General features: G+C 41.0%; 1 protein-coding gene across 1 annotated transcript; it reads right to left on the bottom strand.

Moving 5' to 3' along the window:
* Window positions 1-15,208: 15,208 nt before the first annotated feature.
* LOC129703728 (solute carrier family 25 member 36) lies at window positions 15,209-63,943 on the bottom strand. The gene is made up of 7 exons (XM_055646417.1): window positions 63,373-63,943; window positions 41,569-41,739; window positions 37,020-37,097; window positions 32,720-32,820; window positions 20,025-20,091; window positions 18,576-18,865; window positions 15,209-17,545 (listed from the first exon to the last, which is right to left on the bottom strand). The coding sequence occupies exons 1-7, from the start codon at window positions 63,411-63,413 to the stop codon at window positions 17,352-17,354; spliced, it is 942 nt and encodes a 313-aa protein (XP_055502392.1). The 5' UTR covers window positions 63,414-63,943; the 3' UTR covers window positions 15,209-17,351.
* Between the last annotated feature and the right edge of the window lie 8,146 nt (window positions 63,944-72,089).

Below are 72,089 nucleotides of genomic sequence, written 5' to 3'. Positions count from 1 at the left end.
GCCCAAACGTGTTACGGAGGGTGCGGTCTTTGCGGAAAGCAAACAGGGGGGGGAGATGGGAAGATGTGGCGAGTGGTGGGGTCACATTGGAGGTGGCGCGAATTTTGACAGGTACATGGATAGGACAGGTTCAGAGGGATATGGGCCAAATGCAGGTTGGTGGGTCTAGTGTGCAGTAGATGGGACATGTTGGCCAGTGTGGGCAAGTTGGGCCGAAAGGCCTGTTTCCATGCTGTATAACTCTATGACTCTACGATACAATCCTGAAAACTCAATGGCAAAAGTAAGAAATTCTCCCCAATCAGTAATCTTTGGACACACCTACATCCTGATGTGTTTTTTTGCCTTTAATGAACGAGAAAATGGATGCAAAAGGAAACTGCAGATATAATAATCAAGAACAATGATTTATTCCTTTTTCTGAAAAATTGACAGAATCGGGGAACTCAATCCCAAAAATACTGTTGAAAATCCTAGAATACACTGTAATAAATTGCATCTTCACTTATTCTGTCACCTTACATTAGTAATTCTAATAATGTTACATTGGCATAGTATTCCTGCTGTGTTAATCTTTATATTGAATTCTTGAGAGAAGGGTCATTTAAAATGTCAGATCCTTTTACTTTTCGATTTTTAGCCGAGCAGCAAGAAAGAACAGATATTGAAAACGGTTTGACCTTTCAAATTCTATAGAAAGTGCTTGGAAAAATCTTTTAAAGGTTCGAGGAGAACACTAAAATGAATCTTGATGTAATTTCACTCTTCAGCAAAGCAGAACATTTCTCAACTACCGTCTTTTTGTGAATTTGAGATATTATCGATGGTTATTAAATGATCTTTGGAAATGAGTGCAATACATTTATTTTGCACCCATTTTAGAGATGCTCTACATCTGATGCTCTCACTTTATAATTGAAACAAAAATCCATCAAGGTCCACCATCTCCATTGAACCCTTCTGCTATGTAGAAACATAGAAACATAGAAACATAAAACATAGGACACATACACGAGAATCATAAGTCGAGCCACTACTACAATCACTCCTTAGTGATTGCGAAGGAAATCACTAGAAGAAGCCACTCACAGCAGGAAGATTGTTCCCGATGTTGGGGAAGTCCAGGACAAGCGGGACACAGTTTAAGGATAAGGGGGAAATCCTTTAGTACTGAAATGAGGAAAACATTTTTCACACAGATAGTGGTGAATCTCTGGAACTCTCTGCCACAGAGGGTAGTTGAGGCCAGTTCATTGGCTATATTTAAGAGGGAGTTAGATGTGGCCCTCGTGGCTAAAGGGACCAGGGGGTATGGAGAGAAGGCAGGTACAGGATACTGAGTTGGATGATCAGCCATGATCATATTGAATGGCGAATGGTGCAGGCTCGAAGGGCCGAATGGCCTACTCCTGCACTTTTTCTATTTTCTATGTTACATAGAATTAAAATGATATAGGCATAACTCTGGCAAAAGCATCTACAGATATTAAACCATTCATTCTGCCATTGTTCCCAATGTTGGGGGAGTCCAGAACCAGGGGCCACAGCTTAAGAATAAGGGGTATGCCATTTAGAACGGAGATGAGGAAAAACTTTTTCACACAGAGGGTTGTGAATCTGTGGAATTCTCTGCCTCAGAAGGCGGTGGAGGCCAATTCTCTGTATGCTTTCTAGAGGGAGTTGGATAGAGCTCTTAAAGATAGCAGAGTCTGGGGATATATTAAGGGACAGAAGTTTAGGGGTAACATGAGGGGGAACTTCTTTACTCAGAGAGTGGTGGCTGTGTGGAATGAGCTTCCAGTGAAGGTGGTGGAGGCAGGTTTGTTTTTATCATTTAAAAATAAATTGGATAGTTATATGGATGGGAAAGGTATGGAGGGTTATGGTCTGAGCGCAGGTATATAGGACTAGGGGAGAATACGTGTTCGGCACGGACTAGAAGGGTCGAGATGGCCTGTTTCCGTGCTGTAATTGTTATATGGTTATATGATATGGGGAAAAGGCAGGCATGGGGTACTGAGTGTGGATGATCACAGCGATGGGCGGTGGGCAGCGCGACTCTGGTCAGCAGCGGCCTCTGCAGTCTGTCCGCGGTTTATTATTTTCTGTCTGTGTTTTAATGTAGTTTTTGTTATTTTTTGTTGGGGTGTGTGTGTGTGGGGGGGTGGGAGGGGGGGGGGGGAAACTTTTTAAATCTCTCCCTGCACTGGAGACCCGACCTTTTTCGTCGGGTTTCCGTTGTCGTTGGGGCCGCAACGAGGAGCGGCCTCCAACAGGAAGAAGCCGGGGACTCTGGTGCTACGACTCACCGTCGCTGTCGCGGGGCTGGCCGAGTCCGGAGCGGGTGGAGCGGTGGAGGAGAGCTGCTGCTGCTGCTGCTGCTACCGGAGAGTCGGAGGCTCCAACGGCAGGTCTGTGGACGGCGGCACCGGGAGCCCGCGGCTCCCTGGAGGGAGACCGCTTTTCAGGGCTCCTGCAACGGCGACTTCCCCCGCCCGAGTTGCGGGGTCGAAGAGCTCCTGGAGCGGGGCCTGACATCACCGCCCCGCACGGCTTGGAATGGCCGCGGGACTCTGCGAGCGCGCGCCGGGGGCTCTAACAGCAAGACCCGGTGTGCGACCTCGCACAACCCGGCGTGGCTTTAATGGCCGCGGGACAATCGCCATCGCCAGCCGGGGGCTTTGACTTTGACTCTGACATCGGGGGGGGGGGGGGGGGGGGGGGGAGAGTGCAGTGGAGAGATAAGTGTTTTTGGCCTTCCATCACAGCGATGTGATGGATGTTTATGTAAATTATGTTGTGTCTTGGGTCTATGTGTTTGTAATGTATGGCTGCAGAAACGGCATTTCGTTTGGACCTCAAGGGGTCCAAATGACAATTAAATGTATCTTGTATCTTGAATGGCGGTGCTGGCTCGAAGGGCCGAATGGCCTACTCCTGCACCTATTGTCTATTGTCTATTGTAACTGGAGCATTGGGTGTAAACCCTTTATCACAAGGAGAGGCTGCAAACACCATACAGACCACACCAGACGTCACGATTGAACCCGGGTGTCTGGCGTTGTGATATCAATAGATATGCATGTTTTAAAAGAAACATCAAGATTCAGTATTTCAGAAATACTTCCCACTAAAGTGCCGCTCGGCTGAAAGATGAGTGAGAGCAGAAGTGAACAACTGAACAAAGCCTACTTTGTATCGTGGATCTAGATCAGATGTCATTAACTACGGTGCTCCATGTTGAGTAGCGATGTGTAACTCATCACCACTTGGAGACGACCAAGTTCACCAGACAATTGCACTTTAGTGGAGGCAAACTGCCAAGGAAACATCTGAAGAAGGGTTTCGGCCTGAAACGTCGCCTATTTCCTTCGCTCCATAGATGCTGCTGCACCCGCTGAGTTTCTCCAGCACTTTTGTCTACCTGCCAAGGAAACATGTTTCTACCCAAAACACCCATTGTATTAAACATTGAAATGTGGGGGGGTGTTTTCAACGGTTCTTAGTGAAGTTCTTTTTGCACAGCTCACACATGCATATTGAGATGCCATTTACATTAAGTTCAAAGTCCAGGCCACACTCTCGATGTTCTAGATCGGCTCCTGATCCAGGTCAGCCCCAAGCTGCTGCAGGGTCTCCTCCGTCGCCCTCGATCAGCTCGGCCCAGGAAACCGACGTCCCTCTCCTCGCCCGGCCGTCTCCCGGAGTTGCTTCCTGCAGCCGACCTTGTTGCCAACTCTCCCGTATTAGTCGGGACAACTCGTATATTGGGCTACATTGGTTTGTCCCATACGGGACCGCCCATGTCCCGTATTTGACTGCTACTACTCGGCTTGAGGGGACTGTCGGGTAGGAGCGCCTCATCCGGCCCCCGCCTCACCCGTCCCGAGGTAGTGCAGCCCATGGAGTGCAGCAGCAGCGCCTCGCCCATGGCCACGTCGGTCGGCAGCCTGGCCAGCTGTCCGATCTTGGTATCTTTGCTTATCGCGAAACCACCACCCCCCCTCCTCTTTCTCATGGCCGATCATCGGTTCATGGGTTGGATGGGGTGCCGGACTCTGCGTGCAGCAGAACACAAAGTCCAGCCGGTGGGCCGGCTGAGGAGTTTTGGCGCGGGTCGCGCGATATCGCGCGTATGGTCTGGCGCCCGGGGCCAAAACTCCACAGCTGGCCCGCCGGCTGGGCTTTGTGTGTGCAGTCCCGCAGACCCACGCCAACTCATCATTCAACCAGCCACGGCCGAGTCGGACAACGAATTGGCGTCGGGATTTTGTCCCTTATTTGGGAGTGGGAAAGTTGGCGACCCTACACTGGAAGCATTACCCGGTACCCCTCCAACCGGCCTACTCCTCAATCGATTGAAGTGGAAATAAAAAGAGTTCCATGTAACTTAGACTGGTTGCGTTTGTGGTTTAGATGCTGGTGACTCTGCCCACGGGATTTACAAAACCTCATGTCCTGCACCACAACAAACCATGTGGCTGAATTGCTCATTGAATGAGAAAATTACAGCTGAGTTTTGAGTTGAAATTAAAATCCCAGCCTACTGAATCCACCCCCACTCCCACCCCCTGAGAATCACAATGGAAGGCTACTTGCGGGCATCAAAGACATTTTCTATAAAAGAGCTGTTCGGATTTTCGGATTAGCTTTCTGATCTTCCTGAAACCTCTTTCAATGCACAGACCTGGAGTATTGCTGCATGCATAACCTGTACCTGTAGCACCAGCACCACACTGTGGCTAGAGTAGAATAGATAACAACTCTTGGAAACTCATATGTTCATTTTTTGATTATAGGTTCATAAGAGATAGGAGTAGAATTAAGCCATTCGGCCCATCGAGTCTACTCCGACATTCAATAGCTGATCTATCTCTCCCTCCTGATTCTCCCCATAACTTCTGACACCCGTACTGATCAAGAATCTATCTATCGCTGCCTTAAATATATCCACTGACTTTGCCTCCGCCGCCTTCAGTGGTAAAGAATTCCACAGATTCATCACACCGTCTGACTAAAGATATTCCTCCTCATCTCTTTCCGAAAAGAACGTCCTTTAATTCAGAGGACCTCCAGTCCTCAACTGGCCCCTAATGGAAACATCCTCTCCACATCCACTCTATCCAAGCCTTTCACTATTCTGTACGTTTCAATGAGGTCCCCCTCATTCTTCTCAACTCCAGCGAATATAGGCCCAGTGTCAAACATTCACCATATTTTAACCTACTCATTCCTGGCATCTAATGATCTAAATGGGCCAGCATTTCAACTTAGGCTATTGTGTGAGTTGCAGGAGATCATGTGGGTTGTGGTGGACCCACCTTGTCCTTTGGTGCCTTGTCCTTTATGTTAGTATCATCAATAAAGTATAATTGAATCATTAAGTAATGGCTGGAGGTTTGTCATGTGTTGTCGGAATTTCCCGAACAAGTAACAGTTCATCTTGTAGATGGGATACATCCTGCATTCACTGTGTGTTGATGGTGGAAGGAATGAATAGTTAGAGAACCAGGGGCCACAGTTTAAGAATAAGGAGTAAGCCATTTAGAACGGAGACGAGGAAACACCATTTTCCCCACAGAGAGTGGTGAGTCTGTGGAATTCTCTGCCTCAAGGCAAGGCAAGTGGAGACAAGTTCTCTGGATGCTTTCAAGAGAGAGCTAGATAGGGCTCTTAAAAATAGCGGGGTCAGGGATATGGGGAGAAGGCAGGAACGGGGTACTGATTTGGGGATACACAAAAATGCTGGAGGAATTCAGCGGGTGCAGCAGCATCTATGGAGCAAAGGAAATAGGCAAAGTTTCGGGCCAAAACCCTTCTTCAGACATGGGGGGGGGAGGAGGGGGGGGGGGGGGCGGGATAGGAAGGGGGGGAGACAGCAAGGGCAAGCAAAATTGGGAGGATTCAATGTTCATGCCCCCATTTTTTTATTTATTTAGCGAATGCAAAGTCCTTTAGCCAAGCAGTTGAGGAGGAGGAGGTGCTCTTGAGGGGTCGTTGTGCTGCTAGGCTTTGGGATATAGGACTAGGATTCTTTGACTTGGGCTCTCAGGCGTCAGAATTTAGTCTGGAGAATTCAGGCGAGCCTGGGTACACGGGGGGCGTGACGAGAACGCTGTCCATTGTCCCCCCCCCCTGCCCCCATCATGCCTTGAGTAGGACTCTTTCTTGTTGGAGACTCTCAATTATGCCATATGTCTACAAAGACAATCCTCCTTTATGTCTACAAAGCCCTCAATGGGCTTGCCCCCACCTACATCAAAAGTCTTCTCACCCACCACAACACCTCCAGGTCCCTCAGATCGGCCGACTTGGGGTTGCTGAACATCCCGCGGTCTAGGCATAAGCTCAGGGGCGACCACGCCTTTGCGGTTGCAGTTCCTCGACTGTGGAACAGCATCCCCCCTCCCATCAGAACTGCCCCCTCCATCGAATCCTTTAAGTCGAGACTTAAAACTCACCTCTACTCCCAAGCCTTTCTTGACGTCCTCAGAGGGAGGGCTATATGTATGTAGTGATGTATGTACTTAATCTATGAACCACTGTTGTATAATGTTAGTGCCTCCACCAATGTAAAGCACTTTGGTCAACGAGAGTTGTTTTTTAAATGTGCTATAGAAATAAATGTGACTTGACTTGACTTGATATAATGTTATTTGCCTCATTTGAGTGCATGACTGAATGTTGTACAGGACTTATTGAATTCAGAAGGCAGACCACAAAATGCTGGTGTAACTCTGCAGGACAGGTAACATTTCTGGAGAGAAGGAATGGGTGACATTTCGGGTCAAGACCATTCTTCATGAGTCTGAAGAAAGGTCTCGACCCAAAGCATGACCCATTCTTCCTCTCCAGGGATGCTATCTGTCCCGCTGAGTTACTCCAGCAGTTTGTGACTATCTTCGGTGTAAACCAGCATCTGCAGTTCCTTCCTACACTTATTACCATATAACCATATAACAATTACAGCACCGAAACAGGCCATCTCGGCCCTACAAGTCCATGCCGAACAACTTTTTTTCCCCTTAGTCCCACCTGCCTGCACTCATACCATAACCCTCCATTCCCTTCTCATCCATATGCCTATCCAATTTATTTTTAAATGATACCAATGAACCTGCCTCCACCACTTCCACTGGAAGCTCATTCCACACCGCTACCACTCTCTGAGTAAAGAAGTTCCTCCTCATGTTACCCCTAAACTTCTGTCCCTTAATTCTGAAGTCATGTCCTCTTGTTTGAATCTTCCCTATTCTCAAAGGGAAAAGCTTGTCCACATCAACTCTGTCTATCCCTCTCATCATTTTAAAGACCTCTATCAAGTCCCCCCTTAACCTTCTGCGCTCCAGAGAATAAAGACCTAACTTATTCAACCTATCTCTGTAACTTAGTTGTTGAAACCCAGGCAACATTCTAGTAAATCTCCTCTGTACTCTCTCTATTTTGTTGACATCCTTCCTATAATTGGGCCCACCAAATTGTACACCATACTCCAGATTTGGTCTCACCAATGCCTTGTACAATTTTAACATTACATCCCAGCTTCTATACTCAAAATCTACATTCAGTCTTGGATTGCTTCAGTTGCTACAGAGTTATGAACTTCCTGGTTCAACGAGGAGTGCGGAAGGGCAGAATGAGGTGAGACCCAGGCATGCCTAACAATGGATTGCCAATCTTGGCTGAAGTTGCAGACCAAATCTCCACACCTGCTAAACCGCATGCAGTTGATACTGTATCTAAATCTTCATTCTTGGGTCAGATCGCAGTTCTGCGATCAGCAAAGATCCCCACTAGTTACATCAAAGATGGAAGGTCAATCATTAGTAGAGACAGCTGAAGAGAGTTGGGCAGAGAACACTGCCCTGGAAACACTAGAAGTGTGATAGACTCCAACAGCCACAACCAGGGGCTCAATGCCAAGTGTCTTCAGTTTCAGCAGGACTCCCTTGTGCCACACTCAGCCAAATGTGTCCATGACATTGGCTGTCACTCTCACCTCACTATTAGAATTCAGCTCTTTGGTTCAAGTTTGGGCAGAGGCTATCATGAGGACTAATGTAGAGTGTTCCTGGTGAAACATGCTGGGCATCGGTGAGTTTGTTGTTAGTATATAAATGCTGCTTGATAGAACTAGAGGCAGAGCTATGCAGCCTCGGCCCAGCTTACTCACACTGACCAACATGTCCCATCAACACCAGTCTCATCTGCCTGTATTTGACCCATAGCCCTCTAAATCTGTCCTATCCATTTACCCGTCTAAATTTTTCTTAAACACTGTGATAGTACCTGCCTAAAGTACCTCCTCCGGCAGCTCGTTCCATATTTAGACCTATGTCCTCTGGTTCTCGATTCCCCTACTCTGGGCAAGAGACTCGGTGTGATTACCCAATCCATTCCTCTCTCAATTTTGTACACGACTGCTAATTTTGTGATGATGGCTTCCAGTACTTTGCAGATGATTAGTAATTTGCAGATTGAATAGTAATTAGGCTAATTAAATTTGTCTTTCATTTTATGCAAAAGCCCCACCAGGACAATTTTCCCGATGGCTAATTGATGGCACGAGTGTTGTTTCTGCACAAAAACAGCTTGGCTGGAGGGCATGGCTATTCCACCTGCTGTGCTGTCTGGTTCGATTTATTTTGCATTGTCAGCACCTAAAGCCATTTCCTGACTATCATGTGGACCGCATCGGTTTGATTGAAGACCACCCACCTCGCTGGTAGGAAATCTCTGGAGGAGACCATGTTGGAAATCTATTCCACACTTTTTGCTGAACAGACTTGTGAAAGCATTTCTTGCTTTTTTTTAAACCAAAAATATTCCACTTAGGCAGTCTGCACCCTAACGGCATAAACATTGAATTCTCCAATTTCCAGTAGCCCTTGCTATCTCCTCCCCTTCTCAGCTCTCCCTCAGCCCTCTGACTCCTCCTCTTCCTTTCTTCTTCCCGCTCCCCCCCCCCCCCCCCCCTCCATCAATCTGAAGAAGGGTTTCGGCCCGAAACATTGCCTATTGCTTTGCTCCATAGATGCTGCTGCACCCGCTGAATTTCTCCAGCACTTTTGTCTACCATAGATTTATTCAAGCTTCTCTCACTTTTAGCAGCTCCGCTTTGTGTCCCGTTGAGGATTTTGTAAGAGATTCTGTGTCTATCTTCGGTTTAAACCAGCATCTGCAGTTCCTTCCTACACATTTTGTAAGAGCTTTAAATGTCCACCATTTACAATGTAGCAGGACTGCAGCGCTTTGATCTGACCCAAGATTCAGTGGAGATTTACAGTATATATCAGTTGCGTTTAACAGCTTAGTTTTTTTCTTTAGTTTTTTTGGACATAGTGTGTAAATAGGTCCTTAGGCCCACTGAGTCCTTGCCGGCCGCCAATCATCCTCTCCATCCTACACTCTTGGGACAATTTACAGAAGCCAATCAACCTACCAAATTGTTTAAGAAGAAACTGCAGATCGAAGGTAGACAAAAATGCTGGAGAAACTCAGCGGGTGAGGCAGCATCCATGGAGCGAAGGAAATGGGTGACGTTTCGGGTTTCGACCCAAAACATTGCCTATTTCCTTCGCTCCATAGATGTTGCCTCGCCCGCTGAGCTTCTCCAGCATTTTTGTCTAACTTACCATATTGTATGTCTTTGGAGTGTGGAATGAAACCGGAGCACCTGGAGAAAACCCACGTGGTCACAGGGAGAACGTACAAACCCCACTCAGACAGCACCTGTGGTGAGGAGTGAGCCCGGGTCTCTGGCACGGTAAGGAAGCAACACTACCGCTGAGCAATCGGAGGGCAACTTCATCAGATTGGCACTCTTATTTTTAGTTATGCCTAGTTTTTCCCTCTAGAATGCCCTCCTACAATCCTTATTGAGCCAGGATCAATCAGTTTGATAGTGATGGTAGAGCGAGGGATTTGCTCTGGTTTAGAGCGACACGTCAGATCCAGATCTGTTTTGAGCCTCTCTCATTAAGGTATTGTGCATTTGAAAGTAGGATTTTGTTTCATTAAGGATCATGCACTTTTTACAATTTTTAAATAGACTTTAAACAAGTATCTTTTAAAATACAATTGTGCTTCGACTGTTTTAGTCTAACACACCGAATGATCCAAACACAATCAATACTGAAACTGTGGGCTTGAACTATTTAGTATGCATTACCTATTTCCTCATTTAAATGACTACACAGTAGCTGAACCATCCCGCCAACAACTAGAGAGCAGTCCTGACCTACTATCTACCTCACTGGAGGCACTCGGACTATCTTTGATCGGATTTTACTGGACTTTATCTATCACTTCATGTTATTCCCTTTGTCATGTATCTGTACACTGTGGATGGCTTGATTGTAATCATGCATTGTCTTTCCGCTGACTGGTTAGCATGCAACATACGTTTTTCATTGTACCTTGATACACGTGGATGCGGAGGATGTTTCCACTAGTGGGAGAGTCTAGGACTAAAGGTCATAGCCTCAGAATTAAAGGACATTCTTTTAGGAAGGATATGAGGAGGAATTTAGTCAGAGGGTGGTGAATCTGTGGAATTCTTTGCCACAGAAGGCTGTGGAGGCCAAGTCGGTGGTTAGTTTTAAGGCTGAGATAGATTGTTGATTGGTACAGGTGTCAGAGGTTATAGGGAGAAGGCAGGAGAATGGGGTTGGGAGGGAAAGATAGATCTGCCATGATTGAATGGTGGAGTAGACTTGATGGGCCAAATGGCCTTATGCTCCTTATGATGTGACAATAAACTAAACTCAAAGCTAAGGGGATCAGGGGGTATGGAGAGAAGGCAGGTACGGGATACTGAGTTGGATGATCAGCCATGATCATATTGAATGGCGGTGCAGGCTCGAAGGGCCGAATGGCCTACTCCTGCACCTAATTTCTATGTTTCTATGTTTCAAGTAAATTTCAGTGTTTTGAGAAATCCAAGACATAATCACAATTTAATGGAGGAAATATACTATCAGTGCCTTTAAAATTACTTTGTCTCCGACATCAGTGGTCTTTGGAGATCGGCGATTTTTATATCTGATGGATACTCTATGGTACCTCATCCCAAAGATCTTTCCATTGATTCAAAACTCAGGCAGCAGCACCATGGCGAGCGGTCGACAAACTCAGTTTCATGATCGCTGGGATGGCCTAAGCGAGCACTGGTTTTGGTTGATAGTAGTTTGTCTAACTTGGTGCTTTGACTGAGATGAATAACAAAATATATGGTAGTCCTATTCTTTGAATCTCTTTGGTAATCCAACTTAAAATCACATCCAAAGAAGAGTCCGTTCTCTCCACAGATGCGGCCTGACTCATTGAGTCCAGCACTTTTTTTGCGTTTTGCTTAAAGATTCCAGTATCTCAGGTTCCTTGTCTCTCTTTAGTATTGCACCTGATGTCACAGAATCTTCCAAACTGCATTGAAAACATATAACCAATATGCCTGTCCTTTATAAAGTCGATTTAAATAATTTATAGTTAGAAATGTTGCCATTGCACACGATGTCTTGAATATCTTGTAAAATTAACCAAAAATGATTTTTGACAACGTCCAAATCTACGCTGTTACATGCAAGATGTTCATTGAACCCAAACTTGTGCAAGTGACAAGATACTGGGCTTGAAAACCACTCCAAATCACATCTACACTCAAAGTTTGCATTTAGTTCACAATTCAAAATCTTTCATAGTAATATTTAAATATGGTTTGCATATAATTTATGACAAAGGCTAGAATATTATGATGCCAAGGACATTTAAGAGAGAATGTCGCCTTGGACACTGAAATCACACTCAATCAAATACAATAATCCTAGTGTCCATTTTCAATTTTATTGACATCATACAACATTCACAAATACACACAAAAATAGTTAACTGTTAAACTATATAGGCAAAGTGAAAATTAGTTGCAAATCAGTTCAGTAGTGTACCAAATCCTGGCATCAAATTAGTAATTCCCCCCCCCCCCCCCCCCCATTATATCTCACTGAAATGTTTCCTGCCTTTCAAAGTTAAGATATGCGTAATGAGTAACAGCTTGACCGATCAACGTTTGCAATGCTTGCATGTAGGGGTTTGGGAATCTATTTTCTCTCTCCAAAAACAAATGCAATTGAGAACTGATTGGGGTTCATAATACAAATGTGAAAACTACACATATTGGGACATGGACCATTCACAGTTTGCAAGATTCAATTGTTTAAGAAACATAAAGTATAAATATTAGATTTTAGAAAATCTGTTCTCATCTAGAGTACACAGCTCAAGCAGAATTTTTCTACATGGCAAATCTTGCTTAGAGCTGATCCTATCGTTTTTGAATTTGGTAGTAAAATCAAACACAATAAAAATATCCAAATATAAGGTTGGAAGCTAAGGTGGGAATGTGGACAAGGAGTGATAGCTCAGTTATTAAAATGTTATGGTTTCATTTGACTTAACCAACCTTTGCTGAATAAGTATTAAGTGCACACATTTGTAAATGGATTCTATGAACATAAAATATGGTATTTTTAGGTGAGGCAGTTCCCTCAAATAGAGTACCAGATATTTCCACTGTAGCAATCGATATTTATGATATCTTTTAATCATTTCTAATGCAACATACGCCCAAATCAAACTCTTTGTTTCCACCAATGTCTGCCAATATGCTATTTATATATTAAAATATTTCATTACTGCGTATTTTTGACAAATGTGAAGGTCCACATCACAACCATTTTAATGAATACAGTAACCCAGTTTTGAAATTAAAACAGCTGTTTCACTCCACAAAAATGTCACTTAAGATATTTTTTCCAATACAGTAAATAGACATTTAATATTGCACTGAAGTGTTTATAGCCCACAATCACATGATCAGACATCCAGTGTTTGCTACTGCAAAACATTGTTAAATGTAGCAGAACCATCCAGAAATACATCTTGCAAAGTATTACCAAGAAAATTAACTGTCAACAGTTCCATTTTTTGCTCAAGGATTGCATATAATTACTTGATGCATTGTGTCCATTTCGATATTAGAAACCGAATGACCAAAGCCTGTTACAACCATGTGAAAAATCAAAAGATTCAAACCATATGCACTAATTCATATGCACTATTAATTTAGGTCTTAAGATTCTGCTGGTGCTTGAGCTGTGGCCTTCGATCCTCATCGTCTATTAAACTATGCACCCTCCACTCATTTTCCCTCGTTCGAATGTTACTATACCAAACCCATTGTTCACCTGCTCCACGCCCTCTTCAGTTGGAACCTTGTTAATGGCACAAACACTGATCCATCACCCTGCTATGATTAGCTGACTAGAAATATGCTTCAGTGAACTTGGTCCCAAATAGTCTTGTCCTTCCTATGATGAACCATTCAACTACAGCTCATATTCAATCCAGTTACTGCCCCCCCCAAAAAAAAAAAAAAAAAAAGCCAATTTAAAATTTATGAGAATTGTGATTCTACTTTGAATAGTTAGTAGATTTTAACTTAATTTGACCAAAAGTGGATTAAAAGTATGATTGAACAAGAGATCTACTTTATACATCACCACTTGAATAAGTCAACTTGAGTCAAACATTTGTAAAAAAATAAAATAAATGCAGGTACACACTTCTGCATGTCTTGTGCCTTACTTTGACCATTTTTAGAAATGACTCAAGAAAATAAGCTCGGAATCCATGTTTTAAGATGGAAAAGTCAAATGAGTGGTTTGCTTAAACGGTAGATGTCAGTAAATAATGGAAATGCTAATTTACACTTAACAACATTCACCATGTTAGAAATTCCTTGACAAACAAAACTTTGGTCAATGAATATACCTATTTAATTCATTTCAAAGTTTTAATATTTAAAATAGCGAGGACAAAATTCTTCATTTAAGTATTTGATCAGTACAAATTATTAGAGGGTTTAAAAAAAAATCTGTTCATCCTCTTGAGACAACTGAAAACATATATGCAGTTAGTTTTATTTTAAAAATAGACATTTATTTAGAACATAAATCTTTTTTGTTTTTGTGCCCAGTCTTAGTAATCATCCCATAGAGAAAATGTTTTCAATTTCAAAGAAAGCTCATACTTAACAAATCCTGGCTTTCTCAACCATAATGGTGGGACCATTGCCGACCTCTCAGAAATATATAAGGAGACCACAGATGAAGACAGGACTACATTAACAAAATCAAGAGATATGATGAGAAAGCAGGACCAGGGTACTGATTTTGGATGATCAGACAGGATCATATTGAATGGTGGTGCTGGATCGATGGGCCGAATGGCCTACTCCTGCACCTATTTTCTATGCCTCTATGCTCTTGCCATCAGGTAGTGCCACAGGCCACAATACACAAACTCACTGGCATAGAGACAAAAGTGGGCACTTCAGCAAGACCGAGGGGGCACAGTATTTTTAGAACTATTTCAGCAAGTGTCACTTCTTTCAAACGAGTGAGGAGGGCATACTGCTCGGGTCCACTGGCTTTTATGCAGAAAAAGTAAAAAGAATGAAAAAGTTAAGTTTATTGGCAATACGACTGTTTCCAATCAATGTACCAGGCAGTCTTTTTCCTTCCTCGTGTTTTCCTACTGGTTATGTACCTGCATTATTCGAACACATTCTATGATCACATTTTGAGTTGAATTGTACCAGAACTTGAATAGATGGACTATTCCCCCCCCCCCCCCCCCCCCCCCCCCCCCCCCCCCCCAATCCTCTTAACTTCCACAGATGAACTGAGAAAAATACAAAATAACATTTCACCCTGCAGATTTAATTTGGGATACTCTTATTGTTCAATGAATTTCATTTAAGTTCATAACTATTGGGACGAAATCTTAAAATTGCCCAATGAACTAAACGGAGAAAAATTTATCCGTAAACAGACATGGCATCCTTTTAGTTTGGTCATCATTAAAATAAAACTACTACAATTCAAACTCAACACTTGGACGTGGTGAAGTCTTTACACTGTATGCACACCATAAGTCACTAAGTCCAAATCCCCTGGACCTTACAAATCCCTTTTCCTTACAAATTCTGGAGGATCTGAAAAAAAATCATTGGATGAGAGGCATGTGGATGTGAACTTATAAATGCATTTTTGTGCAGCTGTTTAAATTCATTACCAACAGGATAGTATACTGTATTATAAAAGGCATGCACGACTACCATGTACAATGCATACCAATAAAGCCATGATAGAATTTTCTAATTCAATTTTAATCTTTTGCAATGTAAAGGCATCCAAAGCACACGAAGACTTAATGATTTTGTACAGAATATGTACATACTTTACTTGCACCCACAGATGCACTAAGCAAAAGGATCAAACACATTTTAGATGTGAAATTGAACAGCAGAGTCTTTGCAAAGCATCAGTCTAAGTCGGCATATTCATTTTAGATATACTGTAGCTTTTGGTGATCACAATTATAAGCATTGCTATAGAATTAAAACAAGATTGAAGCCGCGTCATCAAGTGCAGACCAGGTTATGACACTCGGTTATGAGAAATGAATGAAGAAATGTAAAAGTAGTAATGCTCTAGGTATGGTAGTTCAACTTGTGTATTTGAGATTCCGGATGGTAATTTATTTTCCCCATTGCAAACAGGTGCAGATAACTAAATTTTAAATTCACATTAATACTGCCTTGCTAGTTATTTTAAGTTATTCTGCTCTGGTACAACTGCATTCAGACTTCCATCCGTTGCACTGAAAAATGTCTTAATTGTAAACAAATTGTGTGCTCGCGTCCGTCATTAACTAACTATTATCTTTATGAAGTAGCCAGATTATCATCTTTCCGTTTCTTAAACTATTAAAATGGTAAGTTTTGTGTCTGTTTACTCAACTTAACGGGATCTGGTACATGCATGACAATTTGGGTAAGCAAGGTTGTGGCACATGGAAATAAGGGGGAGATCGTAGCACTTTTTCCAAGTTCCATAATATAATTAGAGGGAAAAACAAGGCAAAATACAATTTGGATATAACAATTTGTTCATCAGGATTCAACAAATGTAAAAACTGAAAGTTGCAAACACTTGAGAATATGCGGCGATAGAAACAAAACTTTAAAAAAAAGTACACAAATTATTACAGCGCAGTTATGGATCTAGAAGCAATTGGTACTGCAAAATGCACAAACTTCATGAACAGAAACCATTATAATTGAACAGACTTGTGAAAGATCTATTAGCCATTTTGATGATTTAAGAATTGAAACCATCAGGGAAAACAAAACCCACAAGGTATAAAGGCCACAAAGTGCTTGAACTTGAAGAAATGTTCAAGACAAAGCCACTTATTACAGCATAAAATTCAGATTTGTAACACGTAGTGGAGTATTGCATATTTCTGTTTCCTCTTCAAACATTAGCATCGTTTTTTGTAAGCATCTATAGGCTGTTTGGACAATCATAAGCATAATGTGATCATACTTATACATGTTTCTTTGAAGCAATTCTTAACACAGCCGATGTATCCCACAATAAGTGTATGCACATTTTCTGTTTAAGGGGAACAGTAAACAAATCAATCCTAATTATCTTGCTTTTCATCCATTAATCATACCTTACATGGCAAGTGAAAAAAAATCATAGAAATATTTGGAATTCATCAAAAAAAGGTGCAAATCAAGTTCAATTACATGTCTGCATTGTTGGGTTTTAGAGCAACAATGTTATTGTGCAGCATCTAATGTAGGAAAAAGACAAGAACACAATTTTTCCGAGATAAATTCTTACATGCGTATGCTAGTATGCACTTGACGCAGTTTTAGGTTTATTCAAAATGTTGTAAATTAATTGCAAAACACACGACTAGAACGGGCTTCATTAATGAATGAAATTAAAACACTTTGCAAGTTTCCATTTTAGAAATTGTTCTGTGGAAGAGCTAATTTTGAAAATTTCCGAAATTTCAACACAATAGTTTATTATTGGGGTGATTATTGGGAAAGTGTGCATGTTAAAAAGAGTTTTGTATTATCAGTTAAGTGAAATAGCTGAAAATACATTTTTTATTACAAAGATACTTGACATCTCTTAAAATTGAAAGCACAGTGATAAAAAAAAAATTATAATGAAAGATAACAGGATAATATATTTAGATTTGTTAAATGTTCCCCATTAAGTGCTGATTCTAGCTTATGTCATTGCCATGACTACAGGCAGCTCCTTGATCAGAGCAAGTTCTTTTCACAAATTGGACATTCTTCGTCTTAACAGCAGCTTAAATCTTCACAATTGATTCATTTTTCTCAACATTACATTAATCTGGGGTTTCTGGTCCAGTCAAATCCTTTGGTCTTCAAGGTTTTTCACAATAAATCAACATTTTCTTCACCCATCGAGAAGGTAAACCACCAGTTCATAGGTGGCCATCATGATAGCAGTGTTTGGTATCTGTCTGACCAGATGGGTAATGAGACCACGATAAAGTGATCTGTAGCCTTCTTCAGATATTACTAACGAAAATGTCTGAAAAAACGATCTGTATTTTGTTCCTTCTTCTCGTAGTCTAGTTCGTATGACCTCTGTTTTAAAAAAAAGATATATAGTTGGTTAAATTATGATTTAAAAATTGTACACGTTCACAATGGTATTACCAGTATTCATTTCACACGGAATTGTTGCACTTTGCAACTTCATTCTAGTAGCTTGGGCTGGAAATAAGATTTCCATTACAATTCTTTATTTATAATATAGTTCATCAGTTCTAAATAATCCAACATTACAAAATATAGACAAAAGTTAATGGGAGGTATAATTTAATATTACAGGAACAGCACACAATAGACAATAGGTGCAGGAGTAAGCCATTCGACCCTTCGAGCCAACACTGCCATTTAATGTTATCATCCCCAATCAGTACCCCGTTCCTGCCTTCTCTCCATATCCCCTGAAGCCGCTATCTTTAAGACTGCAAAAATAGGTTATTCTTCTGTCGTATTGGCATGAGATCAATACGACACGGCCATTTACAAATGTCTACTTAAGGAAATATATCGATGCAACAAAGGCAGTTCAGAGAGTTTACTCTATTGACAGCTGGAATGGGCAAGTGTTGGAAATGGTTTAACAGCCTAGGCTCATACCTGCTGGGAGTTTAGACGAGTAGGAGGGGATGTAATTGTATTGCAAATGATCCCGCGGGATCTCGACAGGATAGATTAGGAGAGGATACCTTTCTTGTAGACATCCTACGACAAGGAGGGTCTTTGTTTATAATGAAGTGGTTCTACATTGAAGTCAGAGATGAGGGGATATTTTCTCTCCAGATGCCAAGTGTCTGAAGAAGGGTCTCGACCCGAAATGTCACCCATTACTTCTCTGCAGAGATGCTACCTGTCCCACTGAGTTACTCCAGCTTTTTCTGTCAATCTTCTGTTTGAACCAGCATCTTCAGTTCATCCCTACCCAAGTCTTTGAATATTTTTAAACCCAATCAGGCTAATTCCGGTTAAGTGATGCAGTGAAAAGCTAATGCAAATAAGATGCAGAGTTCAATGACAATCAAATCAGCCATGAACTTAAAAAGTATATATGTGCACAGCCGGTACGTACCGTGTGGATATGCTATACTGGTGGCACACGTTTTAGATGTTGCAGCAGCTAGCATCAAGGCTATAAAGTCAGAAGCATATTTTACAGAATCTTCCTCGGGATCCATATTTGAAGATGTCTTGGATTGCATCAGTCTTTGCTTTATGCTTTCATAAATTACAAAATGAATGACAGTCTCAGAGATGCCTGCGTAGGAAGCCGACATTCCTCTATAGAAGCCTCTAATACCATCAGAGCGATATACTCTTCTCACACATTCAAAAGCACTCATCTGTGTTTCACCTCGGCTTCTGCAAAAAAAACAAAAACATTTTTAACGAACAATTTACGTACACCATTTCGAAATGTAACTCTAACTGCTCAATTCTCACATAAGAGAACATGAATTACAACTACAGATAGATGTTAATTCTTCAACTGGTCTTGTACCATTCCAAAACAAACCAAAAGCGTATCCTCAACACTCAAAACATAACACAACAAACTGCAAAATGAAAGATCCATTTCAATGTATTAAGTGTTTAAGTGATGACAGTGAAAACACCATTTTCATATGACTAAACAAAATCATACCAGTCCTGCTATGGACCGAGTCAGCTGTTTTACTTGTCTTTGCTCTAAAGGCAAAGTAAAATTGTGGCGATATCCTAATCCTGAAAAAGGGCATCAGAAACATAGAATATAGCTGCAGGAGTAGGCCATTCAATATGATCATAGCTGATCAACCAAAATCAGTACCCCGTTCTGGCTTTTTTCCCCCCATATCCCTAGATTTCCTTAGTCTCAAGACCTAAATCTAACTCTCTTGAAAACATCCAGTGAATGCCATGGCCTCCACTGCCTTCTGTGGCAGAATTCCACAGATTCACAACTCTCTGGGTGCCTTATTAGCTATTAACTTCAAGGGAGGGGTAACATTTCTGTCTGGGTTATTTGACATGGTAATAGTTTATTCAAACACTCAATTATAAAAGATCTAGTCTTTCGGGATTTAAAAATTAAAAGTTACGGTTGAATTAGAAACATTTGTTTAAAAAATAAAAATTATTACAGCATAATAGTGTACATTAGATGTGTAAGTTATAGGAGCAGAAATAGGCTATTTGGCCCATCAGGTCGACACTGCCATTCAATCATGGCTGATCCATCTTTCTTTCTGAACCCCATTCTCCTGCCTTCTCGCCAGAAACGCAACACTCTTACTAATCAAGAATCTGTCAGTCTCCACCTTAAAGATATCTACTGACCTGGCCTCCACAGCCGCCTGTGGCAATGATTGTGGACGCGGTTCATACAGGTTTAAACAGCAAGCTATTCACATTTTAGAAAATAATCTTATTTGCAATCACCGTGTTATTTGCTGCATTTATCTCAAATAAACAATTAGCTCATTGCTCGTTTCCATACAATACCATATCATAACAACGAAATTAAACAAGACCTACTCACCGTGCTTCCAGTTGCAAGCGTGTCTTTATTAGCCAGATGGGATTGGTGGCAGTAATAGCAGTAAAGCCTGGGAAGAAACAACACATACTGATAATAATGCCTTTGAACATCGAACACACGAGATGGTTTTAATGATGTGCTAGAGCAAATGCACATTTTAATATCTACTGCAAATAACATCAGCATTAGCAATTTTAGCTTGTAATTGTTTATTTTTTTTCAAACTGGCAAATATCCTCATTTTGCTGAAATAACAAATCAAGTACAGTTGACATTATAAAACAGAAATGGGTGCACAAGTAGGTCCACTGTTTAATCAAATTGTATCTGCTATAGCACCATCTCTCATAGTTGGAATACTCATAATAGACAAAGTTTTGATGAAAAATAAATAGCTATGGCAGAGTAAGAATTATTTTGGTCACCATTTTCATGAATTTCACTATCAATGGTGATCAAAACAACTCTTGAGACTTAAAGGTTATTAACTGGTTAATATCTTTCTTCAGTTTATAGGTGACCGTGCCACAGACTTCAACATTAAATAAAAAGACCGCAGTTGATGAATATACCTAACGGTACAATTGTTCTTTCAGAATCTGGGAAACATTAAGCTGGAAACTAAATAAGTCATCCAAGGCAACTTTTATTTACATGAACGTTGAATTCTAATTTCACATCCAATTGAAAAAAAACTGTTGGTAAGCTCCTCTGATATCTGAATAGATAAAAGGCCACCAACCTGTGTGCAACTGAACTACGGGGAACAAGGCGCCTCCAGGTTTGATCCTTGGATTTTGTCATGCTAGTTGTTCCCTGCCTGAATGGCAGTCAACGGACTTAACTTTCCCCAGGTTAATATAAGTTAGGCAATTCTCCTGCCACTGATCCTGTTAGAAAGCGAGAGTTGCATGTATGTTGGGCGAGGATTTGGAAAAAAAAGGCTCAACTACAATGTCACCCATGGTACAAATAACCTAATGACACTCCCAGTGTAGGCTCACACATGTTGGCTCACAGTCAGTTGGACAAGGTGCCAGGAGTGTTGACATCTGTGGAACCAGCATGAGACAACACCCTGTGGAATGGAGAGAAGTGCCAGCGTGAACGTGTGCACATGCGTGTGCGAGTGCAAAGAGGGCTGCTTGCTGGTGCCAAACATACTTCAACTGCGTTAGTCACTCATGCAAATGAGTGGCAATAAAATAAAACCTTCATGAGGATTTAAGTGGACATGTTCCATCCTACTTTTAACAACTTTATTCTAGACATCTACAATCATCTAACCTCAAAAAATGTTCACCTACAAATGAACTTTGGGGTAATGAATGCACAATGCATTGGACATAATTTAAAAAAATTGAAAAACACTTTGTGAAAACACAAGATCTTTTTGATTTTGTGTGTTACAAGGCCCATTACATTTTTATAGTATTTACTTAAGTTTCACAAATTGTAGCACATTAATAAAGAATGGCTTTCCAAAAATTATTTTAGGGTCAGTTTGAACTTCTGTCTACAAATCAATTCTGAGGTTTTAACTTCCAAACTAGAATAGCATTAGCTTTTAGTTGTTTCATTCCTCAAATCATGGCTGAAATGCTGCTGTTGTCAAAAGCGCACATGGCCTATTCATGATAAGGGAAATAAGGTAGAATGCTGTCACAACAAGGATGTGTAGCTTGAGCACTTCTAGGACATGGAACAGTACAGCCCAGGAACAGGTCCTACGACCCATAATGCCCATGCCAGATGTGACGGCAAGTTAAATTAATCTCCTCTACAGGCTAATGATCCAAACCCCTCAGTTTCCCCGCATATCCATGTGTCTATCTAAAAGACTCTTAAATACCACTATAGTATCTGCCTCAGGCACCACCCCTGGCAACACTTTCCAGTTACTCACCACCCTCTGGAAAAAAAATTGCCAGATACATCTCCTTTAAATCTGTCCCCTCTAATTTTTGACATTTCCACCCTGGGGGAAAAAAAAATGCTGACTGTTTACTCTAACAACGGGTCTCAATCTTACCCATCAGATCTTCCTTCAAAACTCTGGAGAATACAATTCACATTTGTCCAACCTTTCCTTATTGCTAATGCACCTTAATCCAGGCAGCATTCTGGTATGCCTCTTCTCCAAAGCCTCCATCTCCTTCCTGTAATAGAGGCGACCAGAACGGCACAACATTCCAATTGTGGCAGAGCCAAAGTCCTATAAAGCCATACAGCGACTTCTTTCCCATGCCCTGACCGATGAAGGCAAGCATACCATACACCTGCTTTACCACTCTAACTACTTGCGTGCCACTTTAAGGAAGCTGTGGATTTGGACCATAAGATATCTCCATACATCAATGCGGATGTTAAGGGTCTTGCCAATAACTATATATTTCCCCCCAACATTTGACCTCCTAAAGAACACCATCTCACATCTTGCATGGATTAAAGTCTTTCACTAATTTCTATAGCTTATCTATATCCCACTGTAGACTTAGACAGCCTTCCTGTATATCCAGCAATTTTTGGTGTCATCTGAAAACTTACTAACCAATTAATCGACATCCAAGTTAGAGTCCAGCCAAAATAATACCCTTGCATCACAACTCTTTGCCTTCAATGAGCAAGCCAGTCCTAAACCCACATGATGAAGTCACAATGGATCTTATGCATCTTAATGTTCTAGATCAGCCAATCATTAGGGACTTTATAAAATGCCTTACTGAAATCCACGCAGATAACATCCACTGCCCTACCTTCATCGTTTTTACTAAGTATGTAGAACATGTCAGTCTAATGGTATAATCACCAAACTCCTGTTCAGAGTCCAAACCCGCTATGAACAATGTTTTACACATTCCACCTAAATTTACATGTTACTTTAGTTCATGCTGACCACCGATCAGCCCCGTACACTAATACTATCCTACACATTGGAGCCAATTTTACACATTTTTAACCGAAGCCAATTAACCTACAAACCTGCATGTCTTTAGAGTGTGGGAAGAAACCGGAGCACCCAGAGAAAACCCACGGGGGTTGCAGGATGAAAGTACAAACTCCGTATATGCAGCACCTGTAGTCAGGATTGAATCCAGGTCTCCGCTACACCACAGTGCTGCCCTTTAATACACTGCACAAACTTAGCAACTAAAATGGTGTTATAATATGAACAATCACATCTTTCTAAAACTCATCCTTGGCAAGACCAGTAATTTTCACCCCCCCCCAACTGCCCTCACAATGATCTTATGTGCCCTTCCACTAGGGTGGGATGCTGAAAATGTTGCTTCTTGGAATGACTTAATATACAGATTTACCACATCATTTCAGATGACAGCAAAAAGAGTTGAGGTGGAATCACATACCAATCTTTGGCATTAATGAGGTCAGGTTTATTATGAGACTGGTGTAAGTGGTTTCTTATGAATTTAATTTTTAAGTAATGCAGCAGAGAGGCCAGCTCCCCCACTTACCCCCATCCATTTCTAGCTTGAGAATTGAACACTGGGTGAAAAGTACAATGTTGGTCAACAAAAAACACACACAGGATATCAATTTAAAACAATGTGGTGCATTTTGAAATGACAAATGGTCTTAGTATTTGGATTGCAGTGTGCAGATACAATATAGGTTGCACTTAGTGATCAGATCGTATTCCAGTAATTAAATCTGTTTTTTTAAAATTTCTGCTTAGCGATTATTAAAAAAAACCTGATCTGAAGCACGAGATGAAAAGATTCACCCTTTTCAGGAGACTATACGCCTAAAATAGATAGAGTCTCTCTGCATCTCACAAAGGTGACCCTGACAGATGAACTTGCAATACTATACCTTTTGGTAGAACTCAATTAATTAAAAGCAAGTCTCATTCAAGTTGAGATTCCCCCCCCCCCCCTTTGAACCACTGTAGAGGAGATAATGAGAAAGCTTGTACTTAAACACTGTAGTACTGAAGTTTTGCGATTTGCAGCAGAGCGCAGAAATTTAAACTGCAAAGTAATCATACAAAATCATAACCATCAGTCCAACAAATAAAGAGTTTGATAACAATGTTTTGAAATGCATAAAAATGCTAACCTTGTTTTGTCATGAGAATATAGCAAATATGCACTGACAAAGGTTTAAAGGTTAGGATATATATTAAAGCACCTAATTTTTAAGTTCTACACAATGGATCTTGAAGGAGAGACAAATCTTTTATAGCCTTGAATATTTTCTTCTTCGCTTGTTACAGATGTATAGCACTACCATATAGTTTGTGATTGTTTTAGATCAATAAACATCAAAAGAGTCATATTACAGTTTTTATGCCATCCAAGAAAAACATTTTGTCAGTTTGAGGCAAGAAGAATTTGGAGTCAAAAAGAAACAGAAAAGGCAAGCATAATTGCAAATCACAACTAGAATTATTCTCCTATGCTTTTATTTCTTAGTCAAACATTGCATCTTTTCCTAGATAGTTGTGCTCACTAATAAACAAAACACTGCTATGAATTATCCCCAATATTTTAGTTTTCCAGCCATCCCTACATTGATTTTTTTTCATGTTTGATTCCCCCAGGCTAATAACAGTCTGAAGAAGGGTTTTGGCCCGAAACGTCACCCATTTCCTTTGCTCCATAGATGCTGCTGCACCCGCTGAGTTTCTCCAGCATTTTTGTGTACCCTAATAACAAACATTACCTTCTGGTCTCTCATTAGTTGACTCGTGGAACAAAGGTGTAGCAATAGTCGCCTCTTTTTGGAGGCTAATTAAAAAACCCTCATTTTCATGTCGGATATCAGTAAAATTAGGTTTCTTAGCGATACCCAGTTTCAAACAACCCCTCGCTGTAGGTTCATATCAAGAATACCCGCTTCCATAAGCTATCAGAGGGTTGTTCACCTGAGTGAGCATCATATTCAGAACAGGAAAGTTAAAAAAAAATCCAATAAACTGAAGAGCAATAAAATATTAATGACAATTTTCAAAAAATTGATGGCAAACAAAACCTACTTAATTGAATTACAGTATTTTTTGATAGACAGATACATTTGATCAACCTAGAAATAGAAACAAAGCACATAAATAGTTCTAGCAGCATAATCTCAATTTCATATTCATTAAGGTACTAATATTTAAGGTTGGTCATTTAGCTGGTGTTATCATAAACCCAGCAAGATATGAATAACTGTCACCATCCGCAACTTAAGCGCTGTGCGCATCCAAGCACAATTTAAACAAAATTCTAATGCAGCACACGAAGCTTTGTGACTGTCACAAACAAGGAGGGGAAGGCGCTTCCCACTTATTTGTACATATTTTAACAATCTCTCACAGAGAAGGTGCAGAAGCGGTTTAACAGAATGTTGACTGGATTATCAGCTATAAGGAAAGGTTGGACAAACTTGGATTAGTTTTTCAGGAACACTGAAAGCTAAAGGAAGACTTGGTAGAAATATATACAAACATGAGAAGCATGGACTGCCAGATTTTTTCTCCCAGGGTGGATATGTCAAAGAATAGAAGGCCTAACTTTAAGATGAAGAGGACAACGTTTAAATGAGATGGAGATTTTTTTTTAATTATACAGAGTGGTGGGTGTCTGGAACACATTGCCAGGGATGGTGCTGAAGGCAACTATGAGTGGCTTTAAGAGGCTTTTGGATAAGCACATGGATATACAGGGAATGGAGGGATATGGATCATGTGCAGGCAGAGGAGATTAGTTTAACCTGGCATCAGGTGTGGCACAGACATAGTGGGCCAAAGGACTTGTTCGTGTGATGCACTGTTGTGTGTTCCATGTTCTATTACCCACTCGCATGAAGCAAGATAAAAATACAAGCTCAGAAATTTTGATTTATTGATAATAAAGAAACAGCGATACACTTCCAAATTAAGATGGTCTATAATAGGAGGCTGGTGGTATTGCCACATGCCTACAGCCCCATTCTCAGGACACAGGCACGGACAAATAAAACATTGGCGTGTTGCTGTGGTGAACTTTGCATGAGGTGCAGACTGCAACTGCAGTGCCCCGAGTGTTCATAGAAACAGACATAGAAACATAGAAATTAGGTGCAGGAGTAGGCCATTCGGCCCTTCGAGCCTGCACCGCCATTTAATATGATCATGGCTGATCATCCAACTCAGTATCCTGTACCTGCCTTCTCTCCATACCCCCTGATCCCTTTAGCCACAAGGGCCACATCTAACCCCCTCTTAAATATAGCCAATGAACTGGCCTCAACTACCCTCTGTGGCAGAGAGTGAGATTCACCATCCTGTGTGAAAAAGTTCTCCTCATCGTATTTCCCCCTTATCCTCTTGATTGTCCTGGACTTCGCCAACATCGAAAAATCCATGCATCTAGTCCAAAGCCTTAAGAATTTTGTAAGTTACTGATCCCCTCTCAATCAAACTATCCAATTATCCAGTCTTTCTTCATAAGACAGTCATATTCATTTACATGGAGACTCCAGGAGGATCACCTGTTATAGTTACTGCTGATCCCTGAGCTAATCTGGCATCTTTCCAGGGGCTGTTGATGGGCACGTGGCTGTAGGAAAGCAAGTGGTGCTTCAACAATATCTATTTCTCTTCTAAACACATAATTTACATGGAGACTCCAGTTAAGTTTCTGATCAACTGTGATCTTTAGGATGTTGATGGATGGGTGTGGGCCTGGCGCTTCAGCAATAAGAATAGTGATGCATTTTGAGCGCACTGGTTAAAGATTTTATTTAGATCATTACTGGTACTCAAGTGACAAGCATCATTTGTACACACATCCACATTTGTCCTGGTTTTACTATAAGTTGGCACACGCAATGAGCTGGGAATAGAATTGAAATCAGAATTAGAATCAATTTATTGAATTTATTTATTTGATTTTATTCAATTTATTGAAATGTTGCACAATCATCAACTTCACCCACGTCAAACACAATTCAGGAGAAACGTCAATGAATCAGCAGCTAAGGGGGTTGTGCTGAAGACACTGTTGAGGAATTTGTATAACCATGCTCGGGAGCTGACATGTGGAATCTCCAGCCATTATGAATAAAGGTTAACTTTACAATAATCACAATTTCTTTTAAAAATAATTTCCAGCTTCCTGGATTGTGCCACTGTTGCATAATATGGCCAGAAATTCAGAACATTTATAGGTCAATTATTAAAATCTAAGAAATAGTATTCACAGCCACAATCAAATAAAAAGAATTCTGATCAATAAAACAATTTGAAAATTGAGACCACTGAAGTCTAAAATAATGGCAATTTCCATGTGCAATTATAAAATATTATTTTTATGTTCCCAATATATGACAAGGTTAGCATTTTCTACAGTGGTTTTACAAAAAGTGATAACAATATCTCTTTTTAAACAGTTTTTCCAAACCAATCCTCTGACAAATTTCACATAGAGGTGCCAATGTTACTATCCCACACAAGAACTGATTAAAATGTCTCATATACTTTACAGTTCCTCTCTCCCCCCCACCCCCACAATAGCGTACCACTTAATAAAAACTATACAGCAAGGCACATGTGAAATCATCAACTAACCAGAACGTTATGGAGAACAATGGCCATCCAACCTGAAGGCGGATCCTCGTGCAAGGAATCCATTGAGCCTGATCTCCAACATGAAAGTGTGAACACAATTTTTTGATTTCAAGATGTTCTTCCAAATTATTAACAAAGAATTTTAGGCTGATAGAACAGAAAATGGCACCATTTCCATGCACTAATCCATTTTACAGAACATATGCATTTCTTTAGTGAACTGTTAATCCTGGCAAAACAACATAATTGATAATAATATTCAGGATTGAGTTAAATATTTGCAGTGCCGTCGATTTCATAAACGTTGATAAACACCATGCCACAGACATAAGTGGATAAAAACATTTCTTTCCACACCGATTCTTTTTTCCTAACACCTATTTTGTGACATTCTGAAGTCTTGAACAAGCGAAGGGAATTTCCCAGGATGCAAGATATTATCCAATAATTTGCCTGTAAATCATATTTGTGAAGAATAAAGTGATGCAATTTTGCAATAGTCAAGATAAGCAGCTTACAACCCAGCAGCATAAATATTGATTTATTTCATTTAATTCCCTCTCCATCCCTCCTCCACCCTAGTCGTGGGGTCTACCTTTCATTGATCATCGTTGCTGGCTTTGATTTGTTCTTTTCTTACCTTTCCTTCATTTGTTCTTTGTACCTTTTCATACCTCTAGTTTTCGTCTCCCCAGTCAGTGAGAGGGGTCTTGACCCGATATGTTACCCATTCCTTTCTCCAGAGATGCTGCCTGTGGAGATCCGCTGAGTTACTCCAGCATTTTGTGTCTATCTACAAGGGGAATACATCGCCCAACTGTATAGACACCCCATCACTGGATGCAAATTGAAAGTGAAATGTTTGTTCTTTCAACTCAACCCGGGCACACTGAAGCTGTAATGGAAAATACTGTGGATCGTGCAATCCAAACAAAATATACTGAATACTTGGCCAGTCAGGTGTCATCTGTTGTCAGAGGAATGAAGTTATGCTTCAGGTCAGAGAAAAGAGAAAGGGTTATGGGAGAGAAAGTGGAAAAGGACAAAAGCAGGAGAAATCAAATAGATGGTTGAAAGAAAAAATGAATGGTAACAATGCAAAAAAAGCCCACAAAAGGAGGCAACCCTGTGGGATGAGTAAACAGTAAAAGCAATCATTGACTAAAATTCTTGAGCTCAAAGGCCATAACATTTCTCGCCAAAAGATGAACTTTTGCTCCAAGAGCCTTTTTGTTCAGTTTTACTGGAATTTATTGGCTGGGAATGGAGAAGGGATTGAATAGAAAGAGAAAATGACAACTGCCAACCAGAAGCAAGCTGAATAAAGCTGTTCCTTAAAAATGACCAGCTAAATTATATTTAGTCACCCCGATGGAGCGGAAACCAAGCAGTGTACGCAATGTATCAAATCTGATGAAAAAGAAAGCTGTATCATAGCTAGAAATTGTGCTAAGGGTGCTGAATAATTGGAAGAAATAAAAAAGATCAGTTATTGCATCTGTAAGGTGCATAGAAATGAAAATACATTTCTGATCTTGTACGGTAGTTCTATAGCAGATATAGGAGATGGTGCAGTCTTTTTCCTATTTTTATTGGGCTTTTGCATGTTCCAGGATATTTTAGTTTCTCATGACCAGCCTGGATGCTCCTGTATTTTGGTCAGTCATAGACTGAAGATTCCCATGAGTTTGTTGAGAATCTTATATTTCGAGGAAATTTCTAGAGCAGGTTCTGTCCAGCTGGACATCTTTTGAGTTTAGTTTATTTTCACGTGTGCCAATGTACAGCAAAAAGCTTTTGTTGCGTGCTAACCAGTCAGCAGAAAGACAATACACGATTACAATCGAACGATCCACAATGTACAGATGCATGATAAAGGGAATGACAAGAATAACGTTTAGTGTAAGATAAAATCCAGTAAAGTCCAATCACAGATAGTCCAGGGGTCTCCAATGAGGTAGATAATTGCTTAGGACTGCTCTTTTGTTGTTGGTAGGATGGTTCAGTTGCCCGATAACAGCTGGGAAGAAGCTGTCCCCAAATCTGGAGGTATGTGTTTTTGCACTTGTGTACCTCTTGCCTGATGGAAGAGTGGAAATGAGGGCATGGCCGGCTAGTCTTTGATTATGCTGGTGGCCTTGCCGAGGTAGCGCAAGGTGTAAATGGAGTCAATAGAAGGGAGGTTGGTTTGTGTGATGGTCTAGACAGCGTCCACAATTCTCTGCAATTTCTCGCGGAGTCTTGGATGGAACAGTTCCCAAACCATGCTGTGATGCATCCTGATAAAATGATTTTTACTGTGCATCTGTAGAAGTTGGTGAGAGTTGTTGAGGACATGCCAACCTATCTAAGCCTTCTATTCCGTGAGTCTGATGTCAGGCATGCAAATGTCATGGACAGTCTAAAGAAGCCGGTTAGACTAATTATAGCTTCAATGACAGCAGTGTTGGCTTGGAAGAGGGTGCTGACATTTGTTTAATCGGCCGATGGATTTGGTGGAATTTCTGGAGACAGTATTGGTGATCCCTTGCCCACACTGGGTAATGACTGCATGCTGGATGTTAGAAATGACAGAGAATGATGGTTGGCAGGGTGGAAAGCGAGTTAAAGATATTCTCTCAACTTTCTGGAGAGGGGGAAATGGGCGAAGGAAGATACGCACAAATAGGACAGAGAAGGCCACCATTAATTATAATGGAAAGATATTGTGACGGAGTAAAATAAAAAAAATTGAATAGAAAATCATCTCATACCTACCTCTGGACATTAGGCAAAGTTAACAAGTATGTGTTCAATGTTGTTTCCTATGTCAGGTAATTAAAATATAAATAGAATACCAGTTTGAGGAATATCTGTATCAGACTGAAAGTATAACTGAACTTCGATTATATTGTTCCTTTAATTCTCGATCCTATTTTTACTCATCAAATGTTTCAATGAAGTTTAATGCATGTTTGATCAATAGCATCCTTGTCTTTTGAGTAGGCACATTTAAACTAGACATCTCAGATTTAAAATTGTATTTAACATTTTAAGATAATGCTATTTCTCCTTCCATTCACATCTCCTTTCAACCCTTCTGTTTCTTTAACCACATCCTTCTGCCCAAATTTCCTCCTTCACGTTTCTTTCATCCTTTTTCCTTTCACAGACCTTTTGACAACTGATGAAAGGTCACCGAGTTGGAATTGTGACCGTTTTCTCTCTCCACAACTGCTGACTGACCTTCAGTACTTGCAACATTTTGACCTCAATGCCAATTCCAATTGTATCTTTTCCAAGCTGGCGATCGATCAATTAAAGCACAGGCCAGTGCTCACATTTCCAAAAATAGTCCTGCAATCCTACTAAAAAACCCTCAGATTTTCGCTGCTTGTTTTTGAATGGATTTGGGAAAAGTGAGTTATGTTCTTCTATTTCATTCACCCAGTTTGTCAAGCTCCATGTTTTCTGTATTGACAACAAAACCTTCCTCATCAGTGCATACGAGAGGTCTTCCTTTTCCTTTAACCCTAGACCGACCGCGCACACACACACAAACACATCGCAAAGGCAGGGGCCAGGTAAAGTGGGGGAGCGCTGTCTGAAATTCACACCCGTGATGAAGAGGAAGGTAAAAGATGGCTGCACAGTGTAGTTCAACAAAACATTTGTTTTCTCACTTTTCCCAGTTTGGCAAAAGGACATCAAACCAAAATGTTGCTGTCTGATCTTTAATATTGTTTATTTATTTATTTATTTATTTAAAATTTCAGATTCATCACATGCCAGTTTTTTGATTTTATAACACCATAAATTACCTATGATGCAGTTTAGCATCTATAATAATATTCAGCCTCGGCTTGATGTTAGAATGACTTTAAAGTAAAGTCACTTATTCCTTTTTGAGTGGAGAGAAGTGTAGAGAAGCTGTAGAGAAACTCAACTATCGCTGTAATAACAAATGTAATATTACTCAAATCCAGGACTGTAGCAATGATCTCTTTTCTTGGGTGTGTCATGCTTTTAATTAGTTGTCACAATTATATTCATGATTACAATTACACAGGGAAGCATGAAAAATCATGAGAAATCTTTGCTCATTAAAGTTGCTTGTCTATTTTTTGGATTAATGAACATATTGATTAAAAAATCATTTTTATATGGAGTTACTAAAATTTAATAATTGTGAACCTGACGATACTATAGCTCTTTTAAAGATCATGGATTCTTTAGAAACATAGAAAATAGGTGCAGGAGTAGGCCATTCGGCCCTTCGACCCTGCACCGCCATTCAATATGATCATGGCTGATCATCCAACCCAGTATCCTGCACCTGTTCTCTCCATACCCCCTGATCCATTTAGCCACAAGGGCCACATCTAACTCCCTCTTAAATATAGCCAATGAACTGGCCTCAACTACATTCTGTGGCAGAGAATTCCAGAGATTCATCACTCTGTGTAAAAAATGTTTTTCTCATCTCAATCCTAAAAAAATTTCCCCCTTTCCCCTTTATTGGACTGTTTTCTCACCAAAATGATTGTGCATGTTTAATATAGTTTAAAATCATTGAACATTGCAGGAAAGAGGCAAAGAAAAGACTGCGATTATTTTATCAACAGGCGATATTAAGAAAGTCAGACACTTCAATCATGTCAATCAAGACATTCAATTGTCAAACCTCCAACTTGCTAGAAAATATTAAAATGATTGTATATTTGAAATGGCAACAGTCAATGCGATTTAATAATCGATTACAATAGATCTGACACCAATCTATCAGTCGTGATTTAAACAAATGTTTCATTCTCACATACAGATTCAGATGGTTAAACATTCTTGCAAATTACTTTTCTAACTGCTTACATCAGTGATCTCTATATTACAAAACATACGTACTCTTTCGAAGATAAACAATACACGCCCAAATAATCTAAAGTGTTTCAAATTTGTAGATCACAATTCTGTTTCAGTCAATAACATTATAACTTATTCTTTATCAATGATGCATTGGCAATATTTGACTTTTGTTCAGAAAGCTGCTTAGCTGCAGTGTTTTCAAAATTTACAGATTTTAGGGGGAAAAGATAATTTTGTATGAATATTGCTCAGCATGCTGTAAAACCTTTTTGTTGGTAATAACTCTTCTCATTCTTACCTGCTACTCCAGCTGAGAGCATGTGTACCAGGCTTGTGTCTGGTTCTAGGACAGCATTCAATTTTTCCTTAGAACTGGAGTAAGCAGCAAAGTAAATAGCTCTACAAGAAGGAGTAAGATCGCATCATCAGTAAACAGTTAGTTAAAGGTGTAGCCCATTAACTTAAAGATTCAAATCTAATTCATCTAACCCTCACTTTTAGAGATTGGAAGCCATTGTAGTTTTGTTCCTTTTCTATGTAAATTTACCTTGCAGAAAACACTTATGTTTATGAAATACATTTTGCCAGTGTCATTTGGTACCATTAGAGTTAAATAAACACTACAGAAACAGATACAGAAAATGTCAGATCATTGTTAATTTGCAATAAATAAAATATTTAAGGGCATTATCTCCATCCCAACAAGCTAGGCATGTAGATTATAGTATTTTTAGCTGTTACTACAAGATTGGTTATAGTACCAGAACCAGCATCCCTACGCAAGAACAATGCCAAATCTTGCAACATCCGCCCTGCCCATTGAATATTTTCCTTCACAGATTTTGCACTCTAGCACACAAAATGGAGTTCCATTAATCTGTCAAAGTGCATGCAACCTATTTCCAATCCATTTTCTACATTGCCAGCCATGACAGATAAGTGCTACCTTATCATGCAGGCCATGCTTAGGGGACAAGCTTAGATGACAGCTGCCATAACGACAACTATTAAAATCACAGAAAGCTGGAAATATTCACATCTGCAGAAAGAACAAACAAGTTAATATTTGGCATGCGACACTTTTCTAAATTAATGTGGAATGTTGCCGTTAGCTACAACTGACACAAAAAATAAGCATATAATCAAAAATCTGCGATTATTTCACAAATTTAAACAACTCAACATCTTCAGGGGATCTTCTTTCTGTACATCTGCTCAGGTGAAAAATGAACAATGGGCCACATCCAAACCAGCGAAGCCAACTTGAGAAAAATATTGTTTTTCCAACTGTGCTGCCTCTGTCTTGCCTGTCTCCTGCCATGAATAAAACAAACCTAAACGTCTTTTGATCTGTTTTAAGATCAACACCAAATATTGATTCAGATCACATGCAGTATTACTAAGTAAACCAGTCTTAGATAAACTGGCTTGGCTCAAAAGCTTTATCAAAGTATACTTTTGACCCAAACGCGACACTATGGCAGCTCGTCCCATTGGGTCCCAAGGGCGAAAGATCAAAACAGAGTTCGATCGCCTGACCTGAGGCCAGCTGACTGCTAAAGGTTTCAAACAAAAACAGGAGCCTTATTGGCTCAGTGCAGCTTAATGTATTTGGTAGGTTGACCAGATTTCCACAAAAAAACCCCACAACATTTATCAATGCTGATTATTTGGGATGAACTCTGAACATAATTTACTTTAAGTGAAGAGAAAAGTGGAAAAATTGATCTGGGAAAATAAAAAATTTCCCCAAACATTGCTATGAAAAATTTCAGTCTACATTGCACTAATGACATTGCACTGCCATTATTTTTAAACACACAATACAGTGTTAAGGTGATATTGGTGGTTTTCCTTCTCCTATCAATTTTATTAAAATTAATTACTTCATTAGTTCCACTAACAGCAGGTTGATAAGTGCATCTCAGCTTTAGACGTGCACTTTGGATATTGACGGATGTTTTGCATTCATGCTCGTTAATGAGTTACTTCTGAAGTGAGGGATCTATGACATTTTAGTCCATGGTAACTAATGCTCTTGTTCAACAAAAAGGCCATACGTGCTACAACTTAACTCACCCACTCATTACAGCTTTTAGTCACAAATGGAAAGTTCAACAATATCACATAAAGCTTGTTAAGTTTGATGATCATTTTGAACACACATCATCAGTCATGTTTGTATTAAATTTGCAACGGGTTACTTTAATGCTGAATTGGACATTATGGTCAAATAGCACTCAAATTAAACAACTCACGTATTTTGTGGTGTCAGTTGACGCTCAACCCAAAGAGAAAGGAGATAACCCTAATTCTAGCAAATTAATGGAAGCCAGCTCCTCTCTCAAACAACAATCTTCATTTACACTGCGTCAACTGGGGCCTTAAATACGTCAGCCTATTTTGATACATTTATATTCAAATGATAACTTGGGTAGATAATATGCCAGTTGAAAGCACAAACCCAGCCAAACCCGCACAAAATCAAAATTTTGCGAACTTTAATAGTTTAAAAGTCTTTTGTGTTTGAAGTCAGCCAGGGCTCTGGCCGCACAAAACACAAGCATATTTTTCACTCACTGCACTTGATCAATGAAAGTTTCAATTATGACAACTTGTTGAGACAATTTAAAAACACTTTTTGCATGGAAATGGTTTATGAATGCTTTTCTTTTAAAACAAATCATATTCAAAATCAGGTTACTCACAAGCAAGGCATAAATGTAATGTGCTTATTTTTGAGAAATATTTTAACTGCAATGATAAAACTTCAGTTTGCATATGTTATTTAGTGCAAGTTGAAAACAGTTACCATCCTATTAATAAAACCTGAGATGTAAAGAACATTTTTGTAGCAAAATCTAAATATGATATTTGATTCTCCCCGATTCCTCAGTTAACCCTTACTGCAAATTCATTTAAGACCTCTATTATTTACTTATCATGAGGCATAATGAACTTAAACCTAAAAATAATTAAAATATTTACAATATTTACAGTTATTGATTTTTCTCCTCACTCTTCAATTTCTAATCTGATTGTATTCATCAGGCACTTTAGGTTTAGTTTGCTAGTCTTGTTTATCCATCCCACACATTCCCCATTTCAAACTTTGCCTGGGACAAAATATAATGTAATCTTACATGAGAATTACAAAGCTGCTCAATATCCATGGTGTGACCAGGTGTGACAGGCCATAAGACATAGGAACAAGAATTAGGCCATTCAGCCCATCGAGTCTACTCCGCCATTCAATCATGGCTGATCTATTTTTTCCATCTCAACATCATTCTCCTGCCTTCTCCTCTTAAACTTTGACGTCTGTGCTACTCAAGAACCTTTCTATCTCCGCCTTAAAAATACCCAAAATAGACAATAGGTGCAGGAGTAGGCCATTCGGCCCTTCTAGGCAGCACCGCCATTCAATGGGATCATGGTTGATCATCCCCAATCAGTACCTCGTTCCTGCCTTCTCCCCATATCCTCCGACTGCTATTTTTAAGAAGTTTTAAAATCTTAGCCTCCTCAATAGCTTCCTGAAGGCCATCATGAGCACTAAGAGACAGCCAAGCTGGAGTCACTTAGACATTCAACAGCTGTGGCAGGACTTGCACGACATTATCTCCTACGACGAAACAAGGTAGCTACAGTAACAACGAAACATCACTTCAAGATGACAATATCATCATCGCATGGTTTGAAAGGGAGAACTATGTTACACCTAAACAAGCTCCCACAGCCCCCGATGGCCTTGTGATCCGTCTTAACAATCTCTTGCTGAATATCAAGAATAAGGAACTGATTGGTGACTTTCAAAAGGGGAATTTGTGAGGCCACGTACCATTTTTTGTATTAATGGGTCGCTGGTGGGGAGTGTTAACAGCCTCAAAATCCTGGGCATTGAAATCTCGGGTGACCTATCCTGGGTCCAGTGCAGATGCAATAATGATAAATGCGAACCAGTACCACTATGTAGAACTTATTTTTTATTTCTTAATTATGATTTTGTACTGAAGCCTTGTAATTTATGTAAAATTTGATTTTGTGTGATTGCCAGTCTATGCACCTGTGATTTTACTGCAAGCAAGATTTCTCACTTTACCTATACCTCACTACACTTATGCGCTTGACAATAAACTTGAACTTGAAGTCCAAGATTGGTTCAATTGAGCTAGGTATCTGCTGCATAGCTATTAAAAAGTGGCTTGGAAAAGCAATTAAATTTGCTACCAAGAGTTACATTCAATATGTGGCCAATTTATAAAACACAGTGAAATTAAATTTCAACACCACAACACTTTTTCCCCATGGATGTATGGAAGGAGGTACTATCGCAACGTTTAAGAAACATTTGGACAGGTACATGGATAAGACGGGTTTAGAGGGATACGAGCCAAATGCTAGCAGGTGGGACTAGTGTAGATGTGACATGTTGGTCAGCATGGGCAAGTTGGGCCGAAGGGCCTGTTGCCACGCTGTGCGAAAAAATTATAAACATTTGCCAAAATGTAACAGAAGCAGAAAATCAGAGAATTTGATGTCATGGGATTCTTTTTGATAAGTTTCCTGCTTCTAACAATATCTAGTTTACTGCTTACCTGGACGGCGCAACACCTATCAGATTAGGTCCGAGCCCTCTGAAGAGAGAGCGGGGACCTTCCTTCTCCAGAATTATCCTGCAAGAAATAAAGTTACAGTTCAGAACCTATATTGCCAGTCTGAAAAATAAATTTATTGATACCCCTCAATTTGGTCAATCTAAACTGAACATAATTTCAACACAAAATATGGCTCATCCAAGTTTGATTGATTGTGCTTGCAATACCTCTATATTGCTATAAATTATCCAAAATCTGTCCATCTTGTTCTTTGTTCCCGATGTTGATCTTAAGGATAAGGGGGTTTAAACATTGAATAACTGTCCAATCAGAATCTCTGCCACAGAGGGTAAGCATCAAGTTTAACTGCTTATTATTGCCCTATGAAGTGTTGATAAAGGCAGAACATTCCCTCAGCCATGATATTAATGAAAATTAAAAAAAAATAAATGAACATGCATATTAGAAAAATTTAAAAAATAGGTGCGGGTAAACCTTCGAGCGAGCCAGCACCACCATTCAATATGATCATGGCTAATCATCTAAAATCAGTATCCCGTTCCTGGTTTTTAAAATTAAAATAAAGCATTGAGATGGAATTCAATTCAGTGAAATAGCAATGGCTGAAATTAATCAAAATAAATATTAAAGAAAACTTCAACAGTTATATATAGTAAATTCATTTATCTGGCAATTCTCAGCAATATTTTGTATATTATACAGATTGCAACCAGCATGCCAATGTCAAGAGATGAACATTACTAAGGTGGATGGGTGCCAATCAAATAGGTTACTTTGTTCTGATGGACATTGAACTTCAGTGTTATTGTTGCTGTACTCATCCACACAAAAATATCCTTCTCATTTTAAACATGCTTTATAGATGATAGAAAGGTTACAAGAGCTGGGATCAAGTCTCACCATAAAATACCCAACTTGCTCTTGTAACCCCAGTATTTCTAAGTATGAAGAAACATTTCCTTATAGAAGCCCATCATAGGACAAGTCAACGCTCATTCAATTAACACACACTTTCCATATTGTCTTCCATATACATCTTCAAATCTGTGGGCCGTTAGTATGCTGTACTGTTCTATGTTCTTTCCGACTTCTGCAAACAAACGTATCACCGTGTCTCTGTACACATGGCAGTAATAAACTAAACAATGTACAATTACACAACTCAGAGGTGAATGAGATCCATGAAGATTTTCTCACCAGAAGTTCTGCATAAATGGAATGAAACCAAGGACCTTTTCTCTCCCTCATTTATGATCCAGACGTTACATAACACTTCTTGACATTTAATTGCTAGCTTCTTGCTTAAAATATTTTAATTATAACTACTCCTCTACAAAAGAAAGTAAATCATTGATGGATCACTTCTCAGATCTAGTCATTCTTTCATAGTCAAGCCATGGAAAACATTTCAACATATGCTAATACAGAATGTAATTACTTATAGTCATGTTTGAGAAATTTATACCCCATGATAAAAATAAAGAGACAGTTCCAAATATTGTGAAAGAAGTTTCACACAATTTGCTACAAGTAACTATGGAGCAAAACTGAACAAAAAGACATTCAGTTGTGGGAAATGAACTGTTGAAAACAAGATTTATGGACCAGTAGCAAAACTGCAAATCACATATGGACTGCCTGCAAATGAACACAGATCTTGTTCCTGCAAGCTACTTATCGTAACTTTTCTCATAATTGCAGGCGTATGATCCAATCAAAAGTAGAAAAGTAAAAAAAATCAAATAAAAAAAAAAAATCAGGAACCCAGTATCCAAATCCAATATAATTAATATCATTTAGGAACTATAGATACATGTGACACCCACTAGAGATAGTCTTTACAGTACATGAACAGGACCTTTGTTCCACCTAGTCCACGCCGACCAGCGATCACTGTATACTAGCACTATCCTCTACACTACGAACAATTCAGAATTTTACTAAAGCCAATTAATCTACAAACCTGTACGTCTTTGGAATCTGGGAGGCAACCAGAGAAAACCCACGAGGTCACAGGGAGAACGTACTATCTCCATACAGACAGTACCCCTATTCAGGATCGAACCCGGGTGGCTGGCGCTGTGAGACAGCAACTATACTATAGCAATACTGTGCCATCCAACGGCTGTTTGAATAACAGAAATTCACCCTCACAAAATTCACAAATCACTACTAAAAAATGTGGGATCTTAAATAAAATTTGTACTCCGAATTTGTGAAGAGAAGCAAATGGACGCAAAATGTTTTTTTCAATTTACGTTTCTTGATGCTTGTGCAGCTGAGACAGCTGTGTGTGATGGAAAAAAGGGAGACAAACTATGTCCCCCTCCCCAAATGCTGGGGGTTGCCTGTAACTAACTACGATTCAAACAAATATACAAGCACCAACCAGTGCTTCAGCAAAAATCAACTTCATGACCAACTTTCACACCCCTCCCCATCCTCTCAAATTCACTTGGACTATTTCTGACACTGCTTTCCCCTTTCTGGACTTTCTGTCTCCACCTCAGGAGGGGAACGGTTCATTTACCCCAAACCCACTAATTCCAACAGCCACCTAGTCTACACCTTCTCCCACCGTCTTTTGCAAGGATACCATTTATTTCTCTTACTTTCTCCGAATCTGTGGTCAAGGAGGCCTTCTGCTCCAGGAATTTATGTGAAGTAAATAAATATGAAGTTCTTCCCTTAACTTAGGTTTATTGATGCGTGTGCAGATTGTGTGGCTTCTCATTACAGAAAATCATTACCTGGCCCATTTCTATGTAGACAACCTCACCATAATGCCTTTTCTGAATCCCACACCAAGACAGCTAGCTCCCTCTTAAAAGTTCCAATCCCAGCAGTGATCGCATTACAACTCATTTACCTGACAACTACCCTTTTTGCCTTCTGTTTCCTGTTCGGCAGTTGAACTTGTATCCACACCGATGCACAAGCACACTGGCACAGCTGTTAGCACTGTTGCCCAACATTTCTCGACTGCCAGGTTTGATCTGACCGCAGGGGCTGTCAAGTGTTGTGCCAATGAACAGCTGCTCCAGTTTACTCCTACATTCCAACGGCAATGCTAGTGGGTTGAACACTGACCCTATTCATGCAATTGAGGGCACAGGCCACGATTTAAAAAAAAGTGGTTGTCTTTTCATTTGTTTAATCCTAATCATTTTAATTTATTTTAACTGTTCTTTTTAATTAAAAAAAACATTTTAAATCACTTTAAATTTTTAAATGGCACTAGTCATCACAAATATTTAAGAATGGTTTAAAAGGTCTGATAAATACATAAAAATATTATTTCAAAACTAAAAGATTAGCCATGTGGAGTTATGGTCTATGGTATGGTTGGCAATTGGAGGTGTGAAAATAACAATTTGGGCAGATTAACTGATGTCAGGAGAGGCCATGTCCTGTCTGCAGTAACTAGGGTGCAAGTAGAACACAGTGTCCAGGATCCTGCAGGAAAATGTAACATGGCCAAGCAACAGGTGAAAAATCTGTTCCAATATTTTAGGCATAATGAAGTGGAAAAGGACCAATTGGATGCAAGAAACAGTAATTGCGACAATAATCAGATTAGATTCTAAAGAATGAAGTCTTGTCAGCTGATGGGTTTAAGCATATCGTATGCATAGCAATCGAGAGAAACAAGCAAACCATATAATTTAGGAATATAATGCCACATGATTCAGGAACTTGAAGGGAGAATAATTGATTGGAAAATTTCAGAAATGGAGGCAGGTCTGGGAGATGGCATGGCGATGCATCATAACATTATAGAAGTATACAGTACTCACAATCAACAGATAGGTAAAAGGACACTATAATTACTGTTCTTAGTGAAAGTAAAAAAGAAACAAGCCAGGCTTGTCCACTCCTAACTGCCCAGGACTTCCATGCACAGTGGAAGCACAGTGGAAGCCACTTGACGGCACAATGGTGGAGCTGCTGCCTTACAGCATCAAACACCAAAGTTCGATCTTGACCTCAGGTGCTCTCTGTGTGGACTTTGCACATGCCCTTTTTGACCTTAATGGTTTCCTCAGGGTGCCCCAGTTTTCTCCCACATCCCAAAGACATGTAGGTTCATAGATTTATTGGCATCTCTAAATTGTCCCACGTACATAACGGGTGGATGAGAAATTGAGAAAAAGTAGAACTAATGTTAATGGGTGATCAATAGCCAGTGTAGACTCGGTGGGCCTGTTTTCATGCAGACGAATTTCGGTTGTTGAATTGAATACTTCTGTCACATGTGACAAGTCACAGTGCAATTCTTTGTTTTCATACCCAAGGTATGCAATAGTCGCCACTTAAGGGCGCTGTGGTTGTGGCATTATACGTGGGTAAAATTATGGGTGACATTCAAGACAAGTGTTCGCAATAAAAGGATCAATCACTTAAAAATAGGCATGGGAAAAGGTCAACCACTCACTAGACATGCAACTGATTTAAAAAAATGGCCAACAGTACAAGCTAAAGAGGTATTTGGGGCAAATTTACATCTTGGGGGATATCCAGTACTTACTTTAAGCAATGCAGAGGGCCAGGGGAAACACGAGCCACCCGACCCACGCGGGCTCCATTTATTGTGTTGAGATGAACTTCTGGGATATAGAATGTAACAGATGATGACTGCAGTCTAGTTTTCACCACTTCCAGAGGACAGGTTAAAATGGCTCCCACTGTCCCCCCGCAGCTGCCAAAACAGAGAGAAAAATAATCAATTTAGTGGGGGGAAAAAGGGTCCAACACAGAAACAACCAAGTCTTTGGCAGTGTTTACAGAATGAAAATGGCACAGCGGAAAAAAATTTATACCAATGAGGATTGCAAACCAGGAAGTTCCTACAGTCGCTGCCTGGATTTTGACAATTTGGCATCCTTGCACATCAAAATAAATCCGTGTATATATTATACAATATGCAATGATACCCACATTACCTGAAGAGACAGCCAGTGTGCTGTTGTTCTAAACAAGTAGCAGAAAGAATAAAATGGAATAATTTATTGTACAAGTAAAAGCCGTGAATATACCGAAGAACAATTTCACTCTTTATTCAGTACAGTGGCTCGAGTAATGACTCTTATTTAGAAAGGTTATTTGAAATCTTCTTCAAGCTGCCAAGCTGTGCTTCAGGACCAAGAAATGGGGTGGCACATAGCTGTAGAGTTGCTACCTTACAGTACCAGGTTTGGTCCCGATTACAGGTGCTGTCTGTACAGTTTGCACGTTCTCCCTGTGACCGTGTGGGTTTTCTCAGTGTGCTCCGGTTTCCTCCCAGACATACAGGTTTGTAGGTTAATTGGCTTCAGTAAAATTGTAAATTGTCCCTAATATGTAGGATGGCGCTAGTGTATAGGGTGATCGCTGGTCGGAGCAGACTTCGTGGACCATAGCGCCCGTTTCCACACAGTCCAAAGTCTAAATGAATAACTGAAGAAGGGTTTCGACCCGAAACATCACTCGTGCCTTCTCTCCAGAGATGCTGCCAGTCCCGCTTAGTTACTCCAGCTTTGTGTCTAACATGTTCCCATTCAAGTGTTGTGGCCTCCGAGATAGTTGATGAGGGCAATGTGGAATGTTACACTCTTCCAGAGATGGGGCAAGAAGTGGCTGACATGGTAACTGGATTGGACCTATCCCCACTCCACTGTTTACACGCATAGTAGGGTAGGAATAGTCAATGTTCCCAATACATGGCCTTGGGATTATCTGCACAACTCGAAATACTCCTCCACTTTGAGCATTCAAGGCCCAGAGATTCCCAGGAATTACTGAGAATGTTGCGTTTCTAGAAGGACACCGAGCACATCCTTGAATCATTTAGTTGTCTGCCTGGTAATCTTTTTCCAGGAATAGAAGCGAGCTTGGAATAGAATGCGTTGTAGAACATAAATTAGGAGCAGCTGTAGGCGGAGGTCTGATGTCAGACGCGCTACATTGGCCACAACAAGCTGTTTACAAACAAATGTAACTAGAGCCTCAGCATTAGCAATGTTGGTGTGGGGGAGGACTATCTAGTGCCATCTCCAAAACAAAATGTCCCAAGCACACACAATTTGCAATATTCATTTAAAAGGCAATGGTCAATATGTTTAAGGAGTTATTAATTTCAACAGAAACTACAATGCTTTCTCATTTATGTACAGATTTGTCACGTTTTCAAAAATAATTTCAAATGTGCTCTGGTTTTGTTATCAGATTTTGGTATTTTTCGCTATAGCCAGGCGCTAAAATTCCATGGTGGCGAGGTTCTCTCATTCGATGATCACTATTTGTCATGTGGCGTGAACCTATTTTGCCACTGATTAGCCTAAAGATTGTATAGGTCCTGTCGCATGAAGGCATATTAGTTTTTAAATTGTGAATGGAATCGAACTTAATAGAATCTAACTAACCTCAAAAGGACAACAGTATTATAAATGCACTGGAACAACTTGGCTGGGAGTTTGTTTAATTTATTGTCACATGTACCGAGGTACAGTGAAAAGCGTTTGTGCATGTAGCTGGTTTGGGGGCTAAAGTCTTCAGTAACAAGGTTATTGTGTCCAAGGACTCTCTAGTATTAGTTGGTGTCCAATCCTCGAAGCAATTTCTTAATTCATAGAGAGAATTGAACTGGCTGCCGTCTGGCTATTGTGATGGGGAAAACTAAAGGGAACACTGAGATAATCATCTAATCAGCACTTGCAGCTGAAGACAGTTGAGAATACTTCAGCCATTTCTTTAGCATCTATGCATTTCTTTAGCAACACACGCATTTCACTACACCAATTGGTGTGTGTGACTAATAAAGAAACTTTGAACCTCTACTGGCTACTGCCTGCATTAAAGACAGAATATTTGGAGACTCCCGCTCCTAATCTTAACTTCAATCTGATCCAATGGTGATAGGATTGCTTAGATATTTAATATTATGCTGTATCTTCACTAGGTTAGCCCTTCAGTGCCTCTACCAGATGTCATTCCTTGCCCATGTGTGAACATGCCATTCTGCTAGATAGTAACAGTTGAAAAATGGATATGCATCTAATCGATGTCCACTTTGAGGTACAAGTTCTATTACAGCCCTATCCCATTTACTTAATTTGTAACTGCACACAACATAATGGAGGTAGTCTTTGTGTAAAGTTAGGAAATTGTCTTCACCGGACTGTGTGATTACCATCTTATTGCATCTGCCAAAAACAGAATGGAATAGGTCAGGTAGATTCCCTTGCAACCTGCCATGGACCTGGTCTGCCAGCTATGTCCTTCAGGACTCAGCCAGCTTGATGGATATTACAGACCCCACAATAAAGGGCCTGTCCCACCGTACGAGGTAATTCAAGTTCTCCCGAGTTTCCCCTGATTCGAACTCGGAGAATTACGGTAATAGCCGCTCGTAGGTACTCGGGGCTCTCGTGGACATTTTTCAAAATGTTGAAAAAACTTCACAAGCTTACCGCGTTTCCCCGAGTACCTGGTGTTAGCGTTACAAGCCGCTAAGAGACGCCCTGAGCTCAGACGTACCCGCTACTTACATTCTACTGTACTTACCGCTAGTTTGATTTTTTTCTTTAACTCGGTAGAGCTCTTGGGTAAACCTATATGGTGGGACAGGCCCTTAAGTCCACTCACTGCTCTTGCTGGTTGCAATGCCTCTTCCAAATTTTGTACAACTTTGAGGAGCACAGCTAAAGGAGGACAGCTAACACCAATCACATTTCCTTGCCCATGCTTGAACTCATGCCACAAAACATCATGAAGAATACAGTCAATGTTGAGGAAAGGACTACTTCCTCCTGCCTGTAACTCATGGTGCTGTGACTGTAGTGGGTCCTGCAGTGTGGCAAAACAAACACAAGGACTGTGATGAAACAGTCTGGCAATGTCTGCAAGATATGAATCCTTACATATACGTCAGGCTGTTCATCAAATAGTCAGTGGGACAATGCTCCTTTCGTCAGATGTTTGCAAAGAGGACTTTGCAAGGTTGATCGTTCCGGGAATGGCTTCGCCAAGTCAGAATTTGGCGTCTTGGACAATGCCAGGTAGTCACCTCAATTTTATTCTTTCCAGTAATAGATCCTTGCCTCAGTGAACAAAAACAGTTATCCTCTGGTTGCCCTGGGTGGCAACTATAGCACTTTAGAAAAGTTTAAAGAATGTTTCTATGTTTTTTAATTAGAGAAGCTCAAATATTAATAACTCAGCAAATTTGCCGCAGCTATGGACTGGAATTGATTTGGAAATAAAGAAAATCACAACACCAGAATCTACATTGGATAGAAAATCAGAATGAAGACCTTCCCAACATCTATCATCTTGATCCAAAGGGGGCAATACATTAGGAAATAACACCATGCATCTAAAAGTAAATCTGCTTTGAGCAACTAAGTGATACGAACATTATTCCCGCCACTAGATTTATGAATACATTTCAACACTGTAACAGAATCATTATACTGCCTTTTGTGTTTAACAAAACTGCAGTTAACATTAAAAAAAAAATTATCCAAGAAGGAAAACAAGCCAAATATCCGTGAGCCATGTTTAAATACAGGGATTTCAAGACTTCAGGGGCTGAAATTTTGAACGTAGAATTTCTCAAACTTAATGGACAGGAATCTGTCAGCAACTTGTCATCGCGCTATTGCTGGAGTTGGCATAGATTTCTACACTAGAGCATGGTTTACACTCAAGGTTCACGTAACAGAAACAGGATATTGTGTACATGGGGAAATTTAAGTGGCTTTTTTTTTAGCATTTATGCTGTTAATAATCCACAACAAAATAAAAGATAAATGGACTTTATGTACAAACAAATGTACTTATTCCAGCATGTTCCCTCGAGGCTATTGGACACATTATTACTGATTTGACAGCTCTCCACATAGTTAAGCTTCAAGGATGAAAAATACAATGTACCGACTATGACAATGATGTAATAAAACTAGGTGCACTTATACATGTTGTATAAGTAAATGTGAGCACATGACTCCTCGGCACTAGAAACAATTTACAGTCTATTAGCCCAATTCAGGGAATTAAAAGAGAACAGAAAGTCATGTCACAATTAGAAATATCAACATTAAAATCACTTTATTGGTGGAGGGGGGTGGATGGGAAAGATTTCTCAGATCAAAGACTTGTAGAGATGTCGGAAGAGACTTTATCAGACAATTTTCAACAGGATCAAGAAAATTAAATGCAGGAAGAAACATAGAAAAACATAGGGGGGGGGGGGGGGGGGGGGGGGGGGGGGGGGTCAGACGATCAGGGGCTTCCTGAGGAGACTGAAGAAGGTCCATCTGTCTCCTCAGATCCTGGTGAACTTCTACCGCTGCACCATCGAGAGCATCCTTACCAACTGCATCACAGTATGGTATGGCAACTGCTCTGTCTCCGACCGGAAGGCATTGCAGAGGGTGGTGAAAATTGCCCAACGCATCACCGGTTCCACGCTCCCCTCCATTGAGTCTGTCCAAAGCAAGCGCTGTCTGCAGAGGGCGCTCAGCATCGCCAAGGACTGCTCTCACCCCAACCATGGACTGTTTACCCTCCTACCATCCGGGAGGCGCTACAGGTCTCTCCGTTGCCGAACCAGCAGGTCGAGGAACAGCTTCTTTCCGGCGGCTGTCACTCTACTAAACAACGTACCTCGGTGACTGCCAATCACCACCACCCCCCCCCCCCCCCGGACACTTATTATTTTTTTTATTCAAATCATTTTCTATGTCGCTCTTCAAGGGAGATGCTAAATGCATTTCGTTGTCTCTGTACTGTACACTGACAATGACAATTAAAATTGAATCTGAATCTGAATAGGTTTTACATTTACCTAACATCTTAAAAGGAAACAGAAACATAGAAAATAGGTGCAGAAGGAGGCCATTCGGCCCTTCGAGCCAGCACCGCCATTCATTGTGATCATGGCTGATCGTCCCCTATCAATAACCCGTGCCTGCCTTCTCCCCATATCCCTTGACTCCACTAGCCCCTAGAGCTCTATCTAACTCTCTCTTAAATCCATCCAGTGACTTGGCCTCCACTGCCCTCTGTGGCAGGGAATTCCATAAATTCACAAACTCTCTGGGTGAAAATGTTTCTCACCTCAGCCTTAAATGACCTCCCCTTTATTCTAAGTGTGGCACCTGGTTCTGGACTCGCCCAACATTGGGAACATTTTTCCTGCATCTAACTTGTCCTGCATCTAGCTTATTTGCAAGCAAATGAATGGAGCCATTTTTCTTGAGGAGGCAAGTTCAACATTAAAAAAAAAGACGAAGCATCAGACAAATGGGACATAGCTGAAGAGCACATTTGCAGGCATTGGTCACCATCAGCTCTCAAAATTAGCAACTATCGGTGGTCAATTCCAACTGACCTTCCAGCAAAGTTTTAAAATTAAAAATCTGGAATTATTCCCTGTACTTCTTGAGATAAACAAACTTCTTGAGAGAATACTGACACTTGGAACACAACTGAACTTTAAGAGCTATGTCAAATACATGTAGCTGAAATCCTTCCAAACCATGTGGTTGAGAAATAAGAATGAAGATCTCCGAAGTAAAGAATGTCAGTGTCAGCAGACAACGAACAGGTCACTATTTAGAGTCCTTTTAGGTTTCTATAATCTGCTGAGTTGACATGGTTGGGTGTACAGGGTGTTCCATGAAGATCTTTTCAAAATATCAAGAGTGAAGATTATAGCCAATTATCCCTTCTTCCAAAAGTAAAGGATTTGAATGTCAACTCATAGAGACTTTTACAGACACTCTACTTCGAGTGAGTGAGTGATCGGACACCAGTCAACCTTCAAACAAAATGTTGATTTTTTTGTTGGGAAACAAAATTACAGTTAAAGAAACCAAATAAAGATTCCAGTTTCCCTCAAGCCTACAGGGAGGAGGTCCAGCACTTAGCAGCATGGTGCGCTGACAACAACCTGGCCCTTAACTCCAAGAAGACCAAGGAGCTCATTGTAGACTTCAGGAAGTCCAGAGGCGGCACGCATACCCCCATCCACATTAACGGGACGGAGGTGAAACGTGTTTCTAGCTTCAGGTTCCTGGGAGTCAACATCTCCGATGACCTCTCTTGGACCCACAATACCTCTACTCTGATCAAGAAGGCTCATCAGCGTCTCTTCTTCCCGAGGAGACTGAAGAAGGTCCATCTGTCTCCTCAGATCCTGGTGAACTTCTACCGCTGCACCATCGAGAGCATCCTTACCAACTGCATCACAGTATGGTATGGCAACTGCTCTGTCTCCGACTGGAAGGCATTGCAGAGGGTGGTGAAAATTGCCCAACGCATCACCGGTTCCTTGCTTCCCTCCATTGAGTCTGTCCAAAGCAAGCGCTGTCTGCGGAGGGCGCTCGGCAACGCCAAGGACTGCTCTCACCCCAACCATGGACTGTTTACCCTCCTACCATCCGGGAGGCGCTACAGGTCTCTCCGTTGCCGAACCAGCAGGTCAAGGAACAGCTTCTTTCCGGCGGCTGTCACTCTACTCAACAACGTACCTCGGTGACTGCCAATCACCATCCCCCCCCCCCCCCCCCCCGACACTTATTTATTATTTATTCAAATCGTTTGCTATGTCGCTCTTCAAGGGAGATGCTAAATGCATTTCGTTGTCTCTGTACTGTACACTGACAATGACAATTAAAATTGAATCTGAATCTGAATCTGAAGCAGTTTCTGAAAGCAAGCCTTGAGCTTTGTAGCCTTCAAATACTTTTCATTGAGCAGGTGATGACATTTGTTAAAAATTAGAACTGAAATCAGGAACCAGTGATTATCCTGATTAAAGGAGCAGATAGACTCGCCAGCTTCATCTTAAAGCATAACTCCACGCATAAATGTGATGATCAAAATATGAAGAAAGTGAAGTTGGAGACCACAAAAGTTTCTCCTGCAGAATGATCAAGCTTTAATAGCCAGAGTACAAGAGAAATCTACTACGCTGTGAAATAAGAACTTTCAGATCTGCCTCCATACAGTAACGTTAACTGATCTCAGCCAGGATAGCAACCGAAAAGTCACCATTGCTTGCACTGCTCTTTGACTGAAACAAATGGTTCTGTCCTATTTTATACTTTAAAATACAAGTATTATGTGAATGCTGTGACAGAAAGTATCAGGCCCTGGAAGGTTGTTCAAAGTACAACCAGCCGAGGTTACTGTCCATGCTAATGTTGAACAACGAAAAACGTACAAGTAGTTTTTTCCTCAAAGTTTTTGAAACTGTACCTCATTAAGTGTCGTCATATTACAAAGAGAAGCAAAAAAACACACAAAAAAATAAAAAAATCTCACTATTGTAACATTAACCTCATTGTTGCAGGCTGTTTCTCTACTGTGTTGAGCTGAACAATAAGGTTTACAACGTTGACCCTTTTACATAATTGGGTGCGATAAGAAACAAATTAAAGTGCCTGTGTGCAGCATAATCACTGGACTAATGGTACCCAGGAACAAAATGATCTTACTAAAACCTGGGAAGCACATTCACATACACTGGGAAAGTAGGCTTTTGCATCTAATTTCCAAGTTTACAAAAAATATTATCAGCACAAGGAATGTAAACAAGACCATTTGCCTTTGCAAATTATAAACTAACATTTATAGGTTTGTCATGCAACGGCAAGCTAGTACAGATAAGCATAATTTCAAATTAAACTACCGATATTGGAAGATCAAGATTATGCTTTAACATTTTTTAAATCCAGGTGTCCATAGTTTCTGTGAAGATGGGGAATGGAATGCCTTTCTTTAATGAGACACATCAGTGATGGTATTCACCGGTGTGTGACTTACCAACAGTATAACATGTTTCCATTTCCCACAAGGTATCTCATGGCCCCCCACTCAGATTGACAAATTATTAAGATGACGTGGCATTTTGCACATTTCATATTGAATTTCATTGTAAATTGTAATTTAAATTGGACTGCATGCATTTTTACAAGAGCTCGTTTGTGTGTGCAATTATACAACATATATTTAATAACAAACAGAAATAGTTCACTACACAACAAATGAATGCACAACTAGGACCAGTGCTTCTCATTAACCTCATGTTAAAGTTCACAGCAGGGACAGGCCCTTCAGCTCACCATGATGTCCATTTGAAATAATCTCATCTGCGTGCACATGATCCATATCTCGCTATTCTTGACGATTCATGCATTTGTCCAAATGTCTCCTAAAAGATGGTGGAAGCAGTTGTTATCTTATCTGCTTCCACCAGCTCCCCAGGCAGCACATTCCAGATACCTACAACTGTGTAAGAAACACATCTCCTTTAAATTTCCCACCCTCTCACTTTAAAACGATTCCCTCCAGTATATGGGATTTTTACTCGGGCTATCTACCCTATCTGTGGTTCTCACAGTTTTATGTAACTCCATCGAGTCTCCCCCTTAGTCTCTGTTGCTCAAGAGAAAACAACCTCACCCTGTAGCTAATATCTTCTAATCCAGGCAGCATCCTGATGATCCTTTTCTGCAGCCTCGCCAAAGACTCCACATCCATCCTCTAATGGGGTGACCCAAACTGCACAATGTATGGCCTAAACAAAGTCTAAAGAAGGGTGCCTCGCCAACAGTCTGTCTGTCCTTTTCTTCTTTGTGTTTTATTTGTATGTGGGCAGGTGCTATAGACCTGCACGGGAAGGTAGAAGCTCCCGCCCTCACGACTCTTGGGCAGATGGGGCTTGTCAGCCTGGGAAGGCAGTCCATCTAGGAGAGAGAAAACTCTGATTTAAAACCTTCACTGCCTTGTGGCCATATTCAGTCATGGAAAAGGCTCCGGGGTAAACCTCAAGAGAATCCGGAGTCGGAGCCCCTTTGGCAGTTCGTCGCTGTCTACAACCTCGCTCTTGCAGCTCCTGCGACAGCGAAGGTGCCAAACTGTAATGGCCCTGCTGTTCCTTTGGATTGATCAGCAACGTGGAGAGGGGGGACGTGCTGCATGGGCAACAGCCTGTCCATATGACATCGCCCAGGCTCGCATCCGACCAGGATGCATCACCCATGGTCAGTCATGACCGACGGGGGCCTACTACCACTAAATGTATGTTTTTAGTGTTCTTCAGCATGTGGGGGGGTGGGGTGGGGGAAAACGTTTTCTAATTTCTTTTTCCGTATCGTACCTCCGTCCACAATGCGGCCTAACATCGAGGAACTGGCAGCCTTTGCTGGAGACCGAATTTGAGAGCTCCACTGTGGTCCCTTGCGAACTTACCATCGCGGAGCTTGCGATCCCTTTGCTCAAACCCTGGGTGCTTGCAGACTTAACATCATGGCGCCCGTGGTCTCTGGTCAGAGACCGACTTCAGGAACTCCAAACCGCGGGACTTTCGACCGTCCCAACGTGCGGGCTTCGGCCGCGGGAGCTTCGATCGCCCCGACGGATGGTTCGACTGCCCCACTCACGGGAGAATAAAGAGAAAGAAGATTGGAGTTTGCTTTCATCACAGTGAAGAATGTGGAGAATCCGCAGCGGTGGATGTTGATGTTAACACCAGAGTATTCGATTAGATCCCCGTATTCATGGTTACGACACGAAAGACTACAAATAAAATACCTTTATACGCGGATGATATCCTCCTGTACATAACGGAACCTCAAACCACTATTCCAGCGATACTGGAAAAAATTTACCTGCTTGGTACATTGTCAGGCTACAGTATTAACTGGAATAAAAGTATACTGTTGCCAGTTCATACCATCACCTCAGATACATTGGAGAATTTTCCTTTCAGAGTAACTACAGATACATTTACCTATCTAGGGATTGAGGTAACAAAGCGTTAATCTTCCCTTTGATAGGCCAATTTCCTTCACTTATTAGAAAACCTAAAGCGCAAAATCCAATTCTGGAAAACTCTTCCAATTTCCTTGTGAAGAGTGAATACCATTAAAATGATCTTTTTACCCCAGCTATTATATCTAATTCAGACATTCCTATTTCTCTTACAAAAACATTTTTTAAGAGATTAGATAATAATAACTTTCTTGTGGAATTACAAAACTCATAGGATAAACAAAAATCAGCTCTCCAAATCAAAAACTAAGGGCGGGCTTGCTCTTCCAAATTTCAGATTATATTACTGGGCCTCTGCCATCAAGTTCTTTGCTTTCTGGCTTGAAACCTCAAACATCCCTCTGAATTGGCTAAAAATAGACAAGAAGATTGTCACCCATACTCAATAGGTACCATTCTACCAGCTCCTACTTCAATTGATAAATCGTATTATGGAATTAATGCTGTTATACCCAATTTGATACATATATAGAAGCAAATCAGCACCCATTTTGAACTTAAACCTATATCTCTCGTTTTGCCCATAGCAAACAATCCCACATTCAAAGCATCTATTTTAGATATGACTTTCTCAACATGGAGTGAATTAGGAATCCACAGTGTCAGAGACCTATATATAGATGGTACGTTTGCCACCTTTACACAGCTACAAAAGAAATTTGAACTCCCAAATAGTAACTTCTTCAGATACTTGCAAATCAGGGATTATATACACGAAAGCATCTGTTGGGATTTGAAGTTGAGAGGCAGTCTCAAATAGATGACTGCCTTAACACATCACCATATAAAGACAAATTCATCTCTTATATGTATGATGTCCTTCTATCAATAACCTCTCCATCCTCTAACAAGTATAAGATCAATTGGGGAAAATACATAAATGTGTAAATACCAGGTGAAATATGGGAGGAAAGCCTCAAACCTATACATAGGTGCTCAAACAATGCTAGACACTGCCTCATACAGTTCAAAATTATTCAGTATATCCAAATGTTTCTCCTACTTGGGATAAATGTCACTCCTCAGATGCTGCTCTTTTTCATAACTTTGTATCGTGCCCTAAACTCACCTCTTTCTGGTCTGATATATTTAATCTCTCAGACATATCTCTATAGATATATCAGACATTCTAGACATCTCATTAAAGCCAGAGCCCATCTCTGGGGGATCTGAAACATCAAGACAACTCACAAGGACAATTCCTCTCCTACTGTCATTACGGCAAAGAAACTACTGCTCATGTCATGGAAAAAACAGCTACCAATTCCAGAATGTACCTTAATTGGCACATGTGACAATAAAGACCTCTGAAACTTTTGACCCAAAATGGCACGTATCCGTTTTCCCCATGGATGCTGATTGACCCGCTGAGTTACTCCACCATATTGATGTGGCCCTTGTGGCTAAGGGGATCAGACGGTATGGAGAGAAGGCAGGTACGGGATACTGAGTTGGATGATCAGCCATGATCATATTGAATGGCGGTGCAGGCTCGAAGAGCCGAATGGCCTACTCCTGCACCTAATTTCAATGTTCTATGTTTCTATGTACCTAACTTCGGTAGTACTTCCCTTTTAATGCACGTCTAAGGGTGTTTACAATTTGTTTCTTATCAATTTACTCTCATCTATGATCGTGTCTTTCTTCATCACATTCCTGGTGCCAAATTCTAAATTGCTCCAAGTCCTCAGATCCACTTTGGTTTCTGACAACTTTAAAAAGCAACCTCCTTTAACTTCACTCTAATTTTTCCTGTCAGCCAGAACCACTTTTCCTGTTGAGATTTTTAAGTCTTCAAGGAATGTTAGTTGCCCAACTAATCCATCACCCATTCCTTATCTCCAGAGATGCTGCCTGTCCCGCTGAGTTACTCCAGCATTTTGTGTATCTTTGATTTAAATCAGCATCTGCAGTTCTTACCTAGACATGGAGATCATGTTGCTCTCCAACAATGCTGAGAGAAGTGATTATTTGTACCTCTCATCTCAAACATCACCAGTTGCCTCAAATAAGGATTTCAATTAGATATATTAGATTTAAAAAATAAATAAATTAAAAAAAATAAAAATTTGTTCGGCATGGACTTGTAGGGCCGAGATGGCCTGTTTCCGTGCTGTAATTGTTATATGTTATATGTTATATATGTTATATTTTGAGAATTAATGTTTTTTAGTAATAAAGGTTGTTAAAATATTGTTAAAATTACAACGACCCAATTCACATGACAAACTGTTGTTGGTTTGAATAGTACTCGTCAGCTTTGAATTAGGAGTAATAAACAAAGAATGACTAAAGTCCAATGCCAACGAGATAAGGCACAGGCAAAAAAAGTTTTCATCTCACATCACTTTATTTTAATAAAGGGATTATAATGTATTATATATATTATTATCTCTCAAAATATCTTTCATGCCTTCTGTGAATTAATTCACTGATTTACACTTCTGATGTTTAAATTCCAATTCTTCAATTCAAATTTGTTTTTAAGATACCTATTGACTGCTCACCAATTTTTTTTGCTGCACTCTCTTCTGCTCTCATTCCAGCAACTTTGTTGATTATCAGTTGAATGATGATTAATGATTGCTGTTGAAAGTCTAGCTATTCTTAAAAATCAAAAATTGAAATTCAAAAAGGTTTGAACAAAAATCAAATCTATAAAATAGTATACAATGGGTGAAACAAAAAGGTAATTCTATATCCCAGCATAACTTGAAACAAAATGTCTGGAGAAAAGGAACAAGTCTTTGCACAACTGCAAAGGACGCTAAGATATTGGGGGCTCTGAATGCAACTACAAATTTTAATGCATCCCAAACATCCTTCAAAACAATTGTAATTCTCAACAGTGCACAAACAACATGTTCAGTAAAATGAATTATAAGCACAAATTCAGTTTAAAGCCAATGATGCAGTAATCAACACAAACCAAACACAAGTGGAAGCTAAATAAGTGAGTTTTGGAGGGAAATGACGATTTTGCAAAAACAAGTTCTGTGCCTATTCAATACAGCTCTTTCAACACTCTCTAACAAATGATAAAAGTACAGCTTTAAGTACTGAACCAATACAACATGCATCATCAAAAGGGAAGAGATTTAAATGTAGTGGACTAAATTAAGATTAAAAATTTAAAAGTTCCTTATCGTTCAAAGGATTGGAGAAATCTGGAAACCATCCCCATCGTCCTGTATGGTAATTGATCAATCGAAATTTAGGGAAAATCTATGGGCTACGAATAAGATATCAAAGGCAGATAAGTAATAGTTCTTCATCTCTATTTAGTTAATCCAAAAGAATATTAGATGCTTGAGGAGCAATTGGCCTTCCCATTTGCATTTTCCTGAAGCCTTTCAATAAGTTCAATCGAAGTAGTTACTGGTAATAGAGTTATTTCTCAAACCTCACCCCTCCCAATATTATTCACAACTCACACTGTAAATGTGCAATTCTATAGGCACTCTGGAATTTAGAAGGATGAGAAGGGATCTTATTGAAACATAAGATTGAGGGTTTGGACACGCTAAATGCTGGAAACATATTCCAGAGGTTGGGGGAATCCAGAAACAGGGGTCACAGTTTAAGTCTGAAGAAGGGTTTCGGCCCGAAACGTTGCCTATTTCCTTCGGTCCATAGATGCTGCTGCACCCGCTGAGTTTCTCCACCAATTTTGTGTACCGTCACAGTTTAAGGGGTAAGCCATTAGAATGGAGAGGATTTTTTTTTTCCCCACGGTTGTGAATCTATGGAATTTCCTGCCTCAGAAGGCAGTGGGGGCCAATTCTCTGTGTGATTTCATGAGAGAGTTGAATAGAGCTCTTAAAGATAGCAGAGTGAGGGGATATGGGGAAAAGGCAGGAACGGGGCACTGAGTGTGGATGAACAGCCATGGTCACAGTGAATGGCGGTTCTGGCACAAAGGGCCGAATGGTCTTCTCCTGCACCTATTGTCTATCAGAAATACTCTTCAGGAGTCAGGTGTGGATTTGTGAATGACCATGACGCGCAGAAGACTTCATGAACAGAAATACAGAGGCTACACTGCAAGATGCAAACCACTGGTCAGCTGCAAAAATAGGATGGCCAGGTTACAGTTTGCCAAGTACTTAAAGGAGCACCCACAGTTCTGGAAAAAGGTATTGTGGACAGATGAGACGAAGGTTAACACATCAGAGTGATGGCAAGAGTAAAGTATGGAGGAGAGAAGGAACTGCCCAAGATCCAAAGCATACCACCTCCTCTGGGAAACACGGTGGTGGGGGTGTTATGGCCTGGGCATGCATGGTTGCTGAAGGTACTGGCTCATTTATCTTCATTGATGATACAACTGCTGATGGTAGTAGCATAATGAATTCTGAAGTGTCTGCTCGTTCAAAAAAATGCCACAACTCATTGGTCGGCGGTTCATTCTACAGCAGGACAATAATCCCAAACATACTGCTAAGCAGCAAAGGAGTTTTTCCAAAGCTAGAAAATGGTCAATTCTTGAGTGGCCAAATCAATCACCCAATCTGAACCCAATTGAGCAAGCCTTTTATATGCTAAAGAGAAAACTGAAGGGGACTAGCCCCAAAAACAAGCATAAGCTAAAGATGGCTGCAATACAGGCCTGGCAGAGCATCACCAGAGAAACTGCCCAGCAACTGGTGATGTCCATGATTTGCAGACTACAAGCAGTCATTATTTGCAAAGGACATGCAACAAAATACTAAACATGACTACTTTCATTTCCATTACATTGCTGTGTCCCAAACATTATGGTGCCCTTGGATTTGGGTGGGGGGGGAACTATGTAGGTGGGGGGCTGTAATTTCTACACGGTGAAACCAAAATGTATATATATGGTCTTTATTAAAATCTGACAATGTGCACTTTAACCACATGTGATTTTTTTTTGTATTACAAATCTCAAATTGTGTAGTAGAGTCAAATAAATAAATGATGGGTCTTTGTCCCAAACATTATGGAGGGCACTGTACTGTCACTCAATCTTTGCACGTTTCACTTATAAGATTCACATCATTCAAAGCTCTGTAATTCTACAGCAAATATCCAACAAACTGCTGGTCTAACCGCTGCAGTTAATATTCTGCTCTCAAAGATAGTCTTCAGAATTCTCTAAAATTGGAAGTTATCAGTGGCGACTTTGCATCATCAGACGTCAACAAAGAACATTCATCTGCTTTTAAAGTAATACCAAAGAACATATGTTCTAAGCTGGCAATGTTGTTGGACCCACTACTTGCGAGGAAATGATGTAGCTTTGAGCAAGTCTGAAGAAAAATGGAGCTTGCCAAGGTAAAAAAAAAGCTTCATCTTTGAGTCCTACATTCAACCCAATAAGCATTTCTAATGGGCCTGTCCGACTTAGGCGATTTTTCAGCGGTCTGTGTGAAGTTGCCGCCAGCCACCTGAAACCACCCACCCACACACTCTGAAGAAGGGTCTCGATCCGAAACGGCACCCATTTCCTTCGCTCCATAGATGCTGCCTCACCCTCCGAGTTTCTCCAGCATTTTTGTACATATTAGACAGTCACAGATAACAGCTTCCTTCACCAACTCATTATGCAGGCGGGGGACAGGGCAAGCGGGAGGAACGCTGTCTAAACAATTCACACGATGCACAGCCAAGGTGAAACAGACACACACCGCGATGAACAGGAAGGTTGGCTCTGTAAAAGACGGCTAAAGCACAGTGTACGGTAAGTCCTTTAAAAGAGGGGGAGAGGGGGGAAAGAAGGAGTGGAGACAACTTTTAAGAAGCCAGAGATACACGGCTGTGAAGCTCGGCAGACATTTACTATTACTGGTCGGTTATCCTTGGTTCTGAAAACCTCTGCTCACCTTTTTTTTCTCCCCAATGAGCCAATGAAATTCACCGGTCAGCTACAACCTCCGAGAACCTTCGACCTCCTGGTGACCCACGAGGACCTCCTGGCGACCCACGAGGACCTCCTGGCGACCCACCTACGGCTCGAGAATTCTAGTCGCCGCTACTCTTTCAACACGTTGAAAAATTCATGGTGACCATAATGAGGCCGCGACTAGTTCCTACAATGCGGGAACTCCTCACGGCCATTAAGGCGACTCCCGGCAATCATCCGCGAACATGCGGCGACTGCATAGTCTCCTGCACCAGACATCCATCTATTATAAATATCAGTGTTTGTGCAGTACTCCCAAACACCCTGCTTCTAGGAGATATCCCGTCAATACAAACAGTTGGGATACAATTTTATTTACCAGTTTTGCCAAAAAGACTGCAGATGCTACTATAAGGTGGTGACAACACTCTCATTATTCACAACTAACTATTTTTGACAAAATGTATTATAGTTGAATCCCAACCAACATCTTGCAAATACAAGTTCTGTATTGCAACAGCAATGAAAACCAATAAGCTTTACGGCAGGGTCACCTTTCTACTCTGATGCCAAATGACTGGGGGGGGGGGATAGTTTTAAATAGAAACAATCTGGAAGTGTATCAATAAGCAGAGCTGAAAAGAAAAATTCCATTGAGGTTTTACATTGACAGAGCCCAAACAAGTTTATATTTCCAATGTAGACAATAAATAATCTGGGAAAATGACGACTGATATGCAAGCTCATTATCCTTATTAAACAAAGATAAACAGAACATTTTACAGTGCTATTTGTGTGAATGGCAACAAATACAACTGGCTACCTGTAATATTACAAACAATAATCAGTCTAGTCATAAACAAAATGTAATTTTTCTTCATCACCATTTTTACACATGCTGATAGATTACAAGTGTAGACTAATTGTACCAAGTAAAACAAGGTTTTAAAAAAAAAAAACGTATTTTTGGGATGTCATTAGCGGGGCCAATATTTATTGCCCATCTCCTAACATACTGAAGACAATGGTGGTGACTCTCTTTACATCCACAATACTGCAAGGAGATGCAAGATTTACATCTCGGTATGAAGAAGGAATGACACAAAATTTCCAGAAGATTATTGCTCCACTTTCCCCTCAAACTTGATTAAATTAAAACAATTTTGTTAGTCGTTCTGTACTGTCTTTTCCAAGTTTTAACATTTGAGGGTTTACTTCTGATGTAACTGGAGGGCATTCAGCTCATTGAGTCCACACCACCTTTGAGAAGGGCAATCCCACCAATCCCATTTCCCTTTCCTTATCTCCCTCAAACTCTAAAACATATTCTCTCCCATCTGCTTGTCAATGCCTTTGGTTCTTTTGCTATACGTCTACACAAAGGTAATTTACAGTAACCGAGAATCTCTGGGATATGGAAGAAAACCAGACCCAGTGGCAGCAACACATTGGTCACATGCAAATACCATATTGATGCCCTCAGGAATGAACTTGGGTCTCTGGAGCTATAAGGTACTAGCAACAAAAGATGTGGCACCAAGCCAACAAAACATTAGTATCTATCCAACTCTGTATAAAATTGCTCAGCTAAGTCCTATGCAGAAAGCATGGGATAACTCCAATCTAACCACTGTGTGATGGGGTGGATTGCTACTGAAGCAGGACTTATGAATAACCTGCTCACCAGTGCCCATTTTGCATTTGATCAGAACCCCAGACACTAAACAGCCTTGGAGAATATAAATGCCAACGTAGGCCAAATAATTGGATTCAAGGGTAGAGCAACTGATCTGGTGCCAGGACACAAACAGAGCGTTTGATGGAACATGGTAATCATAGCAGTGTTTGACCAAAGGGAGGACCCAGATGGGAGAGGTCACGTGTGCCTACTGCGTGGTTCTTCCTTATTCACAGCGGTTGTGGAGTATTTTTGGAATAAGAGGCAAGAAATTACAGTGCACTTTGGAGACAGCATTCATAGCAGTGGAGGGAATGAATTTGCAGGGTAATGGAAGAAGGACCCAATAAGCTGCTCGATTGTCTTGGATGGTGGCATTCAAGCTTGGAGTGCAGTTGAACATACATTCATCCAGTCAACAGCATTTCACCTCTCTTGAACTGTAGTATTGAAAAGTTTTAGTGTTAGGACAGTCTCTTGACACTCGATATCCCAACCCTCAAGCAGATCTTGTCGCAGCTGCATTTATCTGACTGGTTTATTCAAATTAGTGGACAACATTAACCTCGGGGTCAGATGGGGAATTCAGCAGTGGCATGGTCACTGAATTTATCAAGGGCAACTATTGGAGATGGCCATTACCGGGTACTTGTGTGGCATATTCATTACTTGCCAATAGCAGCTCATATCTGGATGCCGTCTGCATTCAGACATGGGCTGTTGTATTTTCTAAGGGATATGAATGCAAGCAAACAATTCACAACCATAGGCTAACATTGCCTTTTTTGTCCTTGTAATGCAAGGTCAGTCACTGGTTGAAGCAGCTGAAGTTGGGTTCAGGACACTGCCTAGAGGAATTCCTGTAGTAATATCCTCAGGTTAGGATGATTAATCTCTAATAACCACAATCACCCCCTTTAGTGTTAACTATGTCCAACTACTGGACCACATTTCCACCCTGCCTGCTGACTTCTTTTACCACACAGAGTCAAATATTACCTTGATGTCCAGGTCTATAATTCGCACCTGGTCTTTAATTTAGGTCCTTGATCCATATTTGCACCGACTGATTAGCCCTGGTAAAGCTCAACCTGGGTTTTATGTAGTTATTTACAAATGTAACTTGATAGCCGTGTTAATTACAGCTTCCAGCACTTGGTGATGAGTGTAAATTAATTGGGAAGAAATTAGCTGGCTTGAATTTGTCCCAATTTTATGGACAGGGCATAACTATGAAAATTTCGTAGTTGTTGGATTGACATTACTGTTGTGTCTGTCCTGGAGCAGCTTTTCTACAGAATTGACTCATTTTGAAGCAGAAATCTTCATTTCTGCAGATAATACGCTACATGACCAGTGTGCTAAAGTATGGTTTGGGGCACTTACATTTAGTTTAGTTTAGTGGTACAGTATAGAAATAGGCCCTTCGGCCCACACAGTCCACGCCAACCATCGATCACCCGTTCACACACTTTTGAATTCCACTTTCACATCCACTCCCTGCACACTGGGGGGAAATTTAAAGGGGCCAATAAATCTACAAACCCACACGTCTTTGGGATGCGGAAGGAAATTGGAGCACCAGGAGGAAACTCACGCAGTTACAGGAAGAACATGCAAACTACAAAGCCAGCACTTGGGGGGCAGGATCAAACCGGGGTCTCTGGCACTCTGAGGCGCCAGTTAGTAAGGACAAATTAAAAACTGTCCATTTAACTTTTGTGTCAACCATGATAGACAAATTGCACTGAAGGGTTAGAATCAACATTATCAGTAAAGGAACCATGTGATAGATATTAAAATAATTTGCAGCAAAATCTCATGTAATATTCAGGGTGCTCAGAATTTTTTAAATAACTTTTTTTTCTGTCATAACCTTTGGGGTGCGAGGTCAGTAGCTGTTGTATATTACCTAAATTACAAATCTTACACAGTTCCAAATGTTTATCTTCTTTCACTGTCAAATAATGCCACTCACTGCACAAGTATTTAATCTTATTTAATCTTATTACTAACTCACCTTCACCCACAAACTTTAATCCCCTCCACTCATTGTGATAGTATGAGACCACACCTGGAGAATTGTGTGCAGTTTTGGTCTTCAAATTTGTAGAAGGACATTCTTGCTATTGAGGGAGACTGACATATGATGAAAGAATGGGTCGACTGGGCTTATATTCACTGGAATTTAGAAGGATGAGCATGGATCTTATAGAAACACGAAATTCTTAAGGGATTGGACAAGCTAGAGGCAGGAAAAAAAATTCCTGATGTTATGAGAGTCCAGAACCAGGGGGTCACAATTTAAGAATAAGGGGTAGGCCATTTAGGCCTGAGATGACGAAAAACTTTTTCACCCAGAGAGTTGTGAATCTGTGGAATTCTCTGCCACAGAAGGCAACCTTTAGCACAATTTAGGTTTTGTTGCACCAGATCCAAACAGACACCCTCACTCCAGCATTGTGTATCAGTCCCTCTTGTGTTTTTATTCACTACTCCAGCATCTACAGTTCCAGGTCTCCCCATTCCTCTACCAATATGTAAAAATACAGCAAAAAACAAATCTGCTGGAGGAACTGACTGGTTGAGCAGCATCTTTGGAGAGAGTGGGGTGAAGAAAATGTCAATATTTCAGGTGGAAACCTTGAATGAGGACAAGAGTGAAGAGGGGAGTTACCCAGTATAAAGTAGAAAGTGGTAAGACAAGGGCAAAAGTCTCAGATACAGGAACGACAATTTAGCTTGACTTACTGCGAATGAAACTGCAGCAGAGCTGAGAATAAACTGCTCATATCATTTTCTGGGTCAAGCAAACTATTCCAACCATTTGCATTAAATATTGATGGCAGCAACAGGATATCTGCAAGAATATCAATCACTCACAGAGTAAGTTGCAGTTTATGGATTTCAAGCTTTTAAGCTTCCCTCCCTTGATTATGTTGTTTAGTATTTAGCTAATCTTGAATAAAAAAGACTGCTGGAGAAGCTCAGCAGGTCAGGCAGCAACTGTGGATGGAAATCAACATACAATGTTTCAGTCAGGATCGAAGATAGGCACAAAATTCTGGAGTAACTCAGCGGGACATGCATCATCTCTGGAGGAATGACGTTTCAGGTCGAGACCCATCTTCAGACCGTCACAAGAAGGGGCTCGACCCAAAATGTCACCTATCCCTTTCCTCTAGAGATGCTGCCTGACCCATTGAGGTACTCAAGCATTCTGCATCCATCTTTGGTGTTAACCAGCACCTGTGGTCCCTTCCTACACATGGGTTGAAATGTGTAGGAAGGAGTTGCAGATGCTAGTTTAAACCAAAGATACACTATCACAAAAAGGGTCTCGACCTGAAACGTCACCCATTCCTTCTCTCCAGAGATACTGCCTGACCCACAGAGTTACTCCAGCTTGTTTGTGTCGAAATAGGGTTGAAATGTCTGAAACGTTGCCCTGAAATGTTGTCCGTCCACAGATGCGGTCTGACCCACTGAGTTATCCAGCACTTTGTTGTCTGGTTATACCAGCATGTGCAATGTCTTGTGTGGCAAACGCTGAACTTTCACACCAAAGATTTTCAAGGGCTCAACTGCAAAAGATAAACAACATGACCATCACAGAAGATAAGACACAAAGTGCTGCAGTAACTCAGCAGGGCAGGCAGCATCTCTGAAGAGAAGGAATGGGTAACGGTTCGAGTCGAGAACCTTATAGACATGTGTAAGGTTAAATTAAATGTTTATCTTTGTTAAATTAATGCCTGTGCTGGAGGAGTGGCCGCCTGTTTGTCTGTAGCTCACCGCCGCGCCGTGGTGCCGCTGGAGGCGGCGGCTGAGTGAGGGCAGGTCGGCCGGGGGAGTCAGGCAAGCCCGGGGATCGGGCCGCGGCCTCCTGCCCGTCCGCGGGGGGGCTGTGGAGGACACGGAGACACCACCTCACGTAGAACCAGATAGACACAAAACAACCGACCTACCCGCCAGCAAACAGATGAATCAAGGGCTCCCTCTGGTTCATGGTGAATCATTATTGTCCCGTGCCAGCGGGGCCGCCGCCCGGGGACGCCGCCGCCGCCGCTGCTTCTTCTTGCCGCCGCCGCCTTCTCTCTGCTCGGCTCACGGGTCGACGGTGACGGTGGTGGTGATGGTGGTGCTCGCGCTGCCGCCGCTGCTTCTGCCGCCAACTCCCGGGGCCGGGGAACTGCTCGAGCCGCCGCTGTTGCTGCTGTTGGTGTTGGTCGCGCCAATCACTCCGGGCCCGGGAAACCGCTGCTGCTGCTGCTCGAGCTGTAGCTGTTGGTGCTGCTGCTGCTCGCGCCGCTGCTGCTGCTGTTGCTCGCGCCAACACACACACTCACACACACACTGGGCCCGGGAAACTGCTGCTGCTGCTCGAGCTGTTGCTGTTGGTGCTGTTGCTCGCGCCACTCACTCCGGGCCCGGGAAACTGCTGCTGCTGCTCGAGCTGTTGCTGCTGCTCGCGCCAACACACACACACTCACTGGGCCCGGGAAACCGCTGCTGCTGCTCGAGCTGTAGCTGTTGGTGTTGCTGTTGCCCGAGCCGCTGCTGGTGCTCGCGCCAACACACACACACACACACTGGGCCCGGGAAACCGCTGCTCGCGCTGTAGCTGTTGGTGTTGCTGTTGCTCGCGTCACTCACTCCGGGCCCGGGAAACTGCTGCTCGAGCTGTAGCTGTTGGTGCTGCTGTTGCTCGAGCCGCTGCTGGTGCTGTTGCTCGCGCCACTCACTCTGGGCCCGGGAAACCGCCGCTGCTCGCGCCAACACCAGTGACCGGGAGACCTCGAGCAGCTCCACTGAAGCGCGCGATCAACAACTACTACCACCACCACAACAACTACAACTACTACTGTCAATCTTTCCCCGCACAAGAAGAGGAGGATGCCCTGTCCTGTCCTGTCCTGTGCTTTTTAATATCTCCTCTGCCCCCGACCGCCAGCACCAGCTTTGACCCCACCTCTCCCCCCCCCTTTCGCCCAATCGCGCCGGCTGCATTCACTTTGCTCGAATGCAGTGCAGTCACGCTGCTTTCCTCGGCGCAATGTTGAAATTTTACAATTGCTCATGCCTGCAACGCGTGGGGAGAGACGACTACAATATCGCGAGGAAAGTTACAGCAGAAACACTACACCAAAGATTATGCTCCTTTACCGAAGGTACTGGAGCCTTCTGTGATCTTTGGTATTTACCCTCCAGTACTCGACTCAGGGCTTCCAATCTGTAAGGCCACGATATGTGTAGGAGCACGGGAAGGAATGAGAACATTCAACAGCTCCGGTCTGTTGAAAATGCCTGAAATGTATTTAAAATTTATTTAACAGACTTGCATCATGAAGCTAAACAAACTTGCCCGTCAAAAACACCATGATGAGATTTAAATTGGACTGAGAAAGAACCAAATGACAAATATGGACAATGAGCAAAATATATTTTTACTACATATATGTATATATAGATAGCTATATAATATATATATATATATATAATATCTATATATAATTATTTAGAAAGAACTAATGACAAATGCAGACAATGACAAAAATATCCCTTTGCTACATGTCTCCAAGGACAATTTAAAGATGTTTGCCCTGCTCTGAATACTTTTCCTGCTTTGACACAAGGTCCATGCCAATTCTTGATCAACCAGCAGGAATTTCACACTGACCCTCAGGATCAAGCTATTCCAAGTCTGAAAATGAGGATAAGGCCAATGAAGATTTCAACCTTGACCTTGAAAACAAACTCTGGACATCCTCCTGGTGACTTCAACATAAGTGTGGTAAAGGTACAACCCCCTTGCAAGGTGTGATTGGCAAATGGTGGGTGGTGTGCTGGGTGTGCATAGTAAAAGCTAATGCTAAGGCTGTACTCTTCCTGAAAAATGCCTGGAACATGCCTCATCATAGACACCTTGTTTTGTCAAAATTACTAACAAAATGCCTTGTGGTAACATCCCCATTCTGCTATCAGCACATGTTGGGTTATATCAATGTCTGAGGGACAGGTCATAAAAATGCTCTGATCACACATGCCATGACCTGTAAAGACTGCTGGACTGGTCTCAACCAAACCTACTGTATTATCTCTATAACCCTAATCCTAATCCATATCCGTCTGTATCCAAGACTAGGAAGGCCGTCAATGCCCACTAGACGACACAGTTCTAAGACCTCCTCAACCATGAATCTGTTTTTAATATTTCTAATTACAACAAACTATTCAGACCAACCTTGCCACTGTCTGACCAACATAAGTCAAAAAGACCATAGGGTCAGACAGCTGCAAAGAGATCTAATATTTATCACTTGAATAGTTGCTGGCGTGAAGAACACAGAAGTATTTTTACTGCATTTTATATTTAGACATTGAAAGAATGATAAGAACTGGGGACAAATTAGCCTTATATTTGAGTGTGGTGACTTAGGTAAAGGGAAATGTGGACCTATTAAAGATAAATATTATATGTCAATGTTCAGAAGAATAATTTACATTTATTATTATTAATTCATTTTCATTTCATTGTGAAGAAAGGAGACAAGATACCAGCAGTAAAAGTGGGCCAAAAAAAGAAGTAAAAGGAAGATCAAGTAGATTTAATATTTAGATTGTCAAGGTAAAAAATAAATGGAACTTAAGATAGGTATACTTGAAGGACCTGTTGATTATTTTGCTATAAATACATTTTAGAAGTCGCCAAGATTGTGAATTGTGCTTTGGATTGGAACATACTATTACACAGAATGGAAAGAAAAACAAGTAAATGTTGATTGTGAGGAAGTTACAGGAATCATTGATTACCCACTGAATTACTGAGCTCTTGGACAAGAAAGAGTTGAACATAATTTATTTTTGACTTGCAATGGGCTGTTCATGTGTGTTTAAGCCAGATTAATGTTTTGAGATGGTCACTGTAATGGATAAGGGAATGTCTGTGGATATTGACTCTCCGGTTATCCTACATATGAAAAGGCACAAAGTGCTGGAGTAACTCAGCGGGTCAGGTAGCATCTCTGGAGAACATTGATAGGTGAAGTCACTTATCCACGTTCTCCAGAGATGCTGCCTGACCCGCTGAGTTATTCCAGCACTTTGTACCTTTTTTTTCCTAAACCAGCATCTGCCGTTCCTTGTATCTACATACCCTACATTTTGCAGAAGATACGGCGAACAAAGATAAAAGCCGGAGGGGGTCATTTGATGTGGTCATTGGCTATGTGGTCAAAGGCAAAAGATGGAAGTAAAATAAATATACACTAATTTTTGAATGATAAATAAATGTTTTTTGGGGAACTGTACTAGGGCATCACAGGCAAATGACGATGAATCATTAAAATCAACAACATTATATGTACACAAACATAGAAACATAGAAAATAGGTGCAGGAGTAGGCCATTCGGCCCTTCGAGCCTGCACCACTATTCAATATGATCATGGCTGATCATCCAACTCAGTATCCTGTACCTGCCTTCTCTCCATACCCCCTGATCCCTTTAGATACAAGGGCCACATCTAACTCCCTCTTAAATATAACCAATGAACTGGCCTCAACTACATTCTGTGGCAGAGAATTCCAGAGATTCACCACTCTGTGTGAAAAAAGCTTTCCTCATCTCGGTCCTAAAAGATTTCCCCCTTATCCTTAAACTATGACCCCTTGTTCTGGACTTCCCCAACATCGGGAACAATCTTCCTGCATCTAGCCTGTCCAACCCCTTAAGAATTCCCCCCTCAATCTTCTAAATTCTAGCGAGTACAAGCCGAGTCTATCCAGTCTTTCTTCATGTGAAAGTCCTGACATCCCAGGAATCAGTCTGGTGAACCTTCTCTGTACTCCCTCTATGGCAAGAATGTCTTTCCTCACATTAGGAGACCAAAACTGTGCGCAATACTCCAGGTGTGGTCTCACCAAGACCTTGTACAACTGCAGTAGAACCTCCCTGCTCCTAAACTCAAATCCTTTTGCTATGAATGCTAACATACCATTCACTTTCTTCACTGCCTGCTGCACCAGCACTGAGCCTTGCGGTACCCCACTAGTCACTGCCTGCCATTGTGAAAAGGACCCGTTTACTCCTACTCTTTGATTCCTGTCTGCCAGCCAAAGAGGAAGACAGGAAGCAAAGAGTAGGAGTAAAAAGGTCCTTTTCACAATGGCAGGCAGTGACTAGTGGTGTACCGCAAGGCTCAGTGCTGGGACCCCAGCTATTTACAATATATATTAATGATTTGGACGAGGAAATTGAATGCAACATCTCCAAGTTTGCAGATAACACGAAGCTGGGGGACAGTGTTAGCTGTGAGGAGGATGCTAGGAGGCTGCAAGGTGACTTGGATAGGCTGGGTGAGTGGGCAAATGCATGGCAAAAACCATATGATAACTGTCAAAGCAATTTACAGCAAAGTCTCATGTAATATTCAGGGGTACTCAGAATTTTAAAACAATTTCATTTTTTTCTGTCATAACCCAAGTGGTCCAGCGCAGAGTTGAATATCAGTGTGCGCATCTGTTGTGGCAGTGGACAAATTGAAGTTGGTCTTGGTCTTTACTGAGGTAGGAGTTGATTTACATCATAACCAGCCTTCATTGGAATGGACATCAATAGATAATAGGTGCAGTAGTAGGCCATTTGGCCCTTCGAGCCATTCAATGTGACCATGGCTGATCATCCCCAATCAGTACCCCGTTCCTGCCTTCTCCCCATATCCCCTGACCGGTATTTTTAAGAGCCCTATCTCTCTTGAAAGCATCCAGAGAACCTGCCTCCAATGCCCTCTGAGGCCGAAAATTCCACAGACTCACCACTCTCTGTGAGAAAAAGTGTTTCCTCGTCTCCGTTCTAAATGGCTTACTCCTTATTCTTAAACTGTGGCCACTGGTTCTGGACTCCCCCAACATCGGGAACATGTTTCCTGCCTCTAGCGTGTCCAAGCCCTTAACAATCTTATATGTTTCAATGAGATACCCTCTCATCCTTCTAAACTTTAGAGTGTACAAGCCCAGCTGCTCCATTCTCTCAGCATATGACAGTCCTTCATTAGAATGGACATGAGTACCACCACTAGGTAATCCCTATTAATTCCCAGTTTCTATATCAGTGCCAATAATGTCTACGGTGAAATTGTCACAGCCAGGACAAATTGCTAAATGCGAAACAACATAGTCTAGTGATGGAAACTTAAAAGCATGAAAATCATAATCTGCAACTTACTTTGTTAGTTAAGGCACAAGAGACTGCAGGTGCTGGAATCTTAAGCAGAAAATAAAGTGCGAGAGGAACTCAGTGGGTCAGGCAGCATTCAGGTCCGGACCCTTCTGATGACAATCTGAAGAAGGGTCTCGACCAAAACAATGTCTGTCCATCTCCCTCCACAGATGCTGCTTGACCTGCTGAGTGCCTCCAGCAGTTTGCTTTTTGTTCAAGGATTGTGAAATACTAAACAACATAATCTAAGGAATGAAACTTAAAAGCATGAAATTCATACACTGCAACTTACTCTGCAAGTCTGCTTGATATTCTTGCAGTAATCCTGTTGCTTCCATCAATATTTAATGCAAATGGCTGGAATATTTTGCTTGACCCAGAAAATGATATGTACATTTTGTTCTCAGATCTGTTGCAGTTTCATTCTCAGCAGTTTATTTTAGTTTAGAAATACAGCATGGAAACAGGCCCATTGGGCCCAATGCGATATTAGACAAATGATTGTGGTTTATGTAGGAGTGTGGTTGTGCATGATGATAATAAGTGGTGTGATTTCTTGTTTGTGTACAGTGTTATTTTTTTGTGTGTTTTTGCGTGTTTGGAGCTCATTTTCATGTGTATAGATTGAGGGTTCTCTAGGTATAGGAAACAGGCTGCGGGAAAGTGTTTGATTGTGCTCAACTCTGTTTGATTGTTCCCTGGAGTACCTTGATCTTTAGATGACTGAGGATTGGGGAAACTGCAAGGTTGAAAGTGTGTGGATTTGTGGAATATAGGAGAAGAATTTGAATTGGAAGGATTGATTGTGCAAAGGAGTGAAGAGGTGTGAGGCTGCTAACGCATCAGAGCCGTTAGCCACTGTTCAGGAGTGAGCTTGATAACTTTAGAGATTGAAAGGGAGGAGTGAATTATTGGAAAGGTGTGAAGGATTTAGGAATTTGATTTGGTTGTCCGGGGCCATGAGAACCAGCCTAGACCCATATATGACAGAAGATGCTAGGAGCCCATTGCAAATAATATGCAATGAGTTCCCACACAAGGCAGAGAAATTAAGAGACTTGTCGGGAACGCTAAATAAGAAATTAGGAAACAAACTATGGCCGCTGGGAGGCATGAGAACATTAAAAGGGATAAAGTACACAAAACAAATCATTTGGCAGCATTGTAATAGTGAGAGTGCAAAGGAATTAATAGGATTACGGAAGAAATATTATGAGGAATGAAAGGCGAATAAAAAAGTTAGGTGGATGGTGAGTTGGGAAAAGTCAATTTCTAAACTTGGAATAGAAGTGAAAGATGGTGAAGTAGATCAACCTTCAGGTAGTAGGAAGGAAAGGGGTGGAGATGAAGGAAAGCACACGGAACAGGGAAGATGTCGATCTCCTGAAAGGAAACTCGTCCCTGTAAATTTAAAGTATAGAGATCTACTGGAATCCAGTGGTAAAATAAATTCAACCACATTACCTGATCAATGTTATACTTGTGGGGGAATGGGACACTGGAGTCGAGCCTGTCTGACAAGGGAGCGAGTGAGAGAGAGGGGCTAAGGAAAGAAGTTCCAGGATCATGAGGATATTCGGGATCCTAGAGGATATAGAAACATCCAAGATAATTATAACAGCTTCTTCTCTGCGGCTGTTACATTACTTAACTCTGCACCTTGGTGACTGCCAAATTTCGTTGCCTTGCAGTCATACATATAATAAAATAACAAAACACACAATAAATACAAATTTAACATCCACCACAGTGAGTTCACCAGACACCTCCTCACTGTGATGGAAGGCAAAAATCTTAAGTCTTTGTCGCTTACCTCCTTGTTCTCCCTCTGCGCTGAGGCGATCCAGGCCTCCGATGTTGTGACCCCCACCGGGTGATGATACATACCCTAATGCCCAACTTTATCAATATAAGAACATAACATATATTTGACATCAGAGAAGGGAAAAGAAAAGAACTATGTCCAAAACTTTCTGAAGAAATACAGATAGCCTCTGAAGACCTATTGGGGCAATCTCCAACTTGAAAAATTAAATTTGGAAATCTGGAAATGAATACTCCTCTGTGGTTCGGGGACACCTACTCTGCGCCTAAATTTTAGTTATTAGAAATAAATTGACAAAATTCTGAATTTGATCTCTAAATTGTGATGAATCGGAAGGACTTTAAAATTTGAGATTTGGGAAAGGCTTATGGGATATAGTTTTAAAAATAATTGGAAAATTGATTGTTGACATGGCATTCTTTTCTTGTCTCACCCATAGGAGGATAATCGAAGATGGGACGGGACTGTTTAGTGGCAATCAAAAAAGGGACAGACTTTCGCAGATATCAGAAGTTAAGAAATACCCTGTGAACATAAGGTGATGGTGTAGAATGATGAGGTAGACTGGAAGTTTAAATAATGAGTTCCCCTCGGAAAGATCAATACTAACCATCCAGAAAGTTACTCAGTGGTAAAAGGAGACTAGTTATAAGGAAGAATCCCTATTGTCTGTGAATCTGTTCAATGTACTAAGAAAAGGTTAGAAGTACTGGGGGAATGGGTACATGTTGTCAGAGTTGATGTATTTGACCGGTGAATCAAAATGTATCTAACCCTTGATAATAAAGCGGCTCCTATTATCAAGGTGTAAATAAATAGTTCCTAGATTCGGCATTCCTAATTGGCTATATAGTAATCTACAACATTTGGAAATTAATTGATTAAATTAGAACAGCTGGGAATTCCACAGCAATTGAATTGAATTGTGCTTATCGACCACAAGCTGTAGAATGGGAAAGGGTGAGACGGACCCTGAAGCTCAAAATATTAAATTGAAGGCTGTGAATTTGGCTGAATTGGAGCATTCCCCATGGTTATTTTGAATAAGAGTCACGCCTGTAGTGAAATCTGGACTGAAACCGGCTGAAATTTATATGAGGAACCATCATCAGGAATACATTGGAAACCACCGTGTGACTGAGGAGATAACTGACTACATGTTAGTGTTGATCCAAGTATGGGAAAGATCGTATCACAGAATAGTACAGAAAAAAGGCTTGTGGTTGACAGTGGATGACAGGAATGTATGGGAAAGCATCAGTACATGAATGGTAACTTACTTCATCCCAAGTTCTCTTAGGAATTATAGGTTCAACTATGGATCAAATATAGAGGGATTGACAACACTGATGAAGGGGATTCGCGCCCACGAAAAGTCGGGAAGTGAAGACTCATCAGACGGAAATTATGAAGCTACACCCATGAAAACTCGGGAAGCTTGATGAGATTCTGGGAAGATACATCATCATCTTGTTGTTAATATGATTGATAATGTAACGGTCACCCATGTATATCTAATTATCATAAATGATGGTTATCATATATGATAAAAGGTAGGAATGTTAATACTGGCTAAAACAGAGCAGCCATAGCACCAAAATTTAGTGAGGACTTATGTACTGTTAGGCCATTTTAGTCAAG

Source organism: Leucoraja erinacea, chromosome 14 (assembly GCF_028641065.1).
Source record: "Leucoraja erinacea ecotype New England chromosome 14, Leri_hhj_1, whole genome shotgun sequence".
Classification (NCBI taxonomy): domain Eukaryota; kingdom Metazoa; phylum Chordata; class Chondrichthyes; order Rajiformes; family Rajidae; genus Leucoraja; species Leucoraja erinaceus.
Note: the sequence above shows the minus strand (reverse complement) of the source record. Positions and strands in the feature narration are given on the sequence as shown.

Excerpts from the sequence above, each read along its gene's own strand:
- LOC129703728 (XM_055646417.1), bottom strand. The coding sequence starts at position 63,413 with ATGAACCAGAGGGAGCCCTTGATTCATCTGTTTGCTGGCGG. Across the intron at positions 41,740-63,372 it reads ATTCATCTGTTTGCTGGCGG|CTGCGGGGGGACAGTGGGAG; the intron begins GTAGGTCGGTTG and ends CTGTTTTGGCAG. Across the intron at positions 17,546-18,575 it reads CAGTATAGCATATCCACACG|AGGTCATACGAACTAGACTA; the intron begins GTACGTACCGGC and ends TTTTTAAAACAG.